General features: G+C 38.1%; 3 protein-coding genes across 3 annotated transcripts; 1 reads left to right on the top strand and 2 right to left on the bottom strand.

Annotated features, from left to right (window-relative positions):
- Positions 1–10,794: 10,794 nt before the first annotated feature.
- LOC125177896 (protein mono-ADP-ribosyltransferase PARP12-like) lies at positions 10,795–14,108 on the top strand. Its single transcript, XM_047880490.1, has 2 exons — positions 10,795–12,748; positions 13,991–14,108. The coding sequence occupies exons 1-2, from the start codon at positions 10,836–10,838 to the stop codon at positions 14,106–14,108; spliced, it is 2,031 nt and encodes a 676-aa protein (XP_047736446.1). The 5' UTR covers positions 10,795–10,835.
- Positions 14,109–39,386: 25,278 nt separating this feature from the next.
- LOC125177897 lies at positions 39,387–41,579 on the bottom strand. The gene is made up of 2 exons (XM_047880491.1): positions 41,457–41,579; positions 39,387–40,669 (listed from the first exon to the last, which is right to left on the bottom strand). The coding sequence occupies exons 1-2, from the start codon at positions 41,467–41,469 to the stop codon at positions 39,774–39,776; spliced, it is 909 nt and encodes a 302-aa protein (XP_047736447.1). The 5' UTR covers positions 41,470–41,579; the 3' UTR covers positions 39,387–39,773.
- A 13,936-nt stretch (positions 41,580–55,515) lies between these two features.
- Positions 55,516–60,026, bottom strand: LOC125177895 (kinesin-like protein 5). Its single transcript, XM_047880489.1, has 5 exons — positions 59,290–60,026; positions 58,315–58,713; positions 57,518–57,710; positions 56,408–56,557; positions 55,516–56,034 (listed from the first exon to the last, which is right to left on the bottom strand). Exons 1-5 carry the CDS (start codon positions 60,024–60,026, stop codon positions 55,516–55,518), a joined length of 1,998 nt encoding a protein of 665 aa, XP_047736445.1.
- Positions 60,027–71,216: the final 11,190 nt, after the last annotated feature.

Here is a 71,216-nt window from a genome sequence, read left to right as displayed (position 1 = left end):
TGCTTCACCAGAAGATAGATACCAAGTTTAGTAGTACCCACACCACCTGTAATAATTCAATACACGAAATGAGCAAAACTCACTAAGACAAGCTAAACACGATTAAAGAATAGGTTTAGGCATTTTCGGTTAACCAATTCGAACACGACTGATGCACACGAACACTATAGGCATCCGAAACCATAGGCAGCGTAAAGGGAGACTCACAGTCCATAGCCTTACCCGCCACTCAAAACCGGAAACACCAACTCGGACGACGACAGAACGGGACAACCAGTCAACCACTCTGCTACGCGGTCCGGTTACAAAAGAAAAACCCGTACTAACTCCGACCCAGTCCGCAAGTAATCAGCGGATCACTGGTTTACAAAAATGACTGCGGAACTGCGCAGCTACACCATGAGCTAGTTTCTCTAAACTAGAAACTCTAATTCATTTCTTAACCTATGAAGATTTCAGAGAAAAAGCCTATCACTAATAGCCGGCTCTGAAATTTATCAGTGTTCCTAGAATCCTTTTATTCCTAAAATTTATCAGTGTTCATAAAATTATCATGTTCCTAAAATGTATCAGTGGCTTTCAGCGGCTGAGCCTAGCAACTGGAGCGACATTGGTCAAGTCATTTCTGGAATTTCCAGTCATTAAAAGTATTGAACTAAGTTCTCGCATCTTTTAATTTTGATTGAATTCAGTCAAAAGCTAAAAAGAGCGAAAAATTCATCGAAATTCCTAAGGAAAAATTAACGGTTCACCGGGAAATCTACGGAAAATACTCCTAAGATTTAATTACCTCTTGTCCCAGCTGACCATCGTTTTCAAGCGAGGTGATGTTATTGTTTTCGATGCCGATATATAATAACGCTCTAAATATTTATCCAGTTTTGGAGAGCTTTGATGTGAATACATTATATACCTTATAACAGAATGGATTTATCTATTATACCCATTTCAGTTGAATTTAAAAACGAGTGTGTGATTATTTCTGATTAATCACTTCCAAAAGCAAGTTCTATTCTATATTGAAGAGATACATCTTTTTCATTTACTTTTTGAGGTAACGCAAGTTGTCAAGTTAAGTATATTATACGTTAAGTAAATATAACATAAGCATACATAAGAGAAGTGTCTTTTCTACAGCGTTACTATAACGCAAACGAAACCGAAAAATAAATTATCAAAATAATAATGTTTTCACACTTCTGTTAATATATTTGTACATTATATATTCGGAAATATTTGAACATTATATTATCGGAAATATATGTACTTTATATTATCAGAAATATTCGTACAATTTATTATCGGAAATATTCGTACATAATATTATCGGAAATATTTGAACATCATATTATCGGAAATATTAGTACATTTTATTATGGGAATCTGTCACCAAAAATGCACGTGGTGAATTGATCCAGTTATTCAGGGCGAAAAATGAAATTAAAATTAAAGATTGCTTCTAAAAATGAAAAATATGGAACACTTATGAATGGAAATATTCATCTTTGGATATTTATCAAGCATTAGCGCGATCTGGCAATAGGCCTACGCTCTATTTAAAAAATTATATATTTCGGTAAATAACTTGTAAATTCATTGATATTCAAGTGCTGAATTAATTTCTTATAATTTGTTCAGTTGCATGATCTTCCCATGTTAGATGTAAGGTGCTCATTATTATTCAATATTCAGGAGTATGTATGCAAGAACTAATAATCCAAGATAATTTGTGGAATAAATAATGACATGTAATGGTAATTTACATATATTGTACCGAAATATGTTGCAGTAAACAACGCAAGTTCACAGCCTCGAGAGAACAGCTTCACACTGTCGCAGTTTCGTGGCGATTGTCGAGTAAGAGAAGAAAGAAAGATTTCCAAATCCCGGTATTCTTTTTTCCCGGTAGCAGCTGTAGTAGCCCTTTTCAAAAATATGAGCTTTGACACGAAAATGACGAAATTTGTTCTCTTTTATTTTAATTTTAGGGGCTATTCACACATCTGTCACATCAGTCTATTATTAGTTTGAATATTTTTAAATTTTTCATCATGCTAAAAAGAATCCGAATTTTATTCATAATATAATAAATTCAAATCTCATTCTATAATTATTTGACGAGTGATATGATCAAATAAACGATAAATATATTAATTAGGCATTAATATTCAATAATTGTGTATATCCTAAAGGTGTCAACAATGTTTCAATAGTTTAAGCGAAATATTTAGTCTCTCATTATGTATTTTTTCAAGTGATGACGAAAGAAAATAAAATAATAAATTTTTTATTACGTTTTTCGAAACTGCACGTCCTGTTTTTCTGGTCATGTCACTTAATGCGTTATCTCAAGGACCCTGAATGCTCGAATTGCAGTTAGCATGATTTTGAGGAATTATTTCATACCATTTATATTGATGTTCTGGGATCATTTTCTATCATTTATATTGAGTTTTCGGATCAACTGTTCTAATGCTTCTTTATCACTTGTTTTCAATTGTTTCACACGAGTTATGTCATGTGTTGATACTGCTTATATGTCAGTCACCCAGTGCGCTGTTTATGCTTATATGTCTTTTATAGAGAATTAGTGGAATGCAATTTTGTAACATTGAAATATTTTTAGTCGTCCAAAATTACGTGGCATATATATGGTATGTTCAAGATTTAAAAAAACGGTCAAAATTTTTCATTGTTTCTTTTTCCAACCTTCCAAGATTGTAGAAACGTCCCATTGTAAACTTGTAGTCTTATAGGTTCCATTGGACAGGATGGATGTTTCCTGCCGGAATAAACTCCAAAGTTCAGTGGGCATCGTACACCAATATTTGCATGAACTATCTGATGAATTCATGTAAGAAAAATGAAGGACCACCCGTGTCCCAAAGTCCACACTAATTTCCCATTTCTGTAGCAATATAAGTTGAAGGAAAAATGGCATAACTTTCCTGAGAACCACTGTAAGGAACTTGAATTGAAATTCAGAGCTCGTAAGTCCGACGGTGTTCAGCCAAGTATGATGGCGATTGTCAATGAGAACCAACGACTTGAGATAAGACGTTTTTCGACGAGTCACGTGTTTGTCAAAAGCAAGTTTAGAGCCGATTTTTAATGGTTCTTTCTAGACGAAAAATCGGTTGATACCTTATGGGCATCCTGCTGGCAGGTCAAAAATGAAGAACACATTAGGTTTCCTTAAGTTTAACACGGTAACGACATCAGATGACATCGAAAAACAATTCTCGGTTTACGGCCATAAAATCTGGAAAATTCGTAATGGACAACAAACGCAAGACTCTGATTTCGTAAATATGAGGCAATCGGACTAAGGAAATCCGATATTCCAGTCCCCGTAGCGTCCGCTTGCCATTCGGTCAATGAGACGGCGTCCCAAAGTTGGTAAACTAAATCTAAGTTCTGGCCCCGCTGCAGACCACTGTTCATGGATGCAGTTGATAAGATGTATGAACTGCAGTTGCAGTCCGTGGATGAACAGAAAAATTGGATCGATATTTACCGTCAGTTCAGTAACAAATCATGATTTGACTGTAGCTAGTAAGTCTTCCGATATTCAGCAAAATTTCGACTTCAGGGAGATGCAACAAAGAAACTAACAAACCCGAGCCACCAGGAATGTACGAAGTGTTTTGGACAACCCTGCAGGGTAAATGGGCCGATTATATGCAGCACCACGAGTCTTTGTTTCAGAAAAATAGAAAATGAATAAATTTTATCATCAAAAACTTCCTTTAACTGCTCATTCTCTGATGGAATATAGTAGGGTAACATGGGGCAAAGGGACCACTGCGGGTCAAAGGCCCATAGCGGGTTTCTCGGTAGGTATGGCAGATATTGGTCCGTGTTCTCTACCGCCGGTCGACAGTTTCACTGCGATGAAGTGTACGGGTTTACGTTTTACTAAGAGTTTGCGTTGTTAAGTTATCTGTGAATAATTGTTTTAGCTCAGATTAAAGTTTTTTCGCTGCTAACTAAAACTGTTTTCGATTACTGTAGATGAAGCTTTTGAAATTACTGTGAATTATATTTTGAAAGTAATATTTATAGGGATAATTTTGAGATCAAGTTTAGACTATTAGCTTTTAAAATAAAATGTTGACACGATATAAATTGAAATGATTCCTAGTGGGGAAACGGGCCCATGCATGTCACGGTGCAAAGCGCCCATGGTGGGCTCAATACCCCTCAGTGAAGTCTTGTGTTATACATCACTAGATTTGTCTCAATGATCTTTTCAAAACTATGACTAGCATTTTAAATTACAAATTACACTTCATATTGCATGATTTTTTGATTTGCTGCCTCTAGGCAACAGGTTCTAGTTTCCAGTTATGCGTATTTATGACCCCTTATCGACTTATTGACTCTTGCCTTGCCAAAAGTTGATTTCAGTCAACACCAATGAGCCAAAAGTTGACGAGTTTTTATGGTGTTGGCTGAAATCACGATTAGGTACGAATTCTCTGCACATAATATCTGGATTATGGACGAAACTGCAACGAAGTTTTTTCTGATCAACTAAATATATTTTTTCTAGTCAAGGATGCATTTTTTATGTCAAGGACGAATATTTTATCGCAAGGATATATTTTTCAAGTCAAGGATATATACTTTATGTCAATGAAATATTTTTCTTCACGTTAGTGATAGATTTTTTAAGCCAAAAGTATATTTTTTCAAGTTAAGGATATGATCTTTTGAGTTGTTAATAAATGAATGAATGTCACATTTTTTATTACATTTTCTTATTTTTAACTGTAAAGTGTTGTTTTATCATTTTTAAAGGAAAAATATGCAATTGTGGTAAAGGAACCGAGGGTGGGCGCCTGCCCCAAGCCCATGGGCCCATTTAGACACTTATTACAAAATAGTGTTTCATTAAAAATTGAATAACTCTATAGGCGTCTCGTATCAATTAAACTTCATCAAAAATTTAGTTTAAAAAAAGTGGGGCCCGCTGCTCCATGTCCGCTACAGAAGACGGAACTCTACCGAATCGACACTTCTCCTGACCGCCTGCGAAGTCAAACGCAAACTTTTCATTCAACCGAATAACTCACAAGTCCTTCAATACCGAACGGATCGGCTCGAAGTTTGGACTATGAGTGTAAATTATTAATGTCCCGCGATAGGAAAAATTAGATATCTTTACATTATCTCGTTTTCAATGAAAACTATTTTAAACGATATATTTAGGCAACCGAAGAACTAATGTGACCTTCAGAACTGACCGGATCTGCTTTAAATATGGAATATATGTATATATTATCAATGACCTGCGATAAGGAAAATTACACATTTTTACATTATTCATTTTCAATTCAAACGAACAACGCACCTCGATCGAACGCGTGCTGAACACGTCGCGACGCTGCTGCCAGACGCCGCCATGTCGCTGCCAGACACCTCCAGACACCAGCACATGTGCTTCCAATCCAACACGTAACTCGAATCAATGGTTTATGTAGGGAATTAAGCGACAAAAAATGCTGATTCAAATTAAAATTTTGCTGTTGCATTGTAATAACAGATATGGCTCGTCTTAAATGAAGTATAAGGTTAAGTGTGACATTGCACCACAAGATGCCATCTAGAATAAGTAACCGTATATAAAAGGCAGTTATCAGAAAACAAACCATTATTATTTTTCGAGATCTTCATTATATTATTCTCTGAGAAAAAAAGTTAGTTAGTATTTCACAAGGTACGTAGAGAGAACGAAGTTGCCATGGGGTGTGTCTTAAATGACATCTTGCGGAATGTTAGATCGATTCTGCAGTCCAAGGAGAGCTGTCACTCAGCGGCCGCGCAGAGAATAATTCTACGCAGTAGCCGCGTAGAGTAGAGAACATACTTTTTAATCGGAATACAGTAAGAAAATCCCTAGACGCGGAAAAGCCTAGTTGCATTCGTAGTTCTGTTGAATTATCTCAGTTCTGCGTTGAAAATGTTGCCGTATGTATCACCGAGTGAAGGCTCGACGCCGAAGCATCAGTTTTCTGGCGCTGGTATGAGGCTGTTGAATTCATGTCGAAAGTTCTTATTACTCCTATCAACGCTGTTATTTCAGTTATCTTGCAAGTTTTCAACCCTAATAAATGTAACTACGTGTTTTGTTACGCCTGTTATCTCAGATATTTCGTGCTTTTTGAAAGTTTGTATGTTTGAATTCATGAAAGCCGTTATTGCTGTTAAATCAGTTATCTCGTGCTTCTGTAACGCTGTTATTTCAGCTATCTCGACTGTTCTTAATACTCGAGCATCAGTGCCATACAGGTTATTATTGCTATTATATCATTTATCATGTCCATTTGTAACGCTGTTACTTGGTATGTTTTGTGCTTTGGTATCGCTGTTTCTTCAATTCTCTTATGCATTCCTGATGCTGTTATATCGATTATCGCGAGCGTCCATATCGCTGTTATACCAGACATTTCGGATGATCGCAGTGTCGTTATATAAGTTATCACTTCTATATGTTATACCGTTATGTAAGTCAACTCAAGTCATCGTAATGTTATCATGTCAGTTAGTCAAAGATTTCCTAAAGCGGCTACCTAAGTTAGCTCGCGCTTCATTAATGTCTTTATATCACTTCGGTCGAGTGGTTGTAATGCTGTTCTATGAGGTGGCTTGTGGCATATTAACGCTGTTATGTAATTTAGTTGCGGTGCTGATGTTTCTCCAGGAATTTAAAAGCAAAGAAAATACCACAAAAATTCACCATATCTTTATAAGAGAAAATGTTTCGGAGTCCAGCTCCATCGTCAGTTCAAACCACAAAATTCTGTTCAGAAAAAGTTCAGTCCTAGAAACACAAATAAATCAATTAGTAAAGTAAATGCACTAAAAATAAATAGATAACACATGAAAATAATGCTAGTAAACGTAAACGGCCTATCTATTTACTATTTCAAGAGGAAAGGAGCTAAAAGTGGCATTCAGACTAGGCTTCTGTTTGAATATATACAGGGATTCTAAAATTCGTAGATCACTAACACCGNACATTATATTATCGGAAATATTTGAACATTATATTATCGGAAATATTTGAACATTATATTATCGGAAATATTTGAACATTATATTATCGGAAATATTTGAACATTATATTATCGGAAATATTTGAACATTATATTATCGGAAATATTTGAACATTATATTATCGGAAATATTTGAACATTATATTATCGGAAATATTTGAACATTATATTATCGGAAATATTTGAACATTATATTATCGGAAATATTTGAACATTATATTATCGGAAATATTTGAACATTATATTATCGGAAATATTTGAACATTATATTATCGGAAATATTTGAACATTATATTATCGGAAATATTTGAACATTATATTATCGGAAATATTTGAACATTATATTATCGGAAATATTTGAACATTATATTATCGGAAATATTTGAACATTATATTATCGGAAATATTTGAACATTATATTATCGGAAAATGTGAACGTTGTATTATCGGAAATATTTAAACATTATATTATCGGAAATATTTGAACATTATATTATCGGAAATATTTGAACATTGTATTATCGTAAACATTAGAACATTATATTTTAGGAAATAATTGAACATTGTATTATCGGAAATATTTGAACATTGTATTATCGCAAATATTTGTAGGGTATATAATCGGAAATATTTGTACAGAATATTATCGGAAATATTTGTACATTATATTATGGGAAACTCCAACCAAAAATGCGCTTGGTGAATTGATCCAGTTATTTAGGACGGAAAATGCAATTAAAGTTTAAGATTTATTCTAACAATGAAAAATATAGAGCATTTATGAATGGAAATATTCATATTTACCCGATATTCGATATTTATCAAGCAATGGCGCAATTTGGCAATAGACCTACACCTTATTTCTAAAATGTTTATATATTTTTTCCGGTAAATATCTTGTTGATTCCTTGATTTTCAAGAGCTGGATTATTTTTATTATTGTTTCTTCAGTTGCATGTGAATGGAATTATTATCTTGCCTAAGATAATTCCAATTGGAAGACTGTTATTTTGAGTTTAGTTGTGATTTTATTCGGCCGGCTACAGCTTCCCACAATTTTTCGAAATGGTGCGGGCAACCTTCCGCATTTCTTCAAATCCACATTTGAAGACAAAAGCTAAACTCAAACCTTTAGTCAGATTCTTACGACTGCCAACGACGCCACATCTTCACGTTTTGCCCTCCACATCTGCGTTATGGAGTGAGACCTTTAGCGTGCGTCTCGTCTGAGGTGGCGGCCTCGAGGTGTGGGGATGACCAGGGGACTGCGGTATCAGCTCGTCTTCTTACGGAGGATGGGTCCCTGCGAGAGCTCAGGAGAGGACCGGATGCTGCAGGTTGTTTCCCCGTCACTTAAGCTCAGGGTGTTGTGGTGACTTGTAACTCCGGCCGGTTTCCAATATGGATAACCGTTTCCCCTTCACTACTCTCAACCCAAATAATAAAACCCTCCTCGTCTTCCAACTGCATATATATCTCGTAGAAAGCCAAATTGTTGTATATATCTTTTATTTTAAGATGACCATAAAATTTTAAGAGCATAGGTGCTAGGTCTGTAACTCTAAGCATTTGATAATATTTCGGAACCTAATATTAATCTTGCTCTAATTTTCTATTTGGCTTTCGTTTCATTCAAATCAGTTGGTATTTATTTTGACAGGATGGGCGGCACGGAACTTAGTGCGTCAGTTTCTCTGTGCTACCTGGGCTGGCTGGCGCTGGCGAGGTGAAGCTCCTGCTCCTGATACAGAGGACTTCCACCGGGCAGCAGCTCGCGCCAATCTTTTTTCTTAAATATTGTGTTCACCTAATACTATTCAGATTCAGTAAATTCCGTATAATTTAATGATTTTCTTGACATTATTTCTCAAGTGTAATGCAATATTTCCTTCCACTGAAAAGGGAGGTCGTGCTAAAGTTTTGTACAGCCTGATCTTCCAATGTCAGATGTAAGGAGCCTTTTATTATTAAATATTCTGGAGCATGTGTTCATTGGGGAATAAAATAGTGACATTTAATGGTAATTTATATTTATTTTACCGAAATATGTTGCAGTGAACAAAGCATGTTCACGGCCTCGAGAGAACAGCTTCACACCGTCGCAGTTTCGTGGCGATTAGTGAGATAGAAAATAATGCTTAATTTATATTACCAATAAGTGATCTTATGATCCGTGTTCATTTACGTTATTGACAATAAAAATAAGTCGTCATATTTGAGGAAACCACCAATAATAAAAAATAAATCAAACATTATTATTAAGCATCATATTCTATAATCATAGGAACAAATGAATCACATTTCCTCATTTTCCATGCATAATAAAAGGGGCGGTCTTCTTCCCAGCGCAATCAAGACTTGATCGCACGCCTGCAAGTCTACATCGATCAGCGCTCATTGCCATGACAGCGAACGAAATACTGAGAGCAGGTGTTCAGTCGTCAGCAACTGGCCGTGTGTTGAGATATTTGTTGATTGTTTCTGTTGAAACATCAGGATATTTACGGGCTAATGGCTATTCATCCGCGTATTTGTTCCAGTTAGTAACTCATCTACACAGTTTAAATATTATTTACGAGTATAACCGTAAGAAGTTAGCTTGATGAACGCAAGCATCTACTGAACAGCGTGTGATTGAGAAAGATTTTTAATTCCGGTGTTATTGGTTAAGAAATCCCTCCTGTGCTTTCTTTATCTAGTCACATTAGCTTGCAACCATTATAAAAAATATATAAGTCAGTACTCACTGCAGTGAGTGAAAGAGAGCGCATTTTCTCGTCGACGGAAACGTGAACTCACGGACGGACAGACAGACAGAAAGACGGAGGACATGGCGAGCACAATAGTGCATTTTTTCCATGAATGAGAAAATGCGCTAAAAATGTATTATGATTTTCAGCAGCCGTACTAGCACTTTTCCAAAATATGAGCTTTGCTACGATAATGACGAAATTTGTTCTCTTTTATTTTTATTTTTGGGTCTATTTACAAATCTGTCACATCAGTCTATTAGTAATTTGAATGTATAAATTTTTCATCGTGCTAAAAATAATTAAAATTTTATTCATTATATGGTAAATTCAAGTCTCATTCTATAATTATTTGACAGGAAATATGATATAATGAATCAAGATATGATATGATATATGATATACTAATATACTAATCAAGAATTAATAGTAAGTTCTTGTGCATATTCTAGAGGTTTCAATAATGTTTCAATAACATAAGAAAAAAATTTAGTCTCTCAATATGTAATTTTTAAGCGATGACGAAAGTAAATAAAATAATTTGTTTTTGCATTTTTGTGAAATTACACCTCCTGTTTTTGTGGTCAAGTCTCACGATCCGTTATTTCTAAGGCCCTGAATGCTCGAATGGCAGTAAACACGATTTTGATGAACAATTCCAAACTATTTATACTGATGTTCTTGATTATTTAATGCCAGTTATATTGAGTCATATATAAACAGTTCTAATTCTCCTTTGCTGTTTATCAATTGTTTAATACGAGTATTAAATAATTTCGTATTATTAATGCTTTTATGTCAGTATCCACTCCAGCGTGGCTTATGTGCCGTTGCATTTGGAATTATTATAAAGCAATCTATAACATTGAAATTATCGTTTCTTCTTAGTCAAGACGTCGTGAATATATTGCATGTTGGAGTTTTAAAATACGGCCAAAAATTTCACATTTTTTTCCAACCTGCTAATTTTATTGTAGAAACGACCCCTTGTATATCTGCAGTATAATAGGTACTACTGAACAAGATGGATAAACTCCCAAGTTCAGTGGACATCGTTCCCAATATTTGCATGGACTTCCTGATGAATTTGTGCGAGAGAAAAAGGGACACATGTTCTGAAGTCCACACCAAGTTCCCTTTTCTGTGGCAATTCAAGATTAAGCAACAATGGCACAACTTTCCTGAGAACCACGGTAAGGAACTTGAATTGAAGTTCAGAGTTCCTAAGTCCGACGGTGTACAGCTAACTGCGGTTGATCTATCGAACAGCGAAGAACATTTCAGTATCATTAAGAACTGGTATGCAAATTTTGACACAATGGCAATGGTCAATGAGAACCAACGACTTGAGATAAGACGTTTGTCGACCGAGTCAAGTGCCGTAAAGAAAAGCAAGTTCAGTACCGATTTTGAATGGTTCTTCAGAGACGAAAAAAGTCGGTGGATACCTTACGGGCAACCTGCTGGTAGGCCAAAAAGGAAGAAGACGGTAGGTCTTCTTGAGTTTAGCACAGTGACGTCATCTGACGACATCGAAAAACAATTCTCGGTTAACGGCCTAAAAATCTGGAAAACTCATAATGGCCAACACACGTACGACTTTGATTTTGTAAAAATGAGGCAATCGGACTTAGGAAATCCTATATTCCACTTCACGAAGAGGCCTCTTGCGACCTGGCCTATGAGACGTCGTCCCAAAGCTGGGAAACTAAATCCCGGTTCAGGCCCCGCTGAAGACTACACTTCGCAACCAGTCCCAGGAAATTCCGTTACCAGGAGCTTCAAGTGGCAGTTCATGGATGAACAGAGGAACTGGATCGATTATGGCCAAGCCAGTTCAGTCAGCCGTAATTGGACAGTATCAAGTAAACCTGTGGACATCGAAAATGAGTTTGCTAAAAATCCCAACTCCGCAATTGAAATCCAACTTAACTCGAATCGCTACAGCCTCGATTTTAGGGCGATGAAGCAAACAAACTTGCGAACCCGAATTACCAGGGATGTACGAAGGGTTCTGGAGAACCCTGCGCCCAGCGTCGAATACGAATGGTTTTTCCGCGATAAAAACAACCAATGGGTAAAATATGGCCAAATCAGTTCTGGGCATGATGATAAATATGCAACTTCCCAAGGATCTGACGACATCGAAAAACATTTCCAAAGCCAGCCTGAGCAGGTGATGATCGTCCAGAGTAACATGCATACTTACGAGTTGAACCTGTCGACCATGACACAAACCAACGTGAAAACACAAGGTACGCGAGCCATGAGTCGGAGGACCAAGAATTGTGTTAGTAACATCGGGAGTGATGTAGTATCAACGCAATACGTGTACGAATGGTACTTCAAAGAGAACGATAGTTCGTGGGTAAAATTTGGCGAAAAAGACATATATGCTATCGAAAAACATTACCTGTCCAAACCCACAACCAACTTTAACTTCACTGCCGGAAACCAGTCGTACGTTTTGGATTTTACCGCCATGACACAAACCAACACCGCAACTGGAAAAGTGCGAGAGGTGTGTAGGCGGCATCAGCTCGTTTCCATGACACGAGACGGCTCTTGTTCACCTTCTTGTTGCTCATCAACCAAGATTTTCACCGAATTTCCTTCTGGACAAACTTCTTTTGAAATCCCTCTTGGGGTGAACCAAACGGAGTACAAAACAATTCTAGCACTGCTGAGGTCCACCTTATTAGATTGCAAACCCAGCAACATCTTTGAAGTCAACAACCCGTACCTAAAAGCAGCCTTTGAAATCAAGAAGGCTCAACTGCAGAAACTAAACCCGAGTATATCTTACAAGGAAGAATGTCTTTTTCACGGGACAAGCACTTCTAACGTCAAGGCCATTCGGGAAGAAAACCTCGACTGGAGACTGCATGGATCCAATAAAGGACAAGCATTAGGCAGAGGAACTTATTTCTCTAACAGGTACGTGAACTTCATTTATGGATCCTGATGGTTAATTGATATCGTAACTGCAAAAATCATTTTAAATCACAATTCTCATAAATTATGTTTCTATAGCTTACATATTTCACGAGACCAACTGGACTGTGCTCGTTGGTATGAAGGCATCAATTCTCAAATATTTAGTTTTCTCTGACTCAAGTCCAAGCGAAAATACTCCGTATGGCCCGACTAAAAACTGAGTAAAAATAGTGATGAATCAAAACTGAAGTCTAAGTAAATATACTTTGTGCACTATTACTGAAGTCTGAGTGAAAATACTTGTTGCGACCTGCCTGGAAATTGAGCAAAAATATTTGCTGAGCACGGAATGAAAATTGGAAATACTTGGTAAGACCTGAATGTAAACCAAGCGAAACAGCTTCATACACCCTGATTGGAGACAGAGAGAAAATATTTGGCACGGCCTGACTGATGACAAAATGAAAATACTGAAGTAGCGATGTACTCCCACTGTCTGCTTTAGAAGGAGTAGTATTCGTTGAGTTTTCAAGGTCCATGCCAGAAACTGTGCCTACAGATCCTATAATAAAACTCCAAAACGAAGAGACTCACAGTTTGCTCGGCTCATGACCACCGCCTGAAATAGTGGGGACCCTGACTACCGAGTATACATATACATATATGTGGGGCACCGCGTGTGCCGGTATTTTGGGCTCTTGACTTCGGCACCGTATGGGCCCCTGACTACTGGGTACGTGTGGGTCCCTGACTACTGGGTTACTGGGTACGTGTGGGCCTCTGACTTCTGGGTGCGTGTGAGCCTCTGACTACTGGGGACGTGTGGGCCTCTGACTACTGGGTACGTGTGTGACTACTGGGTACGTGTGGGCCTCTGACTACTGGGTACGTGTGGGTCCCTAACTACTGGGTACGTGTGGGCCCCTGACTATTTGGTACGTGTGGGCCTCTGACTACTGGGTATTAGTGTGCATCTTTGGTAGCCTCCAGAAACTTCCTTCCCTCCCTACCTCCTCCCCAATAACAAAATACCAGTCAACCAGGGCATCTCATGTTCTTAGTTTCTGCGGTTGACTTCTTTCTCATGCTTTGCCAAACCTCCTTCATTCCTTTTTACATAAAATGCACGTAAAATTGTCAAAAAAATTTCTTCCTTCAGCTTACATCACAGTTATTTTTTCCTGAAGTGTCACTTTAACAGACAATATTTCGCTCGTTTTCAACTTGTGCTCATCTGAACAGCGCGCGATTGTCTCGGAAATACGGTGATGTCATCTTCGTCTGTAAGGTTCTGGTGGGGCGTACTGCACTCGGCAACTCCAACACCGTCATACCTGCGAAAGACAAGTACGCCTCATGACCGGTCTCATATTCTTTACATTTTAAGTTTTGTTGTACGACATAATTATATATAGAATGCAAAATGATGATTAGTGGTATGCCGGCAATAGAATGCCGATCCCTATGGAAACGCGAATAGGAGCTCAAGAACAAAATTAGCCTGAATGGAAAACCTTTTCAGCGCATTTTCTCATTTATGGAAAAAAAAGCGCTATTGTGCTCGTCAGGTTCGTCCTTCCGTCTGTCCGTGACTTCACGGACGGACGAGAAAATGCGCTCTCTGTCACTTAATGCAGTGAGTACTGATCTATTTTTATTAATTCGGATTCAAGAAAGTATTGGAGCTGAAAAAGAACGCAATGAATTCACTGGAGAGATAAAAATGTAGCAAGCGGTAGGAAGTGAAATTCATATATTTTCCGAGTCTAATGTACTCATCATTGAAATTGAAGTGAATTGCCAACTTGATTCAAATTTGATACAGATACAACCGTTTGCTTTTTGCAGATACAACCGTTTGCTTTTTGCAGATACAACCGTTTGCTTTTTGCAGATACAACCGTTTGCTTTTTGATGATACAACCGTTAGCTTTTTTGCAGATACAACCGTTTGCTTAGGTCTATATTAGGGCAGGATGTGTGGCCCATGGGTTGACGGGCGTGATGTGGGGCCCATGGGGTCTATATTAGGGCATGATGTGTGGCCCATGGGGTCTGTATTAGGGCACAATGTGTGGTCCATGGGGTCTATATTAAGGCATGATGTGTGGTCCATGGGGTCTATATTAGGGCACGATGTGTGGTCCATGGGGTCTATATTAGGGCACGATGTGTGGCCCATGGGGTCTATATTAGGGCAGGGTATGGGGCCCATGTGGCCTATATTAGGAGCCTGATGTGTGGCTCATGATGAGTTCTGTGGTCGGGACCAATGACGGGATCTGTTGTGGGACCGATTGCGGCGCCTATATGTGAATGATGTAATATATTGTAATATAATAATAGTGTAATATAAAAGTGTGGGCAACTGACTAATGGGCATATATGGTGTAATCTCCATCTCTGCTAGAGCTTCTGTCTCTTTCGTTAACTCATATTCATTTAAGGCAATTTGCTCTTGCTGAAATCTGGTAGGAGATATCGTCTCAATTCCCGAATAGGAGTCGGCCACACCCTAATTTTGATTCGTGAAAATATTTCTTCTTCCGCTAGGTTTGGATGCACGCTAAAATCAGTTTTAGTAATAAATGTTTATTTAAATACTAGTTATATCACACGTTGGTTTGAAAATACTAGTTATATTACACGATAATTTGAACTATTCACGAAATTTCTGAGCAATTTTCCATATTAAATAATTCATGAAACTTCACGCTCTAGAGTCTCAAAGAATACTTTTATCTATTAGATATCATTTGCGCATTCATAAATGACGTGTTCTATATTCCACTGGTTATCTTCACAATTCTTGAAAAAGATCCTCAACCCGCGAGCCGCTGATATCTCTGATAACTAAAGATAAGGCCCTGATTAGTCTGCATACTGCTGATTAGGTCCCTAGTATCACCAAGTCAAAGCTCCGCGACCATATACAAGTTGCAAGTTTCTCTCATTGATATTTACAGTCTTAACTTCCAATATTTCGGCCGAAGCTCAGTTTAGAAGTCCGGCGTCTGGTGATGGCACATGCAGGTGCGTGAAGTTGTTCAATGAAATGTCATCTGTGAAGTTTTTAATGTCTTATTTTTACTCGAGATATTCTGCACTACATCTGTATATTCTCAGTGCGAATACTGATTTATTGTTTTTTATTTCTAGAGTGCTTGTGCCCCATACTGAGTCTGTCTTACTGCTGCCTCCATACCTACACTGCATCTATATTTGCAAGACGCCTGCCTAATCTCTGTTTCTCTGTCGAGCCAGCATCTCTTCACAGCCGTTGCAGTTCATCTATCATTACACTGACATGGACGCAATGTTGAGATTTTCACATCCATACCACCTTCAAATATACGTTAAAAATTCTTAGAATACTCTAAATGATCCCTAGTAATCCAGGGTTTGCTGCAGGATTGGTGGCGGTTGCTGGAGGATGCATTTCGATCGCTGCAGGATGCGTGTCGATCGCTGCAGGATTGGTGGCCTTCCCATTAGCACGAATGGAGGCCGATGCAAGATTGATGCTGGTCGTTGCTGGATTAATGATCTATATATGCAGTGTTTCTACATCGTCTATATATGCAGTGTTTCTACATCGTTTATAAATGCAGTGTTTCACTACCAACAGGGCGCCTGTTTCTTCTCACAACATTTTATAGGAATCTAACCTATCAGGCTATCACTTCACTGACATGGACAAAATGTTGAAATTTTCACATCCATACCACCTTCAAATATACGGGGAGAATTCTTAGAATACTCTAAATATTAAAACCTTAGAAGCAGAGAAAACTCCACAAAAATTCACACTACCCTTATAGAAAACGTTTCGGTGTCCAGATCTATCGTCAGTTCGAAAATTCTAGAACACAGCTAAAATAGTTATATAGTAGTCAATATTACAAAAAGACCTAAACGGGAAACCCTATCTATTTACAATTTCAAGTGGGTAAGAGCTAAATGCTGAATTTAAACTAAGCCTCTGTTTAAAAATATACAATGATTCTATAATGCGCAAAATCGGAAAAACCGAAAGTGGAAGCTAAAACCTTGAAGTCACTGTCAGAAACTAGAACATCGAACTGCTCGGCGTGAGCACGTACAGCTGAATGAGAGGGCGCGATAATAAGTGACCAGTTCTACAATTCCCCCCCCCCACCCTATGTTTTGCGACTCTAGAATATAGATTGCTTTGCAGCTCCCAAGAAATTCTGGTCGTTAGGGATAGAAACATTCTTTCTATCTCCAAGTTAGATTATTATCAATTTTTTTAGCCTTTGAAAGACTTGCTTTGAGCATAAAGAAAGTTTCCATCCCAGCCGACCTGAATTTCTTTGGGAGCCGCCATTTTTATGGTATCAAGTCACGCAAATTTTTTCTTCTGTATTCAAACCCCGTGACACTCTTTTATTGAAAGATTTGGCCAAAAAATAAAGACCTGATCATTTGTAGATCTGATAAGGGCTAGGGTGGATCGTAGCCAGTAAAACAGTAGCCTTATCGTACTCATAACCGATCCTTATAAATTCGTTCAAATTACAGATTCTATCTCTACACCCATTTTGAAAATGGAAGATAAGATCAATAACTTCTTAAGTAAACTTAAAATTTATTCTCCCTTTTCACCGGAAACTTATTCTAAACTTTACACCTCTGGTTCTAGTCCTGGTATTTTATATGGTTTGCCCAAAATTCATAAGTCTGATTTTGCCGCTAACTTTCAATTCCAACCAATTTTTGACGCGTACAATACGCCTATTTTAAACTTGCTATATTCTTGGTACCGGTTTTAAACTGTCTCACGACTAACAAGTATACTGTAGACAATTTTTATATGTTTGCGGACCGCCTATAGGATTTTACGGACCTTCAGTACCTAACTATGGCCTCTATTGACGTGGCAAATTTATTCACTATTGTGCCTGTTCAAGAAGCCTCTTCACGAGGTTTATTGGCTGTCCAATTGCCCTCGTGATTCTATGCCAATATTCTTCAACAGAAGCGTTGACGACACTTTTTTAATTTTTCAGCATCCCTCTCACGTCAAACTCTTCTTTGATTACCTTAATTGGCAACATAAATCCATCAAATTTACTAAACTAAGGAGCTTAAATCTAACAGTAGCCTGTCTTTCCTCGATTGCAATATTATTAAATCTAATGGCCGTTTTCAAACTTCTATGTTCCGTAAATCGACTTTCCCAGATCTCAGATTCAGATTTTTTTTTAGCTTTTGCTCGTTTCAATTTAAGATTATTGAGCTTCATACAATTTTACATCGGGGGTTTCGTATTTGTTGTATTTGTTCTACTTACCATATTCTGCACGCTGAATTTGAACTTTTACGCAATATCTTTTCGCTTAATGGCTTTCCGACTAATCTGGTGTTTACCCAAATAAATAATTCATTTCCAAGCGGTAAAATGAGGTGGCACCGAGCCCGACAGTAGGGATATTGTTTATTGCTCTCTCCCTTACTTCGGCCATGCATCCGAAACTATGTCAAGGGAGCCAAATATTTTGTTCTCAAAGTACTTCCAAAATGTTAACCTTCGTGTTTTATTGGTGAATAATAGGATTGTTTTTTTACCGTCCCTATGCATATGCGAGCGTCCCTAGTTTATAAATATAGTTGTGCGTGATATGCATCTGCGTAGGTCGGGATGACGTCTCGCAATCTTTATTCTAGGGTCGCAGAACATAGGGGCAGGAGTTGTAGAACTGGTCACTTAGCTATCGCGCCCTCTCATTCAGCTGTGCGTGCTTACCCCGGGCAGTGTGATGTTTCAATTTCTGATGGCGACTTCAAGGTTTCAGCTCCCACTTCCGGTGTTTCGGATTTGCGCATTTTAGAATCACTGTATATTTTTAAACAGAGGCCTAGTTTAAATTCTGCTTTTATCTCTTACCCGCTTGGAATTGTTTGTAGATAGGTTTTCCCGTTTAAGTTTTTTGTAATCTTCACTACTAATTACTGATTTATCAGTGTTCTAGAACTGTCAAACTGACGATGGAGCTGGACTCCGAAAAATTTTCTGTTAAGTTAGTGTGAATTTTTGTGGAGTTTTCTTTGCTTCTAAGTTTTTAGTGAATTTGCGATTCAAGCAAACGAGTGACATTATTGCTCTAAATGTTCTCTAGTAACCCAGAGATTCCTGCAGGACTGGTAGCGGTTGCTGGAGGATGCATTTCGATCGCTGGAGGATGGGTGTCGATAGCTGCAGGATTTGTGGCCTTCACAGTAGCACTAATGGAGGCCGATGCGAGATTGATGCTTGTAGCTGCTGGATTAATGTTTCTAGTGACAAGACTGATGACGATCGCAGCAAAACTGATGGTAAATAATGAAGGATGGTTTATAAATGGAGAAAGCATCGTTGCTATCTATGCAGGATTGGTTACAATTGCTGGAGGATGGGTAGCAGCCGTTGGAGGATGGGTGACGATCTGTGGAGGATGGGCAATCATTTCTGGAGGATGGGTGATGATCTCTGGAGCATCGGTGATGATCGCTGGAGGATGGGTGTCGATATCTTTTGGATGGTCGATGATCGATAGAGGATGGCTGATGATCGCTGGACAATGGTTGATGATCGCTGGAGAATGGTGGATGTTCCATGTTGGATGGATGATGATTGCTGTAGGATGTGTGATAACCGCAGAAGGATGGCTGTCGATCACTGTAGGGTTAGTGGCGCTCTATTTAGCAGTGATGACGGGCGATGCAAAATTGATGATCCTGGTTACTGGGTTAATGGTAATCGCTGCAAGTTTGAAGACGGATTTTAAAAGATCGTTGATATTCAATACAAAATCTATGGTAGCGGGAGCGAAAGCCTGTGCGTCCTTTGCAGGATTGCTGGCTGTCACGGAAGGATTAACAAATATGGCCAGTCATGGCCAGTTTATGTATTTTGGCCAGTTCATAATAATCACTAATATTTCGTTGGCAATCCTGGCGGGATTGATGTCGATCATTGCAGGATTGAAGTCTATCAAACAAGGATTGATGTCAATCAAAAAAGGATTGACGTCAATGAATAAAACACTGATGACGGTTGCTATAACGCTAAGAGTGATTGCTAGAAGATTTGAGTTAGTTTCTGAAAAATTACAAGAAAGCGGTTTCGCCGTATCCTTTTTAGGCTACTATGCGACAATGATGGAGATTGCAGCGGCACTCACGGAGATTGTTTTTGTAGTGAAGATTGTAGCTGACAGATTGGAAGCGATTGCTGCAGGGTTGAAAGCAATGACGTCTTGAACGTTATATGAAATTGTTTAGGCGTATTTGCGTCTTCGCAATCATTTTAGTTATCATAAAAATTAGTAATTTGAAACAATCGAGGTTGACATCTGCCACTGACAGGATCAGTGATGATATTTATTGAGGTTACTGCTATAAATCGTTTTTTATGACAAATCTGTAGAAAACTATTTATTTCATCATAGTTGCTACGACTAATTTATTTTCACTGATTTTGCTTCAGTTCATTTACTTGAATAAAAAAGCCATATCGTATAATAAAAATTTGGAAATCTATTAATTATAATGAAAATATTTGTATTTTAATTTGTTAATAGATCTAACGACCATCTCCTGCCTTATCCTGAATAATTGTTCAATAAGCAATATATTTGACTTAAAGATGCACATGTGCTTAACAACTTGTAAAGAATTAGGCTTTAGGACGTTTGATATTTTTTAATTTGCAATGATTTTGACGTGACCTCGACCTTCATTCATTATCGTCTTAGGTAACATTATCGTGGAGACCGGTCCGACACTTCAGCGAACTCGCGTGCGAACTCGCCTGCGAGCTCGAATGGAAAACCTAACTTAATTTTCAACTCTGGCACGCATAACTCCGTCAATAATGGACGGATTTTCTTCAAATTTGAAAAATAAGTAGATAATATCAGTACGCTGCGGAGGGCATTTTTTTCAAAATTTTTCATCAATAATTTTTTTTTTAATACGGAAAACCTAACTTAATTTTCAACTCTGGCACGCATAACTCCGTCAATAATAGACGGATTTTTTTCAAATTTGAAATATAAGTAGATAATATCAGTACGCTGCGGAGGGTATTTTTTCAGATTTTTACGTCAATTACTTTTTGTTAATGCCACAAAAATACCCTCCGCAGCGTACTGATATTATCTACTTATATTTCAAATTTGAATAAAATCCGTTCATAATTGAAGGAGTTATGAGTGCCAGAGTTGAAAATGAAGTTCGAGCTCGCAGGCGAGTTCGCACGCGAGTTCGCTGAAGTGTCGAATCGGTATCGTGGAGGAGCATTTCTATGGATCTCTTGATATTTAAGTGTTACTCGTTGGAGCAGTGCGTTTAAAATATTGTTTATCGTGGGCTAATATCGTTATATTATTTAATATTGTTCATTTCTTCAGTTACTTACTTCAGAGTTATTTGATCAATTCTGAGGAAAGCCTTAATCTAATGTAAATGAACTAAATAGTTAAATCTAAACCCACATGGCTAGGTAGGTTGAGGTAAGTCAGGCTTGCTGAACTTAGTAAATTCAACTGCAATTTTGTCAAGTAAAAAAAAAAATAAAAATCTCTCTCTCTACTAACTCGTTAAAAATTTATATGAAGGTGTGACTCAGTACATAATTGTACATAAAGTCTTTAGGAAAACTATTTTGAATGCATTCATCTTTTATATTCTAATAAAAGATTGCGACTTTTACAGTTTATTTGGTTTTGTGTTCGACGCATTTTACTTAAATCTACTTTATTATGTGCGGTAGATTCAATGAATCTGCTAATTGTTCTGATAATAAATCGACCAATTAATTAATTAGGCATGGAGAAAATTATGAGAAAAATTACCATTGACATGAAACCATTCCCTGTTTTTAATTAATAAAAGAAATTCCTTTTTGTTGGAATGGTGAGTGTGGGAGGCCTTTAAAAAAATTACCATTTCATCACAGAAAGCGTCTTCGCTTCAATTATCTTGGATTTTTCTAAGCTTTTAAAACTTTATCATGTTGATTTTGTGTAAAGTTTATTCACCTATATATGTACCCTCTACCAATGTTACTTTTGTTTATGAGATTATTTTATGTGTGAACGCAGAATTAGGACAAATACCTACCATGATAGGTTTTTAGCGAACGCAACCTTTATTGTTTTTAAATTTTTAATCGACCAATAATGTGCGACATAAAAAACACCAAATAACCATACGATTATAGACTAAAACCCGCAGACCTCGAGTATGATTACTAGAAAATCGCTTCTATATATTCATACTTCTTACTATATATTTATACTTCTATTTATCAGAGGCAGTTCTCACAAGTGCCTCTGATCGTCGTCCTGTATATATTGTAGCCGAACAATTGTAAATAACTATTTCTTTCATGTGTGTAATAAATAACTATATATATATTATGGCGCGTAATTTTTATGATGAAATAAGAAAAATTAGTTACGTACTGGATAGTCATGAACGAATGAAGAACAATAAAGGAATAACGTTGCATTGACGAGCTTATTATTTCATTTGTTTGTACTTTGAAGTTTGTAGAGTCGAAATAATGTTAGATATTTTGGTAGTTCAATATTTATTTGTTAGTTCTAAAATTTTCTAGAGCAGCGCGTTTTCGCAGCTAGTTTACCGCCCGTAGCTCTTATTTCCACTCGAAATCGATTTTCACGATGACAAAATATTAACGTTGCAAGCGACAATAATAAATTCGATGGTCAACTTTTGGGAAGCTTGAAGATTTGCGTGAAATGAAGAATATAATTAGTGTAAATCAGTTTTGTATCATTGACATTGATAATCATTATAATGATTTATTTTCGAGTTAGATCAAAGCAGAATTAAGAGTTTAATTCGTTGTGAACACCGGAATTGTGAACTGAGGTCGGGTAGATCCTGCATAGCAATCCAAGATTCAACAATGTTTCTCTTGGAATTCAAGCTGTGTGAGTTTCGTATAGAGTTATACAGGAATTTTATTCAATTCGCCCCTACGACTGATCATCCTTTGACTATCAGTTTATGTTTCGATAAATAAAGTTTTTCTCGGGATGGCAGTGGATTATTATACAAAATATTATTTATCTGAGAACAGTTTTACGTTGGGTTCCTCGCATGACACTAGCGTAATCTCTGGAGTGGTCGCTTAAAATATTTATTCATTTACATATTAATTATAAACTTAATATCACATATTCTGGACGATGCAAATCAATAATATATATAGAAACAAATTATTCATCGAAAATTTTAGGAATTAGCTATAAATAAATTTCTTTGAATGAATACATTTTTCATCATGACATACATACAAACTATATAAAACCCGAGTTAAAAAACTATTTTAATTAAAGGTCCAAGTTCACGGACTATCAGTTGAGCTAAAAGAATCATCAATTTAACACTCTACCGCCTGACACGAGTAACCGGAGCAATATTGTCACGCACCTACTTCCCAAAAAGGATACGTTCTAGTGAGCACAAAATGACTTGCACTGATGGTTGCCGCCACGTACGACAACTTTAGAATGTTCTCTGTTGCGTACACACGTCCTCAGGATGCTGCACTCAATAGTTTACGTATAATTAAAGTTGATTGTTTTGTTCCCGGAGAGTGACTTACGGCGGTGGAGGGTTAAATAGGTTTTCTGATACGAGAGCTTCAGCATTCTTCCTGACCCCCTCCCTGACCCCTTCCCTGAACCCCTCTCTGACCAGCATTCCATGTAAGCCAAGCAGCCAGCAACTGGTTTATTGCATGGAATTATTTTGCATTTTAACTTGGTCTCAAACTCATATCAATAGAAGCCAGATTCATTGAGCTGAATTTTCCTTAAGAGGGGTTTAACCCATAAGCAAAAACCTCGAAATCTTCTCCCTATTCGAGATATTTGCATTTTAAGTTTTCAGTCAGCAGGGTTTCCATGTTCCACGCACAAACAGCTATTAAAGAATTAAAGCTATTAAAGACGTTGTGTGAACGTATCATCTCAAATATACCTAAAAAGTTTTATTAAATTTAAAAATAAAGCGAACATATTGAAACTTGAACGTGAACTATTAAATAAACCATTCTCCACCACAGAATTTCACAACAGTATTGAAGACTGAAGATAGCAATGCGTCGTGAACGCGCACTATTCTATTCGTCGTGAACGCGCTTCTCTATTCTCTTGCCGGAATCAAGGAACCACATTTGATTTGAGGCTTCCAATTTCTCCGCATATCTCTTAGGCGTACGAGTAAGCTTTCTGCACAGCTTTATATATACCATATTTTTACAAGCAAAGAAGTCATTCAATCATTTATTTGTGCCATGAAATAGCTCATTTTTGGAAATTTCTTCTGAATTATTTCATATATATGATGGAACGATGCCCATATGGATGCTTTTATTTTCAGTTATGTTACACCTATAATGGCAGCTCCAATTTTGACAGACAGACATTTTTTGATCAATATCAACGAATATATCTACAGGAAGCCAGGATTCCATCTCTCTTCAATTTCCCCCAATGCTATACCTATCTTCAGGTAACCCATTTACGAATTATCCAGACAATTTGTTTTCCAGGCAACCTTGCTGTTACGGACATACCTTAGGAAAAGTTCCCCTTATTCTGAGTAATTCAAACACTAATAAAATTTATCAATGAGGTCATATTTTTAACGATTATTCTCGCTTATTAATTTTACACCCAAATAATTTTATCCTCCGTCATGGCATCAGACTAACTTCTCATGCCCATTTTTTACATTAGTGCATATTGATTTAATATTTTCAAATTTGTCTTCATTTTCGTGTCTTTTTCTTACCTAAAACAATGCATTGGAATTAATTATTACAGTTAAGCAATGTAGCGATGCGATGTCGGGAATTAAGAGGGAAAATAAAACTTCAAAGCTATAGCACAATATAATAAATATTGACAAACACAGAACATGAGACAAACACCTACATCCGAGGCTCGTTTATCTCCCATTGGAAGCAATATTATCATCAATGCCAGCAATATCTGACGATAAATTACGAAGGCACAGAAACAACCTCCAAGCAACAGGCAATAATCGATGTCTCAGAGGATAATGAGAGAATAAGAAAATAAAACAAATAGAAAACTTTTAAAAACCACGTTTTCTTAACGGGCAACAAAAAAGAAAAACATTTACTCTTACATTACATTTAAGTTATGTAAAATGTTATGTAATGTTATGTAAAAGTAAATGTTTTTCTTTTTTGCCCGTTAAGAAAACGTAGTTTTTAAAAGTTTTTTATATGTTTTATTTCATTATTTTTAGTTTTGTAAAAACCAGAAAAACGTGGTTTTTAAAGTGGTTTTATATTTATTTATTTTCTACTTTTTAGTTTAGCAATTTTAGCAATTCAAATCAATTTGTAGGGTTGGCACGTCTGGATGTTCGAGAAAAAACTCGTGTTCCGGACCGTGAATTTTTAGTTTTTTTTGAAAAAAAAAATCAAAATTATTATTTCTAATGATCAAATCTTGAATTGTTAGGCAGCATAAGCATGCATGCCAAATTTCGATTTTCTAGGATGTTCAGAAGAGCTCTAAATTATAGTCTGAAATTTTGATGACAGACAGACACGAAACGAAGCTAAGAAAAACGTGGTAATAAATATAAATAAGAGAAATTTGCCTTAGTCAAGGTTTCTCTGTAGCTAAAAAAAACAATTAATAAAATACGGGTTTGATGATAGGGTTCAATCCTGCTGAGGGATAATTAATACCAGGAGGAGAAATGTCATGACGAGGTAATATCTCATTATGCCTGGCAAACATGATCTTGTTTTAAGCCTGGCAATAATTCAAACCATGTGTCTCACACATTGCCAGTGAGCACACGCCATACTTCTTCTAATATCAAAAATGAAGATTTGTTGCTTCCAGTAAAAGACAAGCATTGGGCAGAGAAACTTATTGCTCCAACAGGTACGTTTACTTCATTTATGGATCCTGATGGTTGATTGAGTCCTCAAATATACAAGTCATATTGAATCACAATTCTCATAAATTATGTTTTTATAGCTTCTACATATAGCTTGTTTTATAAAGCTTTATAGCTTCAACATTTGTCCGTTTGCATGAAGGCATCACTCCCGAATATTGAGTTCGTCCTGACTAAAGTCTAAGCAAAAATACTCGGTATGGCCCGATTGAAAATTGAGTACAAACAGTGATGAATCAAAACTGTATAGTCCAAGTAAATATACATGGCGCACTTTTACTGAAGCCTGAGTGAAAATACTTCTTACGACCTGACTCAAGATTGACTGACTAATGGGCATATACGGTTTTGTCCCTTAGTTTTGATTCGACAAAATATCGTCTCTTCCGCACGCTTTAATAACTTTGTACGCACGCTAAAGTCAATTTTAATCATATATGTTTTTATTAAATACTAGATATATTAAACGATAATTGAAACTATTCACGAAATTTCTGAGAAATTTTCCATATCAAATAATCCATGAGACTTCACGCTCTAGAGTTTCATAAATACTTTTATCCAATCGTTATCATTGGCGCAGTCATAAAAGACGTGCTTTATATTGCACGGATTTACTTCATAATTCTTGAATATATGATCCTCTTCCGGTGAGTCTCTTATAGCTCTAATCACTACAGATAAGGCCCTGATAAGCCTGCATACTGCTGATTAGGTCCTTATCATTACCAAGTCAAAGCTCCATGACCATAATATAGCACATAACTCCATAAATAAATATTTATGTTCAATGTATACAATGTTCATAAATGTTCAATGTATTGCGCCCGCTAGGGTATAAGTAAGATAGGTATAATAGGTAAAATATGTATTGGTATAATGGATATAGGTATAAAGGGGATAGGTATGAAAGGGATAGAAATAAAAGGTATCTAGTCATACCTATATTATATAATATTGCATCTAACACCATAGTTATACTAGCACCTTCTTGTCAATATTCCTAAGCGCCTACAAACCTTATATACTGTATAATGCCGGTCAGAGCTGTGAGTTGTGGGGTTCGATACCCACATAACTGTGATACTGTTCTTATTTAATTAATTTGAAGATATGAGTCTATGAGTGTATAACTTTAATTTTGAAACGCTAAACTAAAGTTTACAGTGAAACTACTTTGATCGGTTCAAGATTAGTGATGGGAGTATTTAATTCCGTCTTCAACACTTCTAAATTATTGGGACGTGACAAAGCCAATAGGTAAAAAAAACTCAATAAAATAAAAGCTTAGTGGTAATTATTAAACCATATACATTTTGTTGTTACAAGGTCGTATTGATTGTCACATGAATTCTTACCGAAGTTGACTAACAAATATTATTCAAATAACCAAAGAAAAGGAATGCCACGTAAAATAATCTAAATTTCATAAAATCATTGATAAACTTTCTTTAGTATAAATTACAACTTTGAAATGCAAACATTATATGAATGTTTAGTCTCGTGTAGAGGTAGGATCGAATTGTGCAAATATCGCTACAAATAATTATACAATGATACTGCGTACAATGATACATCATATCATCATGGTTATGGCTCATGTTATTTGCTATTAAAATTAAGTATTCATATTGCCTTTTTATTATAATTCAAATAATCACTTTTACAATCACATTAATAATTATTAAAATCCTTTAAATATTTCAGGAAGATAATAATTCAATGGGCCTAGTCTGATATTAATTAATATTACAAATTATTAAGTGATGTTCAATGTATTGTTAAGTGTTCATTTTTGTCATTGAAAAAATTTCTACAGGAATAAAATGACATGAAATTAACTACATTTCTTGACCTTATTTAATGATTTTCTGATATGGAAAATTTCCACATCGACTGGAATACTACAATGATTGCATAGAATCACGAACGTATAGAATTTAATATGCTATATCCTGGCTCATTTAATTCAATGATTTGCATTAAAATAATCGTTCATGTGGTAGCAAATAGAATTTTTTATATTAAATTGTGTTGTTTATGCATTCATTACCTTTATATTTTAAGACATAATCACGATTATCTCTTCTTAATCATCATAACGCATGACGCTAATGTACGACCAGCTTAACAATATTTAATACATGAATATTTTAATACATGAAATCGTGTATTGTTAGTCTTTACCCTTTAAAAGCCACCGCAGCCCCAGACCAGGACTTTGAAAGACTGAAAGAGACTGCCAAGTGGGCAGGGAAGGAGGAATGTTTACCCTGAACACAAGATTTATTGCCATAGGGCAGGCTGCTCCCACACGGAGGTACGACAACGGGAGGGCAAGTCCAACTTTAATCTACGGAAGTTTCACATGCCTTATGGTTTTGATTACTTATATATAATACTAGAAGAATGGTTTAGAAATACTCGGTATAGCGGTCAAAGATGAATAAATAATTAAATCAAATAGTGTCGCGAAAATATAAGAAAAGTCGCGCGTTTCACGATCCTATAATGATTCAATATTTTAATTCGCGATAATAGTGATGATACAAAGTTAACACAATTTATCCTAATGTCTGTTAGTCTGTTAATTTGAAATAATTACCCAGGATAACATTCCAAATTTCAGACTTGCATCTTATATAGGATGGGTGTTTTGTGTCGAATGCACAGTCATGAAACGCTATTGGCGACTACCGCGACCGCTCTGATGTTCGCTCTTAAAAAGTCAAATCATTTGCTTTTATTCAACCAGAAATGAGAATAAGGAAGAAAATGGTCTGTATATCATGGGTTATTGACAAGTTATAATATAAATACATTTATTGTAATTAAATCCATTATTAAATTTTAGTATACGATATTGTTTTATTTATTCAGGTTATACGAACCTTTGCGATAATGTTAGAAATAAATCAGGGAGATCAATTAAAATAATCTGATTTCTTCATACATTTGTCTTATAATACGATTTAGAGCAGAAACTTCAATAAATATCAGAGCTAACCCTGTCAGGTGTCAACCTCGAATGTTTTAAATCACAAATTTTTATCAGGACTTTAAAACAATTGAAGTTAGGCAAATAGGCGCAAACAATTTCATATAACATTCAAGTCGTCATTGCCTGCAACCCTGCAACAATCGCTTCTAATGTCAGATACAATCTTCACTACGGGAAAAATCTCTCAATCATTGTTGCCTTCTGGCCTAAAAAGGTTCCTGCGAAAGCGTTTTCTCTTAATTTTTCAGACAGTGACCCAAATCTACCAATCGCTCTCAGCTTTGCAGCCAACGTCGTAAGTGTTTAATTTATTGACGTCAATCCTTGTTTGATTGTCATCAATCCTGCAATGATTGCCAACGAAATATTAGAGATTATCATGAACTGGCCATAAGGCATAAACTGGCCATAACTAGCCATATTTGCCAATCCTTCTGTGACAGCCAGCAGTCCTGCACAAAACGCACAGGCTTTCGCTCCCGCTACCATAGATTTTGTATTAAATATCAACGATATTTTTAAATTCGACATCAAACTTGCAGCAATAACCATCAACCCTGCAACCAAGATCATCAATCTTGCATTGGCCGCCATCACTGCTAAATGTGCGCCACTAACCCGAAAGCGATCGACATTTTGCGGTTATCACATATTCAGCAGCAGTCATTATCCATCCTACATGGAACACCCACCATACTCCAGGGATCATCACCCATTCCCCAGGCATCGTCAACCGACGTACATTGAACGCCAGACATCCTAAAGCGAGCACCCTCAAGTTTTTGTCTCTACCCGACACTCCAAAATACCCCAACACATGTACTCCAGTTATCATCACATATCCTCCAGGGCCCATCATCCATTCTCTGGATTTCATCACCCATCCCACAGTGATCATCACCCATCCTCCAGCAACAGTAACCAGTCCTGTACAGATACCATTTATGTTTTTTCCATTTATATCTAATTCACCTTCATCTACCATTAATCTTGCTCCGATCGTCATCATTATTGTCAATAGGACCATTAATCCAGTAACGAACGTATTCAATCTTGCTTCGGCCTCCATCAGACCTACTGTGAAGGCCACCGATCCTGCAGCGAGCGAAATGCATCCTCCAACAACCGCCACCAATCCTGCAGCAAACCCTGGATTACTAGGGATAATTTAGATAATTCTAAGAATTTTTCACGTATATTTGAAGGTGGTATGGATGTGAAAATCACAACATCGTGTCCATGTCAGTGTAATGATAGGTGAGCTAAACGGTTGATAAGAGATACTGGCTCGACAGAGACGCAGAGACGATACAAGCGCCCTGTAGAAATGGAAGAAGCGGTGTAGGAATGGAGGCAGCAGTAAAGCAGACTCAGTGTGGGAAAAGCATCCTAGAAATAAAAACAATGAATGTGTATTCGCACTGGATATGTATGGATGCAGTGCAGAAAAATACTTAGCGTAAGAAAGAAGTATGTGGACTCGTCCTTAGAGCGACACTTAGTAGACGCTGATTAAATCAAACAGGTTTTGACAATAACGGAATGTCAAATTAACATGGCATGGCGAGTTACGTTCACACCTCAATAATGTCGCCATCTAAGCATTACTATAATGATTTACATTTATCTTGATTAAAAAATAAGATACTTTAAAATCTCCGCAATTGTCATTAGGTTGAACAACTTCACGCACCTCTGTGTGCCATTACCGGACGTGGGACTTCTGAACTGAGCTTCGGCCAAAATATTGGGTTTTAATATTTCATATATCAATGACAGAAACTTGCAAATTGTTTATGTCATGGAGCTCTGACTTGGTGATACTAGGGACCTAATTAGCAGTAAGCACAGTTTTAAGGGCCTTATCTGTAGTTATCATAGCTATCAGCAGCTCACGGGTTGAGGATCATGTTGAGGAATTCTGAAGAAAATCAGTGCAATATAAAGCATGTTTTTTACGAATGCACCAAAGATAACGATTAGATAAAAGTATTCATTGAAATTCTTGAGATTGAAGGCGCATGGATTATTTGATATGGAAAATTTCTCAGAAATTTCATGAATAGTTCCAATTATCGTGTAATATAACTAGTATTTAAAAAACATATATATTCAAAATTGATTTTAGCTTGTGGAAGTAGAATTTTTTGTCGAATCAAAACTGAGCTGTGAGTGCACAAAAGGAATTCAATTCTAATTTATAAGTTATAGTTATAAGGTAATAGTTATAGGGTAACAGTTATAAGGTAATAGTTATAAGGTAATAGTTATAAGGTAAAACTTATAAGGTAACGGTTATAAGATAACAGTTATAAGGTAACAGTTATAAGGTAACAGTTATAAGGTAACAGTTATAAGGTAACAGTTATAAGGTAACAGTTNTGAGTTTCTTCTTGCTGTCTGGGATTCTGGGGTTGTTATTGTAGATACAATGTTGGTTTCAGGTGCTGTTAGTGTTGGTGCACAACGCTTTTTGCATGGTGGTCTGTCATTTGGTTCCATGTTGCAGGTCAGGTCTGTTTTTGATGATCTATTGCTAGAGGATAAGACTCCTTCTGGATTTGAGTCTATAGATGTAAGACTTTCCGTGCTGCAGGCTATTTGGTCTAAATCCATTTGGTTTTTTGATAATCTTGTTTTTCCCATTGTTGATTGGGCTATTTGTGATCTTGTTCCAGGATAGTCAGATGTCTTTGCCTGATGACGCTTGCGTTTTGGTAATGAATCTCCTTTTCTGTCTTCAGGTATTTTTGTCTTTGTTGCGGTAGTTCTCTCTGGTGCTGATGAAGGGCAGGGTTCAAGTTCATTTCCTTTTATCTTGGACATTCCTGCCGCTGCCGGTTGGCTATCTGGGGGTTTTGTTCCCAGATTTGGGTTTCTTTTGTTTTTCCACATGAAACCTTTCAATTTAGAACTTCAAGATTTTATAATGAATATCAGTAATACGTGGTAAAGGGAAAGCGTAAATTTTACACACTCCACTTTTTGATCACCAGAACCTACACTGACTCCTGCAAGCCGTCGTCCAATGTCCACCGGAGAGTGATTGCGCCACTATTCCTCAACAACACAAGTGAAGACTAAGGCGCGACCGGCAGAAGTCGGCTACGCCGCTGCATATGGTCACGTCACATGCACATGGGTTGCATCGTTTCAGACACCTCAAGAGGGGTTTCAAAAGAAGTTTGTCCAGAGGGAAATTCAGGGAAAATCTTGCTTGATGTGTAAGAAGATGAACCAGATCCGTATCGTATCATGAATACGAGTTGATGTGGCCTACACAATGCAATTTGCAAGTTTCCCTCCCCTCACTGATATTTGCTGTCTTGACAAACAATATTTTGGCCGAAGCTCAGTTCAGAAGTCCAACGTCCGGTAATGGCACATAGAGGTGCGTGAAGTTGTTCAACCAAATGGCAATTGTGAAGTTTTTAAAGTATCTTATTTTTTAATCAAGATAAATTTAAATCATTATAGTAATGCTTAGATGGCGACATTATTGAGGTGTGAACGTAACTCGCCATGCCATGTTAATTTGACATTCCGTTATTGTCAAAACCTGTTTGATTTAATCAGCGTCTACTAAGTGTCGCTCTAAGGACGAGTCCACATACTTCTTTCTTACGCTAAGTATTTTTCTGCACTGCATCCATACATATCCAGTGCGAATACACATTCATTGTTTTTATTTCTAGAGTGATTTTCACACACTGATTCTGGCTTACTGCTGCCTCCATCCCTACACTGCTTCCTCCAATTCTACAGGGCGCCTGTATCGTCTCTGCGTCTCTGTCGAGCCAGTATCTCTTATCAACCGTTTAGCTCACCTATCATTACACTGACATGGACACGATGTTGTGATTTTCACATCCATACCACCTTCAAATATACGTGAAAAATTCTTAGAATTATCTAAATTATCCCTAGTAATCCAGGGTTTGCTGCAGGATTGGTGGCGGTTGCTGGAGGATGCATTTCGATCGCTGCGGGATTGGTGGCCTTCCCAGTAGCACGGATGGAGGCCGACGCAAGATTGATGCTGGTCGTTGCCGGATTGGTGGTTCTAGTGACAAGACTGATGACAGTCGGAGCGAATTTGATGGTCGAATAAAGGGGGATTAATTATAATTTCTGACAGCATCGTTGCTATCTGGGTGGGATTGGTTACGATTGCTGGAGGATGGGTGGCGACATTTGGAGGACGGATGATGATCTCTGGTGGATGGGTGATGATCCATGGAGGATGTGTGATAGTTGTTGCTGGATTTGTGGGGTGGAGGCGATTGTCACCCCTTCTCGTGGTGACGTTCGCTTTGGAGCTGGTGGCCCTCAGTTTATCAGTGATGGCGGCCGATGCAAGATCTTGGTTGCCTGGTTAATGGCTATCACTGCAAGTTTAAAGTCATATGAAAAAATCTTTGATGTTTTATACAAAATAGATAGTATTGGGAGCAAAAGCCTGTGTGATATGAGCAGGATTGGTTGCTGTCACAGAAAGAGTGAAATAAGGCCAGTTTTGGCCAGTTCATGCCTTAATATTGTGGCCAGTTCATGCCATAATATTATGGCCAGTTCATGCCTTAATATTATGGCCAGTTCATGCCTTAATATTATGGCCAGTTCATGCCTTAATATTATGGCCAGTTCATAATAATCACTAATATTTCGTTGGCAATCGTGGCGGGATTGATGTCGATCTTTCAAGGAATGAATTCTATCAAACAAGGTTTGACTTAAATGAATGAAACACTGATGAGGATGAGTGTAAAGCCGAGATGGATTTCTAGAAAATTTTTGTTTGTTTCTTGAAAATTATGAGCTAACGTCAACAATGATGTCAAATTAGTGGTCTGCGATGCGACAACAATGGAGATTGCTCTTATATTGAAGATTGTAGCTGAAAGAATGGAAGCGATTGCTGCAGGGTTGCAGGCAATGACGTTTTGGATGTAAAATGAAATTACTCACGCTTATTTGCATAGCTTCAATTATTTTACAGTCATGATAAAAATTAGTGATTTAAAACATTCGAAGTTGACACCCGACAGGATCAGCACTGATATTTATTGAAGTATCTGCTCCAAATTGTTTTCTAGGACAAATCAGTCGAAAATTATTAGATTCATTTTAATTTCCATTACTAATTTATATACAAGAAGCATGAATTTGTTCAATTTCTTGAATAAATGCAGCCATATCATATATTAAAAATTTAAGAATCGATTAATTATAATTAAACTATTCACACGTCATTTATCAGCTGCTGAAACTTGCCAATAACTAATAATCAAATAAAGATTTCCTTCCTTATTCTCATTTCTGGTTGAATAAGCAAAAGATTTGACTAAAGAGCGAACATCAAAGCGGTCCGCCGTGCTTGTAGCCTATGGCGTTTCTTACCTATGCAATCGACGCATAACTCCCCTCATTAATAAGCTGTAAGTCTGAAATTTGAAATGCTATTCTGGCTAATTACTTTATATTAGCGTATGTTAAGATAAATTGTCTTATTTATCACTGTTATCGCGAACGAAAATTTCGACCCATGAGGATCGTAAAACGAGCGTACTCCTGTTCGAATTGCTTAGTACTCTGTTCCGCAGAGTACTAGGCTAGGGCTTTGTCACCTCCCAATAATTTAGAAGTGTTGAAGACGGCATTAAATACTCGCGTCACTAATCTTGCACCAATCAAAGTAATTTTAATGTAAGTTTCCTTAAGCGTTTCAAATTAAAAATATACACTCATACACTCATAGCTTCAAATTAATTAAATTGAAACAGTATCACAGTTATGTGGGTATCAAACCCTACAACTCGCAGCTCTGATCAGCTATAAGCTTTGTAGCGACGAGCGGCAAATAGCGCTTAGGGATATTGACTAGCTGGCGCTGGTATATCTAGGGGGTTAGGTCCTATATTAATATAGGAATTACTAGATACTTATTATACGTGTCTCTTTCATACCTATATCCATTATACCTATACGTATTTACCCATTTATCCCTATTTTACCTCTTATACCTATTTTACCTATTATACCACCTATTTTAACTATTATACCTATACCCTAGCGGGCGCTGCTATATCTATGGCGTTAGGTGCTATATTATGGTCATGGAGCTTTAATTTATTGGTGATACTAGGGACCTATAATTATACAGTATGCAGAGTTATCCTTATCTGTAGTTATCAGAGCTATCAGCGGCTCGCTGGAAGAGGATCACGTTCAAGAATTCTGAAGAAAATCAACGCAATATAAAGCACGTCTTTTATGAATGCGCCAATGATATCGATTAGATAAAAGTATTCTTTGAAACTCTAAAGCTTGAAGTCTCTTGGATTATTTGATATGGAAAATTTCTCAGAAATTTCATGCATGTAGGTGGAATTATTGTGTAATATAACTAGTATTTAATAAAAAACATATATGATTAAAATTCGTTTAGCTTGCGTACACATTGTCTTTAGCGTGCGTACAAAATGACTTTAGCGTGCGTACAAAATGACTTTAGCGTGCATACAAATTGACTTTAGCGTGCATACAAATTGACTTTAGCGTGCGTACAAAATGACTTTAGCGTGCGTACAGATTGACTTTAGCGTGCGTACAAATTGACTTTAGCTTGCGGAAAAGACGATATATTGACGGATCAACAATAATGGACAAAACCATATATGCCCAGTAGTCAGTCAATCTTCAGTAAGGTCGTAACAAGTATTTTCACTCAGACTTCAGTCAGAGTGCACGCGCCATGTATATTAACTTAGACTATACAGTTTCGATTCATCACTGTTTCTACACAGTTTTCAATCGGATCATACGGAGTATTTTTGCTCAGACTTTAGTGAAGACTTTGGTCAGGACGAACTCATTCGGGAAGTGATGCCTTCATACAAACGGGCACAGTCTAGATGGCATCATGTAATGTGGAAGCTATAAAAATATAGTTTGTGAGAATTGTGATTCAATATGACCGGTACATTTGAGAACTCATTCAACCATCAGGACCCATAAATGAAGTTCATGTACCTGTTAGAAAAATAAGTTTCTCTGCCCAATATCTTATCCTTTATTGGAAGCAACATATCTTCATTTTTGATATTGAAGAAGTATGGCATGTGCGCCCTGACCATTATCTTATTTATATTTATTTTCTTATTCTCTCATTATCCTCTGAGACATCGATTATTGCCTGTTGCTTGGAGGCTGTTTCTGTGCCTTCGTAATTTATCGTCAGATATTGCTGGCATTGATGATAATATTGCTTCCAATGGGAGATAAACGAGCCTCGGATGTAGGTGTTTGTCTAATGTTCTGTGTTTGTCAATATTTATTATATTGTGCTATAGCTTTGAAGTTTTATTTTCCCTCTTAATTACCGACATGGTATTGCTACAGAGCTGAAGTATAATAATTTATTCCAATGCATTGTTTTAGGTAAGAAAAAGGAACGAAAATTTTGAAAAATTAAAAAATGTTATATCTATACACACAAATGCCAAAAAATGAGCATGAGTAGTTAGTGTGATGCTCATGACGGAGGATTAAATATTTGGGCGTGAAATAATAAGTGAAAATAATCGTTAAAAAATATTACGTGATTTATTAACTTCATTAATATTTGAATCGCGCAGAAAAAGGTGTACTTTCCCTTGAGTATATCCGCATCACAGCAAGGTTGCCTGGAAAACAAATTGCCTGGAAAATTCGTAAATGGGTTTCCTGAAGATAGGCATAGGTTTGGGGAAATTCTAGTGAGATGGAATCCTGGCTTCCTGTGGATATATTCGTAGATGTTAATCAAAAAATGTCTGTCTGACAGAATCAGAGCTGCCATAATAAGTAAAACATAACTGAAAATATAAGCTTCCATATGTGCATCGTTCCATCATATATATGAATTACTTCAGACAGAAATTTACAAAAATGAGCAATCTCACGACATAAATGAATAATTGCATGACTTCTTCACTTGTAGAAGTATGATGCATTTCAAGCTGTTCTGAAAGCTTATTCATATGCCTAAGAGATATGCGATGAAATTGGAAGCCTCAAAGCAAATGTGGTTCCTTGATTCCGGTAAAAGAATAGAGGAGTGCTCGTTCACGACGCATTGCGCTCTTCAATCTTCAGTACTGTTATGAAATTATAGGGTGTAAAATGGTTTATATAATAGTTCACGTTCAAGTTTCAATATGTTCAATTTATGCTAAAATTTAATAAAACACATAACTACGATGCTTAGATAATTTAGATGATGTTGAGATGTTCAGTATGGTTTATAGTTTCGATTGTAGGCCGGCGACTATAGTGCTGCTGGCAGCATTAGTGACGGTGATAGTGGAGGCAAAATAAGGAAGTCAACAATCGCCTTTATCTTCAGTTCAAAATGTGAAAATCATGAAGTTTGAAATTTAAGTTATTCTTAATAGTCAAATGTATTGAACATTGCATTATTTTTGGTGACGCGCGTGGGTTCTGTTATGGGCTTGTGTGAAGGTTCAGTGATGTGTTCATTCAAATGTGTTAGTCATTATTGTATACTTATTATTCACAAGTACATAACCGTATTCACCAATAATGAAACGTCAAGTAGAATATTTAATTAATCCTAATTAATGGGCACTCTCTCGGACGAGCTATGAATGAGTATAATTAATAATGCAAACAACTTTAACAGCGTTATTTTTGCTCCATAAAATGATGTGAAAATAATTGTTGTCAGCTTTTTGGGGCTCTTACATAAAGTACACACTAAATTTTGTGTGGAAGTCATTTTGAGTGCGTCCATACAGACAATATGCCTTTGAGCGCCCCGTTTCATGAAACTCTTATCCTCCTTCTTCCCATCATCCCTCCGTATGAGTTGAACTCTTACCCTCCTTCTTCCCATCATCCCTCCGTATGAGTTGAACTCTTACCCTCCTTCTTCCCATCATCCCTCCGTATGAGTTGAACTCTTACCCTCCTTCTCCCCTTTGGTAAATAGGTAAAAACTCATCAAAATAAAAGTTTAGTGATATTTATTAAACCATATTCATTTTGTTGTTACGAGGTCGTTTGGATTGTTACATGGATTCTCACCGAAGTTAACGAAAACGTCTCATTCAAATAACCATGGTAACTTTCTTTAGTAAAAATTGCAACACTTAAATACAAGCATTTTATGAATGTTTAGTCTCATGTAAGGGTCATGTATAGGAGTTGCGCAAATACCACTATAAATATACTTACAATGATACTGCGTACCATTTGCTATTAAAGTTGAGCATTTGTATTTGCCTGTTTACTATAATATAAATCATCATTTATACAATCACTGTAATAATAATTTAAATCATTTAACTAAATCAGCATGATAATAATTCAATGGGTCTAGTCTGATTTTAATATTACAAATTATTAAGCGAAGTTCAATGCATTGTTACAGGCTACATTTTATCCCTGAAAAAATTTCTACAGGAAAAGAATGACATGAAATTAAGAACATTTCTTAACCTTTCTTAGTGAATTTCTGACATGCAAATTTCCACATCGACTGGAATACTACAATGATTACATAGTATCATGAACGTATAGAATTTAAAATGCTATAATCTAGCTCTTGTAATTCAAATATTTGCATTAAAATAATTATTCATGCGGTAGTGAAAGGAAATATTTATACTAAATTGTGTTGTTTATGCATTCATTACCTTTATATTTTAAAACATAATCACTGTTATCTCTTCTTAATCAACCTAACGCATGACGCTCGAGTGCGAACAGCTTAACAATATTTATTACATGAATATTTTAATACATGAAATTGTGTATCGTTAGTCTCGACCCTTCAAGAGCCACCGCAGCCCCAGACCAGGACTTTGAAAGTTTGAAAGAGACCGCCAAGTGGACAGGGAAGGAGGAATGTTTATCCTGTTTATATATAAACAGCCTATGGCTGTTTATTGCCATAGGGCAGGCTGTTTATTGCCATAGGGCAGGCTGTTTATTGCCATAGGGCAGGCTGCTCCCACACGGCAGTACGACAACGGGAGGTCAGGTCTTGCGTTAATCTACGGAAGTTTCACATGCCTTATGGTTTTAATTACTTATATCTAATACTAGAAGAATGGTTTAGAAATGCTCGGTATAGCGGTCAAAGATGAATAAATAATAAAACCAAATAGTGTCGCGGAAATATAGGAAAAGTCGCAGGTTTCACGATCCTCATGATTCCATATTTTTGTTCGTGTTAATAATGATAATACAAAGTTAAAACAATTTATCCTAATGACTGTTAATCTGTTCATTTGAATCATTTACTCAGGATAGCATTCCAAATTTCAGACTTGCATCCTATAAAGGATGAGAGTTATGCGTCGAATGCACAGTCATGAAACGCTATAGGCGACTCGCGGCTGACAGCTTTGATGTTCGCTCTCAAAGTCATATCTTTTGCTAATTCAACCAGAAATGAGAATAAGGAAGAAAATGCTCTGTATATCATGGGTTATTGACAAGTTAGGATCTAAATAATTTCATATAATTAAATCTATTCCTAAATTCTTAGTATACGATATTGATTTATTTTTTCATGTATACGAACAACTGCATGCAAAATGCTAAAAATAAATTAGGAATGACAATTAAAATAATATAATTTTTTTTACAAATTTGTCTTATAAAACGATTTAGAACAGAAACTTGAATAAATATCGGTACAAACCATGTCAGGTGTCAACCTCGAATTTTTTAAATCACAAATTTTTATCATGACTGTAAGACAATTGAAGTTACGCAAATAGGAGTAAACAATTTCATATACCATTCAAGACGCCATTGCCTGCAACCATGCAGCAATCGCTTCCAATCTGTCAGCTACAATCTTCACTACAAGAACAATCGTCGTGAGTATCGCAGCAATCTCCATCATTGTCGCCTTGTGGCCTGAAAGGGTTACTGTGAGACTGTCTTCTCGTAATTTTTCAGAAACTGACTCAAACCTTTCAGAAATCACTCACAGCTTTACTGCTATCGTCATCAGTGTTTCATTCATTGAAAAACTATCAATCCTTGTTTGATAAACATGAATACTGCATGAGTGATCGACATAAATCCCGCCAGGAATGCCACATTGATATTCGTGATTGTTATCAACAGGTCAGTGATATTTGTCAATTCTTTTGTGACAGCCAGCGATCCTGCACAGATCACACAGGCTTTTGCTCCCAGCAATACTAGCCATTTTGTCAACGATATCAACGATCTTTCTTCATTTGAGTTTAAACTTGCACCGAAAACCATCAACCATGCAACCAAGATCATCAATCTTGCATCAGCCGCCATCAGTGCTAATGTGAAGGCCACTAACCCTAAAGCGATCGACAGCCATCCTTCTTCGAGACATCCTGCAACACATCCTGCAGCAATCAACATCCATCCTACATGGAACATCAAACATCCTCCAGGGATCACCAACCATTCGCCAGTGATCATCAGCCATCCTCCAGCGATCATCACCCATCCTCTGTCGATCCTAGACCGTACAAAAGACATCAACACCCATACTCCAGTGATCATCACCCATCCTCCAGAGACCATCATCCATTCTCTAGAGATCATCATCCATCCTCCAGAGATCGTAACCCGTCCTCCAAATGTCGCCACCCATCCTCTAGCAATTGTAACCAATCCTGCACAGATAGCAACGATGCTTATTTCATTTATATATAATCCATCTTTATCTACCATCAATCTTTTTATGATCAATCTTTTTATGATCGCCATCAGTATTGCCAGCACGAAAAAAAATAGAGGAAAGGACAGTAGTCCCCCCACTCTCGCATCGGCCTCCATCAGTGCTACTGGGAAGGCCACCGATCCTGCAGCAATTGACACCCATCCTGCAGCAGCGATCGAAATGCATCCTCCAGCAACCGCCACCAATCCTGCAACAAACCCTGGATTACTAGGATTCATTTAGATAATTTTAAGAATTTTTCCCGTATATTTAACCCTCTACCGCCGTATATCACTCTCCGGGAACATAACTTTCAACTTATATTATATACGTAAACTATTGAGTGTAGCGCCCCCTGTACGTTTGTACGCAGCAGAGAACATTTTAAAGTTGTCGTACGTGACGGCAACCATCAGTGCAAGTCATTTTGCAAGTCTAGAACGTATCCTTTTTGGGAAGTAGGCTTGTGACAATTTTACTCCGGTTACTCATGTCAGGCCGTAAAGGGTTATAGGTGATATGGATGTGAAAATCTCAACATTGTGTCCATGTCAGTCTAGTGATTAATGAGCTGCAAAGGTTGTGAAGAAATAGGCTCGACAGAGACGCAGAGATGATACAGGCCCCCTAGTAAGTATAGAACACTGCAAATAGATACTCAGTGTAGGGATGGACTCAGTGTGGGGAAAAAATCACTCCACAAAAATAAAAACAATAAGTCAGTATTCGCACTCGGAATATGTGGATGTAGTACAGAAAAATACGCAGCGTAAGAAGGAAGTATATGGACTCAGTCTTGTGAGAGGAACTTGGTGGACGCTGAACAAGTTTTTACAGTCACGGAATGTCAAATTCACATGGCATGGCGAGTTACGTTCATGCCTCAATAATGTTGCCCTCTAAGCATGACTATAATGATCCACATTTATCTTGATTAATATATAAGACACTTTAAAAACTCCGCAATTGTCATTTGGTTGAACAACTTCACGCACCTGGATGTGCCATCACCAGACCTTGGACTTCTTAACTGAGCTTCGGGCAAAATAATATATGTTAAGAGAGCAAATCTTGAAATATCAACGACAGAAACTTGCAACTTGTATATGTCCTGGAGCTCTGACTTGGTGATACTAGGGACCTAATTAGCAGCATGCACAGTTTTAAGGGCCTTATCTGTAGTTATTAGAGCTATCAGCGGCTCACTGGATGAGGATCATGTTAATGAATTCTAAAGAAAATCAGTGCAATATAATGCATGTTTTTTACGAATGTACCAATGATAACGATTAGATAAAAGTATTCTTCGAAACTCTAGAGCGTGAAGTCTCATGGATTATTGGATATGGAAAATTCCACAGAAATTTCGTGAATAGTTCTAATTATCGTGTAATATAACTAGTATTTAATAAAACATATATTATCAAAATTGATTTTAGCGTGTGGAAGTAAAATTTTTTGTCGAATCAAGACTAAGGTGTGACCGACTCCTATTCGGGAGTTGAGACGACATCTACAACCAGACTTCGGGAGGAGCAAACTGCCTTAAATGAATATGTGACAACGAGAGGAGCAGGAGCTCTAACACAGATTACACCATACATGTCAGTAGTCAGTGGCCCACACGTACCCACTAGTCAGAGGCCCACACGTACCCAGTAGTCAGATGCCCACACGTACCCAGCAGTCAGTGGCCCACACGTACCCAGTAGTCAGAGGCCCACACGTACCCAGTAGTCAGAGGCCCACACTTACCCAGTAGTTAATGGCCCACACGTACCCACTAGCCAGTGGCCCACACGTACCCAGTAGTCAGTGGCCCACAGATACCCACTAGTCAGAGGCCCACACGTACCCAGTAGTCAGAGGCCCACACGTACCCAGTAGTCAGTGGCCCACACGTACCCAGTAGTTAGTGGCCCACACGTACCCACTATAGTCAAGGTGTCATATGTACCCACTAGTCAGGGACTCACACGGACCCGGAGTCACGAGCCCAAAAGTACCTGCATTCGGTGCCGCACATGTATAAATATAATCCGTAGTCAATTGCCTAATATTTCTGGCGGTGGTCCTGGGCCGAGTACATTGTAAGTCTCCTCGTTTTGGAACTTTACTATAGGATCTCGAGGCCCATTTTCAGGCATGGATCTTAGTATCCTTAGCATTTGTTTCGGACGTAGCAGTCCCAGGCCACGATGGATCGCCGCCTCTGATTATCGTTCATCCGCCCTCATTTGGGCCACCTGATGCACGATGCTGTTGCTTGCTTCTCGCCGCTGGTAGTGTTGCAGGGGAGGTCGATCTGGGATTGTGCCCAGGAAAACGTCCAGTTGTCTCTTGAAGATCTCCAGGGTGAAATCCCCCTCTCTTAGATCCTGGTAGGACGTTAAACAGACGTGCATTGACGAGCTTATTATTTCATTATTTAAATACATTTTTATCTAGTGATTTTTCTCTTGGAATTTTGGACGATGCAAATGAATAAAATATCTAGAGGCAATTTATTTATTATAAATTTCGGGAATTAGATTTATATAAATGACTTTGAATGAATACATTTTCTCTGTGACATGCAGTACATGCGAACTATATAAAATCCGAGTTGTTAAAAAATGTAAAAAATCCAAGTTCACGGACTATTAGCTAAGCTAAGTGGAGCGACAATTTTTAAAATTTTATTAATTTTATTAAAGTTAATTTAAAATTTTGTATTTTAAAATTTTTATTTTACATTTTTTTATTTTAAATAGGTTTTCTAATATGAGAGCTTCAGCATTTGCATGCACCCCCTCCCTGACCCCCTCCCTGACCCCCTCCCAGACCAGCCTTCCATGTAAGCCAAGCAGCCGGCAACTGGTTTATTGCATGGAATTATTTTGCATTTAAACCTGGTCTAAAACTCACATCAATAGAAGCTCAATTCATTGAGCTGTATTTTCATTAAAAGGGGTTTAGCCCAAAAGCAAAAACCTCGAAATCTTCTTCCTTTTCGAGATATTTGCCTTTTAAGTTTTCAGTCAGCAGGGTTCTGAAGCTCCAGCGCACAATTGCTGATCTTAATTAGAAAACTGGACGGTGCGTGAACGTATCATCTCGCATTTATCTAAATAGTTTTATTAAATTTAAAAATAAATTGAACATATTGAAACTTGAACGTGAACTATTAAATAAACAAATTTCCACGCTAGAATTTCGTGACCTTATTGAAGACTGAGGAGCGCAATGCGTCGTACCATAAATTTACAATTAAAAATTCATGCAGTTATTGACTTAATTCGTGAGATTGCTCATTTTGTGCATTTTTGTCTAAATAACATTCAAATATGTGATGGAACGATGCCCATATGGAAGCTTATATTTCCAGTTATGTTAGACTTATTATGGCAGCTCTATATCTGTCAGACAGACATTTTTTGATCAACATCAACGAATATATCCACAGGAAGCCAGGATTTTATCTCAATGGAATTTCCCCAAATCTTCATCTTCAGGAAACCACAGGTACAGGTACAGTACAGTACAGAACAGTACAGGTACAGGTACAGGTAACCCATTTACGAATTATCCAGGCAATTTGTTTTCTATAGGCAACCTTGCTGTTACGGACATACTGTACCTTAGGAAAAGTTCCCCTTATTCTGAGTAATTCAAATACTAATAAAATTTATCAATGAGGTCATATTTTTAACGTTTATTATCGCTTATTAATTTTACACCCAAATAATTTTATCCTCCGTCATGAGCATCAGACTACCTTCTCATGCTCATTTTTTTTGGCATTTATGCGCATAGATATAATATTTTTCTGTTATTCTTAATTCTCGTGTCTCTTTTAACCTAAAACAATGCATTAGAAATAATTATTTCAGTTTAGCGCTCTGTAGCAATGCGATGTCGGTAATCAAGAAGGAAAATAAGACTACCAAGCGACAGCGCAATTTATGAAATATTGACTAATACTGAACATTAGACAAACACCTACATCCGAGGCTCGTTTATCTCCCATTGGAAGCAATATTATCATCAATGCCAGCAATATCTGACGATAAATTACGAAGGCACAGAAACAACCTCCAAGCAACAGGCAATAATCGATGTCTCAGAGGATAATGAGAGAATAAGAAAATAAAACAAATAGAAAACAACTTTTAAAAACCACGTTTTCTTAACGGGCAAAACAAAAGAAAAACATTTACTCTTACATAACATTTAAGTTATGTAAAATGTTATGTAATGTTATGTAAAAGTAAATGTTTTTCTTTTTTGCCCGTTAAGAAAACGTATTTTTTAAAAGTTTTTTATATGTTTTATTTCATTATTTTTAGTTTTGTAAAAACCAGAAAAACGTGGTTTTTAAAGTGGTTTTATATTTATTTATTTTCTACCTTTTAGTTTAGCAATTTTAGCAATTCAAATCAATTTCTAGGGTTGGCACGTCTCGATGTTCGAGAAAAAACTCGATTCCGGCCGTGAATTTTTAGGTTTTTTGAAAAAAAAATTTAATTATTATTTCTAATGATCAAATCTTGAATTGTTAGGCAGCATAAGCATGAATGCCAAATTTCGAGTTTCTAGGATGTTCAAAAGAGCTCTAAATTATAGTCTGAAATTTTGATGACAGACAGACACGAAACGAAGCTAAGAAAAACGTGGTAATAAATATAAATAAGAGAAATTTGCCTTAGTCAAGGTTTCTCTGTAGCTAAAAAAAAACAATTAATAAAATACGGGTTTGATGATAGGGTTCAATCCTGCTGAGGGATAATTAATACCAGGAGGAGAAATGTCATGACGAGGTAATATCTCATTATGCCTGGCAAACATGATCTTGTTTTAAGCCTGGCAATAATTCAAACCATGTGTCTCATACATTGCCAGTGCGCACCTGCCATACTTCTTCTAATATCAAAAGTGTAGATTTATTTTTTCCTATAAAGGACAAGCATTGAGCAGAAGAACTTATTTTTCCAACCGGTACGTTTACTTCATTTATGGATGCTGATGGTTGATTGAGTCCTCAAATATACAAATCATATTGAATTACAATTCTCATAAATTATGATTTTATAGCTCCTACGTATAGCTTGTTTTATATAGCGTTATAGCTTCCACATTTGTCCGTTCGCATGAAGGCATCACTTTTCTAATATTTAGTTCTCCCTGACTAAAGTCTGAGCAAAAATACTCACTACGGCCCGATTGAAAATTGAGTATAAACATTGATGAATCAAAACTGTATAGTCCGAGTAAATATAAAACTGTATAGGCCAAGTAAATATACATGGCGCACTCTTACTGAAGTTTCAGTGAAAATACTTCTTACGACTTGACTGAAGATTGACTGACTGCTGGGCATATACGGTTTTGTCCCTTAGTTTTGATTCGACAAAATATCGTCGCTTCCGCACGTTTAAACAACTTTGAACGCACGCTACAGTCAAACTGTATACTCACGCTAAAATGAATTTTAATCATATATGTTTTTCTTAAATACTAGTTATATTACACAATAATTGGAACTATTCACGAAATTTCTGAGAAATTTTCCATATCAATAATCCATGCGACTTCACGCTTTAGATTTTCAAAGAATATGTACTTTTATCTACTCGGTATCATTGGTGCATTCATAAATCACGCGCTCTATATTGCACGGATTTACTTCAGAATTCTTGAATATGATCCTCTTCCGGTGAGCAGCTGATAGCTCTGATCACTACAGATAAGGCCCTTAAAACTCTGCATACTGCTGATTAGGTCCTTATCATTACCAAGTCAAAGCTCCATGACCATAATATAGCACATAACTGCATAAATTAGTATTTATGTTCAATGTATACAATGGTCATAAATGTTCAATGTATTGCGCCCGCTAGGGTATAAGTAAGATAGGTATAATAGGTAAAATATGTATTGATATAATGGATATAGGTATAAAAAGGATAGGTAGGAAATGTATCTTGTAATAGCTATATTATATAATATTGCACCTAACACCATAGTTATACTAGCACCCTCTTGTCAATATTCTCAAGCGCCTACAAACCTTATATATAATGCCGGTCAGGACTGCGAGTTGTAGGTTCGATACCCACATAACTACGATACTGTTCTTATTTAATTAATTTGAAGATATTAGTGTATGAGTGTATAACTTTAATTTTGAAACTCTAAAAAAAATTTACAGTGAAACTACTTTGATTGGTTCAAGATTAGTGATGGGAGTATTTAATTCCGTCTTCAACACTTCTAAATTATTGGGACTTGATAAAGCCAATAGGTAATAAAACTCATTCAAATAAAAGCTTAGTGGTAATTATTAAACCATATACATTTTGTTGTTAGGAGGTCGTTTTGATTGTTCAATTTTTACCGAAGTTGACCAACAGTTAATATTCAAATAACCATAGTAAAGGAATACCAAGGGAAATAAACTAAATTTTATCAGATCATTGATGAACTTTTTTTAGTATAAAGTGCAACATTAAAATGCAAACATCATATTAACGTTCAGTTCCATGTAGCTGTAATGTAAGAGTTGCGCAAATATCACTACAAATATTTTTACAATGATACTGCGTACCATGAAACTTCGTATCATTATGGTTATTGCTCACGTTATTTGCCTTTACAATTATGCATTTTTATTTGCTTCTTTATTATCACAAAAGTCATCATTTATGCAATCACAGTAATAATAATTAAAGTTATACAATTTTATAAATCAGTATGATAATAATTCAATGGGCCTAGTCTGATATTAATATTACAAATTATTAAGCGATGTTCAATGTATTGTTAAGTGTTAATTTTTGTCATTGAAAAAATTTCTACAGGAAAATAATGACATGAAATTAAACACATTTCTTAACATTATTTAATTAATTTTTGACATGGAAAAATTTCCACATCGACTGGAATACTCCAATGATTGCATAGTATCATGAACGTATAGAATTTAATATGCTGTTTCTAGCTCATTTAATTCAATGATTTTCATTAAAATAATCGTTCATGTGGTAGCAAATGGAATTTTTTATATTAAATTGTGTTGTTTATGCATTCATTACCTTTATATTTTAAAACATAATCACGATTATCTCTTCTTAATCATCATAACGCATGACGCTCGTGTGCGACGTACGACCAGCTTAACAATATTTATTACAAAAAATAAACATCATTTATTACATGAATATTTTATACATGAAATCGTGTATTATTAGTCTTGATTTTAAAAGCCACCGTAGCCTATAGCGAATGTCTTTGAAAGTTTGAAAGAGACCGCGAAGTGTGCAGGGAAGGAGGAATGTTTACCCTGAACACAAGATTTATTGCCATAGTGCAGGCTGCTCCCACACGGAAGTACGACAACGGGAGGTCTGGTCCAACATTAATCTACGGAAGTTTCACTTGCCTTATGGTTTTAATTACTTATATCTAATACTCGAATAATGATTCAGAAATGCTCGGTATAGCGGTTAATGATGAATAAATAATTAAATCAAGTAGCGTCGCAAAAATATAAGAAAAGTCGCTACGGAAGTTTCACCTGCCTTAAGGTTTTAATTACTTATATCTAATACTATAATAATGATTCAGAAATGCTCGGTATTGCGGTCAATGATGAATAAATAATTACATCAAATAGTGCCGCTGAAATAGAAGAAAAGCCGCGCGTTTAAGGATCCTCATGATTCAATATTTTTGTTCACGATAATAGTGACAATACAAAGTTAACACAATTTATCCTAATGTCTGTTAATTTAAAATAATTAGCCAGGATAGCATTCCAAATTTCAGACTTGCATCTTATATAGGATGGGAGTTATGTGTCGAATGCACAGTCATTAAACACTATAGGCGACAACCGCGACCGCTTTGATGTTCGCTCTTAAGTCAAATCTTTTGCTAATTCAAGCAGAAATGAGAATAAGGAAGGAAATGGTTGTTAGATTATGAGTTATTAACCATTTAGGATCTAAATAATTTCATATAATTAAATCTATTCGCAAATTCTTAGTATACAATATTGCTTTATTCAAGTATACGAACCACAGCTATAATGTTAGAAATAAATTAGGAAGAACAATTGAAATACTCTAAATTTTTTACAAATTTGTCTTATAAAACGATTCAATGCAGAAACATCAATAAATATCAATGCTAACCTTGTTCATGTGTCAACCTCGAATGTTTTAAATCAAAAATTTTTATAATGACTTTAGTTCAATCGAAGCCACGCAAATAGGCGTGAACAATTTCATATAACATTCAAGACGTCATTGCCTTCAACCCTGCAACAATCGCTTCCAATCTGTCAGCTACAACCTTCACTACGGGAACAATGTCCGTGAGTGCCGCAGCAATCTCCATCATCGTTGCATAGCAGCCTAAAAGGTTTACTGCGTGACAGTTTTCTCATAATTTTTAAGAAACTGACTTAAAACTTCCAGCAATCACTCTCAGCTCTTCAGCCACCGTCATCAGCGTTTCATTCATGGTCGTCAAAAACCTTGTTTGATAGACATCAATCCTGCAATGATTGCCACCGAAATGGTAATGACTAATATTAACTGGCCATAAGGCGTGAACCGGCCATACAGCATGAGGTGGCTATAACTGGCTATATTTGTCAATCCTTCTGTGACAGCCAGCAATCCTGCACAGATCACGTAGGCCTTCGCTCCCACTACTATCGATTTTGTATCAAATATCATCAATCTTTCTTCACTCGCCTCTACACTTTCAGCGATAGCCATCAACCCTGCAACCAAGATCATCAATCTTGCATCGCCCGCCATCACTGTTGAACTGAGCGCCACTATATAAACCTACAGCTATCGACAGTCACACTTCTACGGTTATCACACATTCTGCAGCAATCATTATCCATCCTACATGAAACATCAACCATCCTCAATGGAACATCACAAAACCTTCAGGGAGCATCCACCATTCTACAGCGATCATCAGCCAAACTACAGCGGTCATCAGCCATCCTCCAGCTATAAACACCCATCCTCTGTCTGACTTCGAAATTACAAAAGAATTCAACAACCATAATCCAGTGTGAATCACCAATGCTCCAATTAACATCATCGATTCACCAGAGTTCATCACCCATAGTGCAGTGAAGATCACCGATCCTCCTGCAACTATAACCAATCCTGCACTGATAGCAACGATGTTTTTGCTATTTATATCTAATTCTCCTTCATCTACCATTAATTTTACTCTGATCATCGTCACTATTGTCGACAGAACCTGAAATCCAGCAACGACTGGTGACAATTTTGTTCTGGCCTCCGTTGTTGTTACTGTGGAGATCACCCATCCTCCAGCGATCGAAATGCATCCTCCAGCAACCGCCACCAATCCTGCAGTGATATACACCCATCCTCTGTCGTTCCTCGACCGTACAAAAGAATTCACCATCAATCCACCAGTGTTTATCACCCAAAATCCAAAGAACATCGTCTGTTCTGTGAAGTTCATTACCCATCCTGCAGTGATGATCACCAATCCTCCAGATACTGAAACCAATCCAGCACAGATACAAACGATGGTTTTTCTATTTATATCTAATTCACCGTCATCTACCATTATTTTTGCTCTGATCATCTGCCTTATTGTCACTAAAATTATTAATCCAGCAGTTACAAAAAAAATCCAGGAGCTACTAAGTTTTGCTTGGGCCTCTGGTGTTACTGTGGTGACCACCCATCCTGCTGCGATCGAAATGCATCCTCCAGTAAGCTCCACCAATCCTGCAGCAAACCCTGGATTACTAGGGAACATTTAGATAATTCCAAGAATTTTTCACGTATATTTGAAGGTGATATGGAGGTAAAAATCTCAACATTGTGTCCATGTCAGTGTAATGATAAGTGAGCTGCAACGGTTGACAAGAGATACTGGCTCGACAGAGACGCGACAGGCGCCTCTGTAGGTATAGAAACACTGCACATATAGATGCAGTGTAGGTATGGAGGCAGCAGTAAGGCAGACTCAGTGTGGGGAAAAATCACTCTAGAAATTAAAGCAATTCGCAATGGGAATATATAGATGCAGTGCAAAAAAATATACGGGGTGAGACTGGAGTATATGGGCTTCACAGGACGGGGTCCTGTGTAGGGCACGTGGTATAGTCACTGATTAAATAAAACTAGTTTTTATAGTCACGGAATGTCAAATTCACATGGCATGGCGAGTTACGTTCACACCTCAATAATGTTGCCCTCTAAGCATGACTATAATGATCCACATTTATCTTGATTAAAATATAAGACACTTTAAAAACTCCCCAATAGCCATTTCATTGAACAACTTCACGCACCTTCATGTGCCATTACCGGACGTTGGACTTCTGAACTGAGCTTCGGCCAAAATATTATATGTTAAGAGAGCAAATATTGAAATATCATTGACAGAAACTTGCAACTTGTATATGTCATGGAGCTCTGACTTGGTGACACTAAGAACCTAATTAGCAGCATGCACAGTTTTAAGGGCCTTATCTGTAGTGATCTGAGCTATCAGCGGCTCACCGGATGAGGATCATGTTAATGAATTCTAAAGAAAATCAGTGCAATATAATGCATGTTTTTTACGAATGCACCAATGATACCGATTAGATAAAAGTATTCTTCGAAACTCTAGAGCGTGAAGTCTCATGGATTATTGGATATGGAAAATTCCACAGAAATTTCGTCAATAGTTCTAATTATCGTGTAATATAACTAGTATTTAAAAAAACATATATTATCAAAATTGATTTTAGCGTGTGGAAGTACAATTTTTTGTCGAATCAAGACTAAGGTGTGACCGACTCCTCTTCAGCAGTTGAGACGAGATCTACAACCAGATTTCGGGAGGAACAAACTGCCTTAAATGAATATGTGTCGACGAGAGAGACAGAAGCTCTAACAGAGTTTACACCATATGTGCCAAGTAGTCAGTGGCCCACACGTACCCAGTAGTCAGGGTGTCAAATGTACCGAGTAGTCAGGGGTACATTACGTACCCAGTAGTCAGGGTGTCAAATGTACCCAGTAGTTAGGGACTCATACGGTCCCGGATCAGGGTGTCAAATGTACCCAGTAGTTAGGGACTCATACGGTCCCGGAGTCACGAGCCCAAAAGTACCGGCATTCGGTGCCCCACATGTATATATATAATCCGTAGTCAATTGCCTAATATTTCTGGCGGTGGTCCTGGGCCGAGTACACTGTAAGTCTCCTCGCTTTGGAATCTCATTTTAGGATCTCGAGGCCCATTTCCAGGCATGGACCTTAGTATCCTTAGCATTTGTTTCGGACGTAGCAGTCCCAGGCCACGATGGATCGCCGCCTCTGATTATCGTTCATCCGCCCTCATTTGGGCCACCTGATGCACGATGCTGTTGCTTGCTTCTCGCCGCTGGTAGTGTTGCAGGGGAGGTCGATCTGGGATTGTGCCCAGGAACACGTTTAGTTGTCTCTTGAAGGTCTCCAGGGTGAACTCCCCCTCTCTTAGATCCATTGGTAGGGCGTTAAACAGACGTGCATTGACGAGCTTATTATTTCATTATTTAAATACATTTTATCTAGTGATATTTCTCTTGGAAGTCAAGCTGCATGAATTTATTAGACTTTCCAGGAATTTATTCAATTTGCTCTACAACTGATCATCCTTTGACTATCAGTTTATATTTCGATTAATTAAGTCAAAGGTCAAATTAATTTGACTAATTAATTAATTAGTCAAATAATGACTTAATTAATTAGTCATTAATTATGTCAAATTAATTTGACTATCAGTTTAATTTCGATTAAGTTTTTCTCGGATGGCAGTGGATTATTATACAATATATTATTCATCTGAGCACAGTTTTGGTTCCTCGCATGACACTAGCGTAATCTCTGGAATGGTCGCTCAGAATATATTGTTAATTTACATATTATTTATCAACTTATTATCACATATTTTGGACGATGCAAATGAGTAAAATATATAGAAACAATTTATTCATCGAAAATTTAAGGAATTAGCTATAAATAAATTACTTTGAATGAATACATTTTTCATCATGACATACATACAAACTATATAAAACCGGAGCTGTTGAAAAATATTTTAGAGATCCAAGTTCACGGACTATCAGCTGAGCTAAAAGAATCATCAATTCAGCCCTCTACCGCCTGACGTAAGTAACCGGAGCAATATTGTCACGCGCCTACTTCCCAAAAAGGATACGTTCTAGTGAGCGCAAAATGACTTGCACTGATGGTTGCCGCCCCGTACGACAACTTTAAAATGTTCTCTGTTGCGTACAAACGTCCTCAGGTTGCTACACTCAATAGTTTACGTATAATTTAAGTGGAAAGTTGTGTTCCCGGAGAGTGACATACGGCGGTAGAGGGTTAAACAGGTTTTCTAATACGAGAACTTCAGCATTTGCATGCACCCCCTCCCTGACCCCCACCCAGACCAGCCTTCCATGTAAGCCAACCAGCCGACAACTGGTTTGTTTCATGGAATTATTTTGAATTTTAACCTGGTCTAAAACTCATATCAATAAAAGCCAAATTCATTGAGCTGTATTTTCATCAAAAGGAGTGTAACCCAGGAGGAGTGTTTGTACGCACGCTAAAGTCAATTTTTACGCACGCTAAAATCAGCTTGTACGCACGCTAAAATTTTAATCATACATGTTTTTATACTAGTTTTATATAACAAATTAATTCGAATTATTCACGAAATTTCTGAGTATTTTTCCATATCAAATAATCCATGTGACTTCACGCTCTAGTGTTTCAAAGAATACTTTTATCTAATCGTTATCATTTGTGCGTTCGTAAAAGATATTCTTTATATTACACTGATTTACTGCATAATTATTTAACATGATCTTCATCGCGCGCTCTGATCCTGAGGATCATCCTGATAGCTCTGATAACTACAGATAAGGCCTGATAAGTCTGCATACTGCTGATTATATCCTTATCATAACCAAGTTAAAGCTCCATGTCCATAAAATGGCACCTAACATCATAAAGATATATGTGCCAGCGCCCGCAAGGGTATAGGTATAGGTATAATTTGTAAGATATGTGTAATGGGTAAATACGTATAGGTATAATGGATATAGGTATGAAAGAGACACGTATAATAAGTATCTATTAATTCCTATATTAATATAGGACCTAACCCCCTAGATATACCAGCGCCCGCTACTCAATATTCCTAATTAAGCGCTATATAAATTGCCGCTCGTCGCTACGAAGCTTATAGCTGGTCAGAGCTGTGAGTTGTAGGGTTCGATACCCACATAACTGTGATACTGTTTTAACTTCATAAATTTGAAGATATGAGTGTGTAAAGGTTTCCCCAAAGTTTCACGAAAATGAGATGATTCGATACTTTTATCACGTTTATTGATGGTGAGTTTCTGCACATAAAGAACGACAAAGACAGACGAATCCTTGTATTAGCATATTCGAACCTTAGCAGTGCGATTTCTGCCATCCTCGCTCGTGACGAACTCTTGAATTCTGCCGAGTGGCCATTGGTTTCGAGGCAGGGATAAGTCGGTTACCAATACGAGATCGTTTTCCTTCAAGCGTTCGTCGGGGTCTTGCCACTTCTGACGATGTTTGAGGGTTGAAAGATATTCTTTCTTCCATCGCTGCCAGAACAGGTCGGACAGGTATTGTACCTGTTTCCAGCGTCTTTTATGATACGAGTCATGATGACTAAACAATTCTGGTGGGAAGGAATCGGTTGCGTTGAGCAGAAGGAGGTGGTTGGGTGTCAAGGCATCACAGTCCCGGGGATCGTCAGTGACCGGGGTGAGTGGCCTGTGATTGAGGATTGACTCAACTTCGCACAAGGTTTGTAGCGCTTCGTCGGTGAGTTATACCTTCTGTTCGTACATCAGCGCGGTTAGCACCTTACGCACGCTTCGTATTTCTCTCTCCCACACCCCGCCGTAGTGTGACGAGTATGGTGGGTTGAATTTCCACGTGATGCCTTTCTGCTTTAACCAGCCTTCTATGTTCTCTGAATTCCACTGCTCGATGACTCTTCTTAATTCTGCGTTAGCTCCCGTGAAATTTGTACCGTTGTCGCTTATCAGGGAGGCGACATTGCCTCGTCGACACACAAAGCGACGTAGTGCATGAATAAAGGAATCATTCGTCAGCGAATGAGATAATTCTAAGTGAATGGCTCTGCCTGAAAGACAAGTGAATATGACGCCATACATTTTCTGTGATTTTCTACCGTGGACTGTGAGAGATGGTCCAAAATAATCCACACCCGTGTTGGTGAAGGGTGCGCAGTCTCCTAAAACACGGTTGGCGGGTAAGTCAGCCATCATTGGTTGGCACGGTCTAGCATGATATTTTCTGCACGATAGACAGTCTTTTACAATTTTCTTGCCGAATTTATTGCCGCCAATAATCCAATACTTTCGTCGCAAATGTGACAGCATTGTGGCACGCCCGAGGTGCCCGAGGGTGACGTGGCTGGCTCTCATCATCAACTGGACGATAGCAGAAGAGCCAGGGAGGATGATGGGATGCTTCGTCTCGTATTTCATTGAGCAGTTCTTAAGTCGGCCTCCGACACGGAGAAGGCCTTTTTCATTAGTGAATGGGTTCAAATTTAGAAAGATTTTGTTCATCGAGGATCGACCCTTACACGAAATTACGGAGGTCAGTTCATTCGTTTGCACAAATTTCCAACTCGCTTCTTCCGCTTTGGCTATCTCATGGACACGCAGCCTGCCAAACTCTTCATTTCTTCCCCTCAAATGATTTACGAACCTTAGGAACCAGGCGACGCGACACCTCACACCGTACCAACTGGAGCTCGACTCCAGAAGAGTTTAGAATGGGGGTTTCACCGTGGATGTTGTCCATACCTTTATGTCCGACTTTACCTCGCAATCAGAGTCTTGCACGTGGTAAATTTGTGGGGTAGCTACAAATTCAATTCTTGACAAGAAATCTGGTCCCTTGTTCCACAGATTTGAGTTAGCCAAGTTGTCAGGAGTAACTCCCCGGCTTACGAGGTCAGCTGGGTTTTCCTTCGATGCCACATGGAACCAGTCTTCGGATGCCGAGAGGTTTCTGATGAAGGCGACCTTGTTTGCAACAAAACGCTGGAAGAGCCTATTTTCGTTTTAATGTAGGCCAGGACGGTGGTACTGTCCGTCCAGAACGTTGTTTTATCTACCGGTTGCTCCATTTCGTTGGCCAGAATTGCGGCGATTTCGACGGCCAGTTTTGCAGCGCAGAGCTCAATTCGGGGTATCGTTCGTAGAGTTGTGTTGTTCAAGGGTGTCAACCTAGCCTTGGCAAACACTGGAGGGCTCAATGCGACAGACTCGTGCGTAATATACCTCAAGTACGCGACAGCGCCGTACGCCGTCTCGCTGCCATCGCAGAACACGTGAAGCTCCTTCCTTGTGGGGTCACCTTTGACGTAGAATTTCAGATTTCGAGGAACTTTATACTCAAACGACTTGAAATTTTCTTGCCATCTGTTCCAGGATTCGAGAAGAGAGCGTGGAGGAGGGTCTGTCTCTTATACACATCTAGATGTGTATAAGAGACAGGTATATATTATTGCCATTTGCCTTTTATGAAAGAAATGTTTCCCGTAGAATGACATATTACTTTCTGTCTCTTATACACATCTAGATGTGTATAAGAGACAGGGTGTGCAGATGCCAATTCAGACCGAGAGCCTTGATGGATTGCATTTCCGAAATGACGAGTGGCAACGATGAAGGGCATTTTAATTCCGTGGAGTTCATTGCGAAATACGAGAGGTTAAAACCTCCTTGAGCGAGAGTTTCCTTTACTTGTTTTGCAACAGCGAGCGCTTCGTTGCACGTGGCCGCTGACAGAAGCAGATCGTCTACGTAAAAGTTTCGTGATATTACATTCTTTACCTGCGAGCTTTGAGCGTAATCTTCAGCAGCCTGCTTGACTGCGAAATTTGCGATACTTGGCGAACTGCGTGCACCGAAGACGTGCACTCTGAGCCGGTATTCCTTGGGACCTGAATTTTCGTCAAACAAGAAGAACTTTAAGAAATTTGCCTGACAGAATGGAACTCTTACTTGATAGTACATTTTTCGATGTCTCCGATTAATGCACAGTTTTCCTCGCGGAATCTTAACAGCACCCCTAGGAGGTTATTCGTGTGGTCCGGCCCTTGTAGAAGGAGATCGATCGTTCAGGGAAACCCCCTGAAACTTCAGTGAGCAGTCGAATACAACTCTAATTTTCCGTTTGTGGGCGTGGTATACTGCATGATGAACCAGAAACCATTCCTCTTGGGGTTGCGTTGAGTGCTCAGGCACTGGCTCCATAAAATTATTTTTTAGCATTTCTTGCATGAAGGTCGAGTAATCTTTGCGGAATTTTTCATTTTTGTTGAATCTCTGTTCTAGGCAGCGAAAACGCGACAGTGCTTGATGTCTGTTCGAAGGAAATTTGAATTCTTCATCTCTGAAGGGCAGGCCTATTTCGTAGCGCCCGTCCGGTAGCGTTTTCATACTTTTCGTAACTCTCTCCAGCCATATATTGTCTTCAATTTTGAAGGACACGATTTGATGGAGGATCCAAGGAAATCTTGAGCGAAAAAGGTTTCCAAATCTTCTTCGATGGTTTTGGATGTCAGCCGATTGCATGAAGATCGAGTTTGCTTCCTTTTGAGTGGCCCGTTAAAAGTCCAGCCGAGCCAGTAGCATAAGGCGAAGGGCTCATCCCAGGAACTGTCAACAATACTTGTTGGCTTCAAAAGCCCTGGCATGTTCATGCCTATCAGCAGGCCCACTTCTACGTCGGCAAACTAGAACGGTACGTTGGCTAAATACGGGTATGGTTGGACGTCGGCGTAGCTGGGTACGTCGTCTTTTGTGAATGGCCAGGAAGACGGGTCTCGAGTTAAAAGAGAAGGCACTTGTTTTCTTCGTTCTGTTTAAATCTTCGACGTAGAGATTCGTGATTAGATTGCTTTTCATTGTAGTTTTGTCTTTCATTGTCGTTAGAGTAACGTCTCTAGGATGCAGCTTCATATTGAGCGCTTTAGCAAGGTCCTCCCGCAGCCAGCAATCCGAAGAATGAGGGTCGAGAGCAACGTTGATTAGAATTTCTTTGTTTGAAGTTCTGGACGAAATTCTCGCGGCGACTATAGGACAGCTCACGGCTCTCTGCACAAGCTTGCCGGTCTCGCAAGCAGAACTCGCCCTAAGGGTTGAGCGAGAGTCCGACGTGCAGCAGGGACTTGCATTCTGTCCGGGTCCGTTTTCGTTTTTTTCTGCTAGGGTTTTCTTCGGAGGTTGCTTCGACGAGCTGGTATCATTATGTAGAATGGTTGGATGACGTTTATGACAGGTTGCACATGACAACGGTTTTTTTTGCAAGATTTAGACACGTGTCCCTTTGACAAACACGCAAAACACAGCCCTGCTGCCCTAACAAACGCTGATTTTTCAGAGAAGCTTTTCCCTTTAAAGAAGATACAATAAGAAAGGTCGTGATTGTTTTTTTTTTGCATAGTTCGCAAAATTTCACCCTATCACTGGAGGAGATCTCGACTGCTGCCGTGACACGAGTCTTTGATTTCACGGTGGTTTCAGGCTTGTTTTTCCGTCTTGTTGCATCCACGATGGTTCCAAAGAGCGGTTGGCGAACGAGACTGGCTTCATTCTGAACAAAGATAACGAGATCACTGAACATTACGTTGCGTTGCGCGTTTTTTGAGATGTCAAGAGTTTGAATTCTCCATCGTTCTCTTGCCTTAAATGGTAATTTCATCACTAAGTTCATCATTTCCTTAGGGTTATCTAACTGAGAACCGAGGGGGCCATTTTCTAGGAAATGTTGACATTGAATGAGGAACGTGGAAAGTTCAAGGAGCGAATCTTTGGCTTCGGGTTCGATCTCTGGCCAGTCTGAAAGAGTCTCCAAGTATGCGTTAGCGATTTTAAAATCGTTGCCGTACTCTGCGATCAGTAGTTCTTTCGCTTTCGCGTAGCCCACAGACGGGTGACAGGTGCTGCAACTCTGAACAAGTTTGAAAGCTTGACCTTTGGTAAACTGTTCCAGGTAGGTTAGCTTTTCTACCTCAGTGTTACACTTCGACTCTATGAGTAATTCGAACTTATAGAGGAACATCTTGAACTTCGTAATGTTTGTGCCATCGAAAGGCTCGAGATGCTTCTTGGAGAGTGATGCTTGGTCGCGCTGACTGAGCATTGAGCGAGAGATTTCGTTTTGTTGCGAAAGAAAATGCAACAATTGGTTGGCGTCGTGAGTTTGAGGCGTAGGTCCGGTCGGTATGACGTGCACTGTCAGCTCCACGTGTCCATCGATCTCATTCAGGGCCTGTTCCAAAAGAATGGTTTCCAGATTTCCTTTGTCGATTTCCGCCTTCGATCTTGCGTGTTTAAATTCAAGCTCCTTCTGTTTTAGAGACAACTCTTCGCGCTTCAATGATAGTTCTTCCTGTTCTATTTTCTGAATGTTGATCATGTGCTGTTTTTCAGCTTCTAATCTGGCTTTACGTTCGGCTAATCTAATTCGTGAAGATGACGCTGCGGAACTCCCGGAGCGACTGCTACATACTGAACCCCGAATGTCGTGATTCGGGTCCTTTCCTCGGATTTTTCACTACAGGTCTGTTAGAATTCAAAAATGTTTCTACCTTGATGCGGAATTTGTCAATGCCAATTTTGTTTTGTGTTAACCAAGGTCCGTCAGAGTCATTACAGGACCCGAGGAGGTTTTCCACTCTTGTCAAATATTCAGTGAAGTTTCTCCTAACCTCGTCGAAATCGGGATAATCGCTTTGCAGAAGGCTTTCANAACTTCTGCGTCACCATATTTTTTTGATTTGCTTGAATCGTCAAGATCGAATGAGATCTCGAGCTGTTTACATTCATGTTGGTATATAGCAGAGACGTGGCGATTGGTGTTGCCGCGTTCGATGACGGCAAACGCGTCCTTTTCGGAGGACACGTTGATCACGGTGGCGTTATTCACCGAAACCTCACCGTTTTGGTCTTCTTGTACAGTGAGGACTTTTGTAACATCCAACAAGTCTCTAACTGTATTTCTATATAGTTCTATAAACGAAACAACAATCTTGAATTCATTGTCGCCCATGCTTTGGATTTGGTGAAAAATGTCGCTGGTGGCACGAGGCATGATGCCATGAAGATTTGGCTTCGACAAAGTCCCAACCATCGTGTGCGTTTTGCCCGAGGATGTCTGACCATACACCAAGAGGGCACCATTGTACCCATTTAGTACATCTCTGACAACATCCTTTGCAGCTCTTTCATACACTGCTTCTTGGGTGCTGTCGGGCGTGAAAACATGGTCAAAATGCCATGCTTTGTCCCCTATGGATACCGATTGAGCTTCTTCGCCATTACCGGCAGGAAGATTTATCGTTGACCTGGCCCTTTCTTCTGAGTCAGGCGCGGGCCTAAATCTGACCACAACTTCAATATTGGTAACAACTTCTGCCTTGCTAGGAGCATGAGGCTGTTTACTCATTTTAGCGTAGTTTTTTATTCACATAAGCAATAAAACGTGGTAAAGGGAACAGTGAAAATGAGATGATTCGACACTTTTATCACGTTTATTGATGGTGAGTTTCTGCACATAAAAGAACGACAATTTTGTAATGCGAGATAAACGAATAACGTGGTATTCAACAATATGGTTCAAGAATAATAACATACAAAAGAAATAGATCAAACTAAATTAGCTTACCGAATCATCGGAGGAACTGGGTAAATATCGGTAGGTAAGGATCTTAGCGAAACGAAGAGCGAATTCAAAGGGGAAATTCAATTATCGTCGTGGGTCTACAATCGTTCTGTCTATTGAATGACATTGGCTCCTGACTACACCTCCTATTACAGCGTTAAGGGATGGAACCAAATGTGCACGAGAAGCCTCAACAATGATAATAAAACATTTTCAAAACATATCAATGCAATCTTATTGCAATTAACCTAACCGAACTGGTACGGGTTAGATACAATAAATAAAGGTTACTGCTATTTTTATGTTTTACCTTCCCTACATGGATGTCTACTTTAATCTACCAATCTCAAAAATTATCCACATGTACATATAGAAACTCAGTCTTTCATTTGTATATAGATGTGTTCATTACTTTTGAGATTGGTAGTTAAAGTAGACATCCATGTAGGGAAGGTGAAACATAAAAATGACTGTGTAAAAATAAAAGGAAAATTAAAATTATCTTTTAACATCGTTGATCTTGCGATTTGCTGGCTGTATTCATGATTCTGTCTTGAGCGAATTGCTGTGTAACTAAGTAATTAATTAATATATCAGGAGTTCAACGCAGTCAACATATATGGTTATTATTGTTTTGGCTTGAGAAAACAAGGCGCCCTTGAACTTGTGAATTTCTGGCGACTTTCAGGGGATTGGGATTTATAAACATTTATGGCCTGTAATGATGGACATGCAGTTATATTCTCCATATTGTTGCATTAAATACTTACGAAACATTGTGAAGATGAACTAATATTGTAGAACTGAACGAAACATGGCACAACTGAACTAAACATTGTGAAACTGAACGAAATATTGTACAACTGAACGAAACATTGCAAACAACTGAACGAAACATTGTACAACTGAACGAAACATTGTACAACTGAACTAAACATTGTGAAACTGGACGTAACTGTAAAACTGAACGAAACATTACGGACCCATGACTCATCAACCTGTCTCATGACGCGCTGTTCTACGCGTCAATGTGACTCATCTTTTGTTGCTACGTGGGTCAATATGACTCATTTCTGACATGACCCATGTTCAGGGTGAATATATATCATGACAACCAACGTGTACGTAATATTCACGTTACATGGTCGCTTGTATTAAGCTTGTATAAATGTGTTGCTTGATTTAGTTAAGTCGAGGCCTCACTGACTGTATGAATTACAATAAATTTCTTGTATTAAAATGACTCATGATGCCCGTTGCTTCATTACTTCATTATTCACATTCATTATTCATTATTAATTCATTATTCACAGTTTGTTGCGGGTTTCGAACACGCAACTCGTTGCTCCCAATTTACTGTGCTTAACCGCCCGGCCAGAACTGTAGCAGGTAGCTGGGATCGAACCCACAACTCACTCCTCCAATTTTAGTACAGCGAACTGTAACCACCGGGCCACCCAGCGTCCAGATGATATTTAAAGTCTGTCATAAAATTTCACAGTAAATATCACTTTTATCCACAATGGATCTTATCGCATCAAGTTTAAAACTTATTTTACTCTATTTAGTAACGATAAAGAAAATGTAATCCCTAATCCGTTTGGCGTGGCGGACCATTTTACGTTCGGACTCGCGGCCGGTCCCCGAACTTAGTGACCAAGGAATATCTCATAAACTAATGAATAGAATTAAATGTAACTTTGTACATGTATTCATTAGGAACTAACGGGCATGTTTAGCTCGCGAAAACCGTTTACATTTCACCTTTATTCGTGAGTTATACGGGGAAACGGGCCGAAATTCGCAGTGACCAAGAAATTGTTTTTAACTAATGAAGATTTGAACAGAATTTTTAATATAAATTCCTACCCTCTCAACGGTGAGGTTTAGATCGTGAAGCCAAAATAAAACACAGAAATTTACACTTGAATTATCTGCAAAAAGTTCAATAAATTACTCATATAAATGTTTATTCATACGTTCAACAGTGCTTGTAACATTTTGCCATATAACTCGCAAACAAATTAGTAATCGAAAAAAAATTTCACAAGCTAAACATCACCGTTAGGTTCTGATAAATATGTGTTCAAAGTTACGTTGAGCTGCGTTCCTTAGTTTGGGAGATATTTTTTGGAGACCGGCCGTAAAATTGTGGAGACCGAAGTGTGCGGGCTCGACCCGCACCGCGGGGTAACGTAAGGGCTGGTCCGCCCCCTGGGGGTTTAGGGGCTCAACCCCCATCGCTGAACATTGGGGTTCCACGCCACTCATAGTTGGGGGTCGAATTCCTCCGCCTCAAGTCCTGGGCTAAAAAATGTGAGGTCAGCATTTATAAATAAAATCGTTATTTTATTTATATATGGTCATAAATTATAAATTATAATTATAATATATTATCTTATAATAATTATTCAAAAAGATATTATAGACATTTATAAATTATAAATTTATTAAATTATTTATAAATGGTCATAAATCAGCATCAAAAATCAATAGGCAGACCAAACATAGCGTCCGGTATAGAAAATAATTGGCATACAACAAATATAATAATATAGAAACAATGAACAACATCCGCTTGGCTTGTAAGGTTCAGGCCTCAAAGCCAGGTTTTCCTGTAAATGACTGCTTCTTCTATTAACAAGTAATAAATATTAAAAGAACTTTATTTGCTCGTCGCTCGTACCAGCAGCGTCAAATAAAAGGGTTACTCATGAAAAACGTTCGTTTTTTTGGGGAAAATTTTTTCTATCTTAAAAAACGTTTTCTGGAAGGACTAATTTATATTGAAAATTGATTTGCAAATAACGAAGCAACAAAACGATCGCGGCCAAGTGCTACGACCGCTAGGACACGGTCTCAATTTTGCTTACCTACAAAATGCGATTGTTGCTGGTCACCGCACGAGAGTATCACTATAATTTTGGCTGCTATCTACAATTCGTGAACGTACTGTGATGCAAGAACCATGATTGTGCGTTATTATGGAATCATTTTAATACCTTAAATATGGAGTAAAAATGATCACGAACACCAATGAAATTCAATATGAATTGCCAACTGCAGCCTGGAGAGCAGTTGCCCATAGCCTGGGCGTTGGTCCACAGCACATAACTGATGGTGATAAGAACCTCCTACAGAAAGAGTTACTTTCAAAACGCTTCACAATCACAGTGCAGGCAATCTCTATTAGTTTACGGTCATACCAAGATTATTATAGTGGAATCTAAGGTCAACAAGCATTTGTGCTTCTCAGAATTTTACCAGTCCGTGTAAGAAATTGTATTATATCATGGAATTTTCCTCTCTTTGACGTCAAAAGTTATCTATATTGGCCAATATGAAATTTAAAGGTTCGAAACCTCTTCTTCAACAATATGCAACAAATTACTGCCAATGTGCTCTCAAGTAGGGACAAGAAGGATTTTTACTTAGGCAGGTTTTATTTGAAATATCAATCTCCAAGTTCCAACCTGTTGCTACGGAGACAGAATGTACACGAGATATTAATGTAATAGGCCCATGGCAAATGCAGTGGTATACCAAATTATATAAGGAAGTGTTCCACGCTAAGCATATTTCAGCTCTGATTCTAACATATACTTGATGCATGTATTCGTTGTGATGATGGTTAATAAATTTGCTTGCTGTCGATGACGGCGTGCTGAAAATAGCCAATGATATAGAATAGTTAAGTCGCCGCTCGAGACATGCGCGTGCTCAGTCTTGGCTATGTTACATCCAAATCGTCAACGAAATTCAACCTGCATAGGATCGCAATTAGTTGAAAAATATTTTTGAGGTTTCTAAAAACCATCTCGAAGATGGTTGCTAGAAGCCAATTAACTGGAGTTAGGTGACTGCTATGCTGCTCTGCGATACCCTTATAGAAATGCGTTCAATAAAATAGTCAAATTGGTGGCAACAGATTTACTAGCGTTTCAGCTGTTTCGCATCGAATTCAATATGAACATCACCAACGAGTTGGAAGGTCTCCGTTGTCGAAAGATTCTCAAATCAAAAATTGTTCATCACCCACATGGGGCGGAAGGTCTCAATTGTCCAGCCCGCTGAAGCTGGCTTGGAAGAAGCAGCGTTAGCATCTCAAAGAGACGAAGTGACAAGGAGGGACAGGTGACAAGGAGGGACAGGTGACAAGGAGGAACAGGTGACAAGGAGGTACAGGTGACAAGGAGGTACAGGTGACAAGGAGGGACAGGTGACAAAGAGTGACAGGTGACAAGCAGTATCTACGGTCAGGAGGATCGAGAGTTTGATCTTGACGAGGTGTAATGGCTTGAGGTCAACTTCAGAATTTTTAAGTTTTAAGGACATTTTGCTTGCTGTAGGCAATCAAAATCGTAATTTAAATTTTCATTGCGGTTAGTCGAAACTCAGAAGTTAATTGCTTAGCAGCGCAAGTAAAAATCATTCGAATTTACATTTCAAATGGAAAAAATGTGAAAAACTTGCACCCTCTGGCAGAAAATTTTGCTCTCTAAATGCTTTAAATATCAAAAATAAGTCTTTTTGAAACCAAATCTAATAGGTTCGAAGCTGCGAAGAATATTTATCTAGAAAAGTCGCTTCGCCGAAGACTTTTAGCGCAAAAATATTTCGTTGATTACATAAAAACAAAATAGCAGTGCTGACACAAATACAAGATAGGTATATTTTATCGCGTTTTAAGGTGCCGTATGCGAATTGATTAGTAACACTTAAATTATTCGTTTTAAATCATGCTGCCATGAAAAATAATCTATATAAAATAATGCCGCAATAATACATTTGTTGAATGCGGTGATGTGAGAAGATGCGAGGACTTATCTATTTTCACTTTTTCAATCACCTAACATTAATATGACCAGAGTTATTAATCAAAGTTGTTTTATCCATATTGAGTGATTGAAATTGAATTGTTGAACACATTGAATTATTTGATGTTTGACGTAAACAGCGGCGTCTTCACATGGAATAATTCATGCTAAAAAATCTGTAGATTATTGCCGTCATAATCCTTCTGGGACCTTGTATAAGTCATGAGTATACTTGTATACTTCAATGAGGTCCCCACGCAGACGTCGATAATTGAGGCTTGGAAGATTCATAATCTTTAATCTTAGATCTTGACATTTGCGGGAGGCCACTAGAAGAGTAGCTCAGATCAGATACCCCAGTTTAATATAAAAATAGTTAATTGCTAAGTCTCTACACAGCCACTGATAATTGTTGTTCGTACGAGCAGTAATATTATAAATTGAATACTGAATGCACTACTAGGCCTGAGTACTCATGAATTTCATTTAGTAACAAAAATATGAGTGCACAATTAGTATAAATTGACTTCTGAAATTACCTATCAGGTACCAGAATGTTATTATATTTTGTTATAGTTCAATGTAAATAATTTTTATGTTTTCTACGCGTAAGTGTGTTGTAGATCGATGCAGCAACAAAGTAGACAACAACAATGGCGGTAGCACGTCGCGAGCTACGGCAAACATTTTCGCTCACTAATATCGTGCCTAGAATTTATACCATAGGCGTTATGCCTTGATGCGTAGTTTTACTAGAAGCTTCAGTTTAGAGTGAGGCTAGAAGCGCCAAGAAGCTCAAGAATTTAGAAGCTTTGAAAGGCCGTGGCCTTCATGCGTGCTGATAGCGATAATCAGTAATAAATACGTGTGATGCGTACGTATGGTACGTACGTGTGATACGTATGAGTATCCGCGTATTTATGTTTGTATTTTAATACATTGTCATACTGCAGCCTTAGGAATTTTAGGAATCATGGAATTTTCCTCACTTTGACGTCAAAAGTTATCTATATTGTCCAATATGACATTTAAAGGTTCCTAACCTCTAGTTCAACAATATGCAATAAATTACTGCCAATGTGCTCTCAAGTCGGGAAAAGAAGGTTTTTTACGTAGGCAGGTTTTATTTGAAATATCAATCTCCAAGTTCCAACCTGTTGCTACGGAGATATAGAATGTACACGAGACATCAATGTAATAGGCCCACGGCAAATGCAGTCGTGCACCAAATTATATATGGAAATGTTCCACGCTAAGCATATTTAAGCGATTATTCTTATATATACTCGATGCATGAATTCGTTGTGATGATAGTTAATAAATATGCTTACTGTCGATGATGCCGTGCTGGAGATTGCCTGTAATATAGAATATTTGATTAGCCGCTCGAGACATGTGCGTGCTCAGTCTTGGCTTTGGCTATGTTACATCCAATTTGTCACATCAACTTCGGTGTTAGCGACCGCTGCAGTTACCTGTATCTATTTTTGAAGCTGCCACCAACTATCACTAAGGTGGTTGAGTGCTAAGCAAATTACCCGGAATTAGATCTATTAATATGCCGTTTTAAAATATCTGTATAAGAAGTGCGTTCAAAAAGTAAGTTAATTAAGTGGCCACAGGTTTGCTAGCTCATCAGCTATCTCGCACCGATATTCAAGATGAACATCAACGAGTTGGAAGGTCTCAGTTAACGAAAGATTCTCAAATCAATAATTGTGAAGGGAAGTACAAGTATAGGCGACAGGCCTATTCTTCGATGACGAAGATGCTATACTATGACAATCCTGCTCAGGGTCCATTCATCGCCTATACGGATATAGGTCATCAGCTGCGTAGGGGTGTAATATTAATAAGATAATCCGTACATTGCAGAGAGAATAACAGTTCTAATTCTATTATATAAATTTATGTGGTGGATCCACAGACTTGGATGACCGTCACTACTGATCACAAAGCACGCAGCGCTTAGCGACTGTGTTGGGGTAACTAATTTGAAAATACTAGCGCCACACCTGCCTCGTGACACGTTTTATTCGCATTATTTCAATCTTTAGATGAAATTTAGATTACCCATAGATGTAAAACCAAAGCTTAAATAACGCAAATAATTAACGAGAGAAAAATTCGTTTTTGAATTTTTAGAGACTTTGTTATTCGAACAATCGAGTGACATTATTATTATTTTTTTGGCACTCTAACTAACGATTTGCAAATAACAATGATGGAAAAATCAATACCTTTTTCCAGGTCACCATAAGCCGAAATTTACTGTATTTGTCTCTGGGTAAATCTATAAATAATCCCGCCATTAGCTTGCCGGCATGGCAGCACATCTGACTGATGGTTGCATATATCACGCGGTCGAGACAAAAAAATTATTACATATTGCAGAGAAAAAAATGTTTCGTGTTTAACAATTTTCTGCACTGAAACACACACATACGTGATGTAGGTGCTCGTTGTGATAAAGGTTAATAAATATACCTACAGTCGACAATGGCGTCTGAGGTTTGACTGTTGTTGTTGAATAGGTTAGTCATAGCTCAAAAACGCGCGCGCTCAGTCATAGCGGATCGGTCTGCATGCAGCAATAATTTGCAGCTGCGCCGGTTGAGTCTCGATTTAACCGTGGAAGTGAGAAGACGTTCTGTGTGGTCTGACAGCGTTCTACCGGCAAGCTCAGGACGACGGTCGACGACACGTGAGCAATCTGTCAAAACTAAGCAGTCTCAATAATTTTGTCACTTTTTTTTTAATTTAGTCCGTTGATGAGTCGAAAATTTAGGTAGGCTTTGAATAGTCTTAGAAGAGTAGGATTGACTTTTTTTCAATAAACTCGCACTTGTCACAAAGAGGAGAGGAAGAAAAGCAATAGGAAAAGGAGGCAGAAATGGAGAGCTCCACTCCGGGGAACGGAGCTGTGACAGGCAAATCTAAGCATCAGAATCGTAAAAGAAATCTAAATGGTCTTTCTGGTTTCTGCTGGTGCCGGGGCCCGGGTCCCCTAATGATGAATGGCCCCCCCCAGACTTGTCTTTCTCAGATAGCCCATCAGGTGAGGAAATGGCTGAGTCAGATGCTGAACATTTTTTTGTTGCTACTCATGCTCAAAAGAGGAAGGCAACATCTAGTCCTGAAATGGAGAGCCAAGCAACCAGCCAGAAAAAAAAAACAATAACAACTTTAGAGGTTTCAATGATGAAGTTAGGAGCAAACCTACTGGCAATTCCCCATCTAGCTGGCAATCCACATCAAGGGCCCTAGACTCACCAAACAACCTCTGTTTTTCCACTCTGGCCATGCCCGACCCCCAGGTTGCAATCATGAAGCCCAAGTCGGCAAAAACAATACTAATTGAACCAATTGGGACCCCTGACAAAGTAAAAGGCTTTTTTGCCAATGACATCAAGTTGGCAAGGGACATAGAGGCTTCTTTGTTTGGCAAATATCAAATTGCATCAATTAACAAAAATCTAGCAAGGGGGCTCTTGATACTGAACTTTCATGAACTACACGAAGAACAGCTAACCAAGTTGCTGGCAGTGAATTCAATTGGGAGTAGGGAAGTGAGGTGCAGGTTACCACAAATGCAAACCTTAACCCATGGAGTCATTGGTCTTGTGGGGGTGGAGACTAATTTAGAGGAAATTCTGTTGGAGCTGAAAAATGGCATGCATCTTTGCAATCAGCACGAAGAATAATGAAGGACAAAAACCAAACCCCTTCACAATGTCTCCAGTTGACTTTCTCTGGCAAAGAGTTACCTGACTATGTGAGCATAGGATACCAGCTTAGCTTAACTCGTAGTGCAAAGTTATTTTAGTCCTGTCCTTCCTGTCCTTTTCATTTAATTTGTTTATGTGTTCCTCTTATTAATTATTTATAAAATTTTATCTTAACTGATTTATTTGAAGTAGGTATTTCTAAATGGATCTCTAGGCTATTGCATCAAAGTTTTATATTGCTAGTTGCCCAATGCTTCACTGTTGTTCTTATGTGTGTTATTCACGTTCTTGCAGGATGAACTGTTGGCCAACCTGATCAAGCGACACAAGAACTGGATCGTGGGCTATCACGATCCATACTGAAGATCCATACGTTTACTGGCTTCATACTGAAGCCAATAAACGCAACTAGATCTCCTGCCCAGCCACCTGAAGTCATATCAGAGAGCCTTGTAACAAACACAGATCACAGCAGCAAAAGCCCTACAATGTGGCCCATGCCTTTGATTGGTAGACCCAGGAACTTATCTCCTCCAAAAAAAAACGATATCCATATCTGAACTGTCCGAATAATCTGTTGAACCAAAAACCAAATCAAGAAACCAGGAAATGGTCCTTCCTAAGAAGGACCTGTCTAAGACCTCTATATTAGAGAAAGTAAGTCAGCCAATGAATACTACTGATACAACAAAGCAGCCCTGCCCTCCAATTAGCCCTAGGTCCAAAAATAAAAAAGGTAAAGGCATCCCGGCCTCATGCCCCTGAGAATGGAAAAACTCCGAATTCTTTTCTGGAATTGCCGCAGTCTGTACTCCAAACTCTCTCCCACTTTAAGATTAGACTCTATGAATCCAAACCACATATAGTGTGTCTGACAGAAACTTGGCTTAAAGAAAGCCGTGAGCCCGCCTTCATCAACTACACAGCCTACTACCAGCATAGACAGCATCGACCAGGTGGAGGGCTAGCAATACTAGTCAGGAAGGATGTAAATAGCATCATAAACCCACTAGACAGCTTCCCAGCTGGAGCATTAGAAATACAATCTATAAAGGTTTTCTGTCAAAACAGGACCATAAGCATCACCAATGTGTACAACCCAAACATGCCTATTCCTACAGCTGAGTACACCCATTACCTTGAACAGTTGTCTGAACAATTGTCTGGACTGCCCGCTGGTGAGGCTATGTTTGGGTTGCTATATTGTCAGTGCCTCTGAAGACATCGAAGCGGGAGGTTGCGTGTGTATGTTTATCAATGTGCTCAACATGTTGGCGCAATAAAATTCACGACCCACATGTGGGTCGTTTCGCAGCTGAGTGTGAGATTTATCATGTCACTGCGGCACGACCCACATATGGGTCATNAATTTTATAATCTAAATATTTGTGCTATCAAGATGGGTGCATGCACATTGCACAGTTTGCCTAGAAAAGTACAATGATACTACTAGAAAACCTTTATCACTTCGTTGCGGGCACGTTTATTGCAGCTCATGCCTTAATAATCTTGCTGAACTGCACAACCGAAGTTGTCCATATTGCAGGAGGCCCTGGACCGAAAAAATTTCGGATTTACGAATTATTTACATGCTCATTGACGACGAGCAGGAGCCTTGCTGTCAAGGCGTTGAAGAAGCGAGTCCGCCTCTAGTAGCAAGCCAGACTCCTGCAGTAGTCACATGTACAGTAACAAAAGGTATTTTTCATTATTCCAGGTGGATAGCTATGTTAAGTTTTAAGTTCTTACGGTACTTCGTCAAATATATTGTCCGCCTGGCGCGTGTGTGCCATGCGCAGCATAGCTATAGTCGATTTTAATTAACGGTTATGATTTAGTTCGATGCTGGCTCTCGACTTACCTGGTTGAGAGAAATATTTGGTACGTATTTTAATTAGGAATCGTGCACTGAATACTTACCTGCGATTTTAGGATCAATTTGTTCATAGTCGAAATAAAGTGTTTTACTTAGCTTAGTTACCACATGTGCAATACTAATTTTTACTAATGTTCCCCATTGTTTCGTTTGTTTCGCAGAAACCGATTTTAATAAGAAAGTACGAAAAGTCGCGTTTTTCAAATCCTTCGTAACGAATAAGATGTTACAGTTTCAAATAAGCGAACGTCAGGATTACGAAGTCAACTGAGCCAGCCATGCATCGTACTCCACCCTACGGTGACGTAAGCGTTCCGTCGGCCAAGCTTGGTGCAGTGACGAAAAAAGGAACGAGATAGAGGAATTGCTGACTAACCATCCTATTAGCTTCGAAGTTATTCGGAAGCTATACACTGAATATCTTGTCAAGGTCGACAATCTTCTGGAATCTTGCGACAGCCAGGAGCTCATAGAATGGGTTAATCCTCACAAAGATCGCATCGATTCCTTCCGTGGACGAGTCGAGGGACTTCTTGCTTCACATAGGGGGATT

Source organism: Hyalella azteca, unplaced genomic scaffold (genome assembly GCF_000764305.2).
Source record: "Hyalella azteca isolate HAZT.00-mixed unplaced genomic scaffold, Hazt_2.0.2 contig5455, whole genome shotgun sequence".
Classification (NCBI taxonomy): Eukaryota; Metazoa; Arthropoda; class Malacostraca; order Amphipoda; family Hyalellidae; genus Hyalella; species Hyalella azteca.
The sequence above is the reverse complement of the archived record's forward strand: the minus strand, read 5'-3'. Positions and strand labels throughout refer to the sequence as shown.

What these genes read in the sequence shown, in the direction of transcription:
- LOC125177896 (XM_047880490.1), top strand. Translation starts at nt 10,836, where the DNA reads ATGGATAAACTCCCAAGTTCAGTGGACATCGTTCCCAATATTTGCATG. An exon ending in GGAACTTATTTCTCTAACAG is followed by an intron (nt 12,749 to 13,990) that starts GTACGTGAACTT and finishes TCATCTGAACAG; the next exon opens with CGCGCGATTGTCTCGGAAAT.